The sequence below is a fragment of the Micropterus salmoides genome, unplaced genomic scaffold, assembly GCF_014851395.1.
Source record: "Micropterus salmoides isolate LMB-PRFRI ecotype aquatic unplaced genomic scaffold, ASM1485139v1 Ms_hic_scaffold_15, whole genome shotgun sequence".
Lineage (NCBI taxonomy): Eukaryota > Metazoa > Chordata > Actinopteri > Centrarchiformes > Centrarchidae > Micropterus > Micropterus salmoides.
In genome coordinates, this window is record NW_024040596.1 from 29,065,867 (window position 1) to 29,137,955 (window position 72,089).

The 72,089-nt window shown below is 42.4% G+C and overlaps 2 protein-coding genes and 2 pseudogenes across 7 annotated transcripts in view; 1 reads left to right on the forward strand and 3 right to left on the reverse strand.

Moving 5' to 3' along the window:
• Positions 1-5,935: 5,935 nt before the first annotated feature.
• Positions 5,936-7,059, reverse strand: LOC119903564 (annotated as a pseudogene).
• Positions 7,060-23,185: 16,126 nt separating this feature from the next.
• On the reverse strand, positions 23,186-24,288 carry LOC119903933 (annotated as a pseudogene).
• Positions 24,289-30,297: 6,009 nt separating this feature from the next.
• rubcnl (rubicon like autophagy enhancer) lies at positions 30,298-50,067 on the reverse strand. Of its 2 annotated transcripts, none has more exons than XM_038719529.1 (17): positions 49,938-50,067; positions 44,604-44,712; positions 43,984-44,263; positions 43,080-43,339; positions 42,503-42,600; positions 41,812-42,199; positions 41,410-41,455; positions 41,196-41,301; positions 39,465-39,601; positions 39,269-39,333; positions 38,559-38,598; positions 38,310-38,387; positions 36,681-36,801; positions 34,679-34,740; positions 31,663-31,816; positions 30,822-30,912; positions 30,298-30,541 (listed from the first exon to the last, which is right to left on the reverse strand). In XM_038719529.1, the coding sequence occupies exons 1-17, from the start codon at positions 50,007-50,009 to the stop codon at positions 30,438-30,440; spliced, it is 2,211 nt and encodes a 736-aa protein (XP_038575457.1). In that variant the 5' UTR covers positions 50,010-50,067; the 3' UTR covers positions 30,298-30,437. The 2 variants fall into 2 exon arrangements, with proteins under 2 accessions (XP_038575457.1, XP_038575458.1); XM_038719530.1 differs by lacking the exon at positions 49,938-50,067 and adding an exon at positions 44,861-45,622.
• A 5,855-nt stretch (positions 50,068-55,922) lies between these two features.
• LOC119903399 (leucine-rich repeat and calponin homology domain-containing protein 1-like) overlaps positions 55,923-72,089 on the forward strand; it is a 107,481-nt gene continuing 91,314 nt past the window's right edge. For 2 of the 5 annotated variants that reach the window (XM_038719531.1, XM_038719533.1), the window contains exon 1: positions 55,924-56,310. In XM_038719531.1, coding sequence (XP_038575459.1) covers positions 56,085-56,310 — 226 coding nt within the window. In that variant the 5' untranslated portion in view covers positions 55,924-56,084. Of the gene's footprint in view, positions 56,311-72,089 lie in introns of all 5 variants that reach the window. The other 3 variants (XM_038719532.1, XM_038719534.1, XM_038719536.1) reach the window with 3 other exon arrangements.

A 72,089-nucleotide genomic window follows, 5' to 3' on the forward strand; every position in this document is an offset into this window, starting at 1 on the left:
GGTCGACCTTCCGATTAACGGCCAACCCGCTCTACCTCCTGAGCCACAGCCGCCCCACCTCATTTTTAGCTGAGACTGTTTTTTATCCAAGCAACTTACAATTGCTATACAGGTCACACACCTCTGGTGATGATGGTAGATGAGTCACAGTGGGGAACTGAACCTGTGTCTCTCACACCAAAAGTGTTTTTGCGCCACCACCCCCGTTGTTTGATTGTCTTTTGCGGGAGTCCATTTGAAGACCATTACAGTAATCAATCCCAGGGGCGGCTTGTTCATTAGGGTGACCGGGCGACGCACCACCAAGCCGGGAAAGGCAGGAGATTTTTCTCACACTTTCTACCACACTGTTAGTTAGCTGTGACTGTTTTTGACAGACAGTTTGTCTCTGAATATCGCTGTCCAATCAGTGTCAAGTTGTGTTCCGGGGAGTCCCGCCTCTTTTGGTGCGATTTCAGTCTGGTTGTAAATCGGCCAGATCTCTCTCATAGACTTTCATGTAAAGGCATTTCACTTACATGTTTACGTCACGTGCCCAACAGCAGAGCTACGCTTCTGCCACCTGGAAACTACTCTGCAGTCGTCCAGCTTGTTGCTCTCACTACGAGCAGCTGCTGTAGAAAACGTACATTCAGGCCTTTTTTATATACACTTTACGGTTCAAGCTGAAAATTCGACTGTGGTGTTGTGTCGTGAGATGCAGCGACTTTACCAGCGGTAAGTAAGACACAGTTTAAATAATACATGTAATTTGTTAAGCTATGAGAAGAGGAAAAGTCCGCTAGCCACTAGGCTAATTTATGCTCCGTACAATGCCATAGGCTAAGCTAATAATCTTGATAGGTATTAATAAGCCGAATTTTATGCTCATGTTAAATGTGATTGCTATTATGTGTAGTGGTGGAGTCAATTTAAAGTTAGCTGCACTTAACCAGTAACAATTTTTTGATGTGTTGTTGTTTTTTTATTTATTTATTTATTTATTGCCAGAAACCAAAGAAGAAAGAGGAGGTAGCATGATGTGGCCACCACTGGCATCTTGTCAGAGGAGGATAAAAAAGAAGGAGAAGTAGGAAAGCAACACAGAAAATAAACCAAAAACAATAGAATATACCTTTTATAGTTTCCCTTACATGCCTTGTTGTTTATGTGTAAATAAAAGGTTAGTCACAGCTAAATCAGATGATTGTGAGAGTCATCCTTTTTTCATTAATGTTGCCTTTACATCCAAAGGTCTAAAGATCTGTTGATCTTAACTGTGGACTGTTCATTCATTGTAGACATTGACAATAAACTTCAGTATGTAGCTGTTCACAAATACTGTACAGTATGTAGCCTAAGGAACAATCCTTGTCTTATGGCAGACTAAGACCATTGAACTGGTCACCTTAGCCGTCATCGCAACAATTGCCCCCCCTGAGAAATTTGGCAGGAGCCGCCACTGATCAATCCTAGTAAAAATAAAAGTGTAGATGAGTTACATTTAGCTGATGCTTTTATCCAAAGCAACTTACAATTGCTATACATGTCAGAGGTCACATGCTTCTGGAGCAACTAGGAGTTAAGTGTCTTGCTCAGGGACACAACAGTGGATGTCTCACAGTGGGAATCAAACCCAGGTCTCTCAGACCAAAGGCAAGCATTTTATCTATGCGCCATCACCACGCCTGTATTTCTCCAGGTCTGGTTTAGTTATAAATTGTCTAAATGTGTCTAAAATGTCTACGAAATATGTTGTTGATGTTCTTGAGGTGATAAAATGCTGATTTATTAACTGATTTGATAGTCCATCTCTACACCAAGGTTACGTGCCAGTTCTTTGGATTTCAGGCTCTCGAATCCAGATCGAAATTATAAACGCAACACTTTTTTTTGCCCCTATTCATCATGAGCTGAACTCAAAGATCTAAGACTTTCTTTATGTGCACAAAAGACCTATTTCTCTCAAATATTGTTCACAAATCTGTCAAAATCTGTGTTAGTGAGCACTTCTCCTTTGCTGAGATAATCCATCCACCTCACAGGTGTGGCATATCAAGATGTTGATCAGACAGCATGGGCATTGCACAGGTGTGCCTTAGGCTCGAAAATGTGCAGTTTCACTGTACTGGGGAGGTCCGGGGGGGTCCGGGAACCAGTCAGTATCTGGTGTGACTACCATTTGCCTCACGCAGTGCAACACATCTCCTTCGCATAGAGATGATCAGGTTGTTGATTGTGGCCTGTGGAGTGTTGGTCCACTCCTCTTCAATGGCTGTGCAAAGTTACTGAATATTGGCAGGACCTGGAACACGCTGTCATATACGCCGATCCAGAACATCCCAAACATGCTCAATGGGTGACATGAGTATGCTGGCCATGCAAGAACTGGGATGTTTTCAGCTTCCAGGAATTCTGTACAGATCCTTGCAACATGGGGCCATGCACAGATGTCGCAAGTTTGGAGGGAGCGTGCAAGTTCCAGCACAGTTGTTGCCCGTGAATTGAATGTTCATTTCTCTACCATAAGCCGTCTCCAAAGGCGTTTCAGAGAATTTGGCTGTACATCCAACCGGCCTCACAACCGCAGACCTTGTGTAACCACACCAGCCCAGGACCTCCACATCCATCATCTTCACCTCCGAGATCTTCTGAGACCAGCCACCCGGACAGCTGCTGCAACAATGGGTTTGCATAACCAAAGAATTTCTGCACAAACTGCCAGGAACCGTCTCAAGGAACCTGATCAACTCTATGCGAAGGAGATGTGTTGCACTGCGTGAGGGAAATGGTGGTCACACCAGATACTGGTTTCTCAGTGTGGCAATGACCACTTTCTTTAGCGCCCCAAGTGGTAGCGACCACGGGTCGGTGTGGCAGCGTCCACTATCTTTAGCGCCCCTAGTGGTAGCGACAAGTGGTCAGTGTGGCAGCGACCAGTGGTCAGTGTGGCAGCGACCACTATCTTTAGCGCCCCTAGTGGTAGCGACAAGTGGTCAGTGTGGCAACGACCACAATCTTTAGCGCCCCTAGTGGTAGCGACCAGTGGTCAGTCTGGCAGCGACCACTATCTTTAGTGCCCCTAGTGGTAGCGACCAGTGGTCAGTGTGGCAGTGACCATTGGTCAGTGTGGCAGCGACCACTATCTTTAGCGCCCCTTAGTGGTAGCGACCAGTGGTCAGTGTGGCAGCGACCAGTGGTCAAGGTGGCAGCGACCACTATCTTTAGCGCCCCTAGTGGAAGCGACCAGTGGTCAGTCTGGCAGCGACCTTGGTCTGTGTAGCAGCGACCAGTGGTCAATGTGGCAGCGACCACTATCTTTAGCCCCCCTAGTGGTATTGACCGGTGGTCAGTGTGGCAGCGACCACTATCTTTAGCGCCCCTAGTGGAAGCGACCAGTGGTCTGTGTGGCAGCGACCAGTGGTCGGTGTGGCAGCTACCGACCCTGCCCCTGGCCAAGTCCCATCCACACCAACTGCCAAACCCGCGGCCTCCTCACCACCGGCGGCTGAGAGCTCTGACACCTAACGAGTGGCTCGGTATCCCACCAGACAGCAAACCCAGCAGCATTCCTCCTCAACCTTTATCTCCTCTGCCCGGCGCAGGATTCTAAAGGAGGCCGTGATCCGACGTTCCAGCAGACCACCTCGCCCGGAACTGGCTACCCGAGCCCCACCGAACTGCGAACTCCCTCATCATCCCCCTACCACTTTGATAGTGGGCTATAGCATTATCAGGAACATCCATTTCTTCAACGCCACCACACGTCGTCTTCCTAGAGCCACAGTCCCGACTCTACTAAGCAAACTGCCTGAATACTGCTCTCACTCCCATACTCTATAAACCGGGTGCTTGTCCACATTGCCCATAATGACACAGCTCGTCAGTAATATGAGCAGACAAAAATTTTACTTTATATTTTATTTTTGGGTCATTATACAAAAACGTGCCATTTTGTGTCCCTCTATATATCATAAAACAAATAAAATATTTTATAATTTAGTTTCCATAATATAAGAATAAATTATTTTCTGTTTCTTTTGTTTTTAAAGGATTTTAATCACTTTTTTGTGCAAAGCATCTTGCAGAAATTTTGAAAATGGCCTGTTGACCAGTATGATTTTTCTATTTCTGCTTGCTATAGAGGCCAAAAAAGTCAAACTATCATACCAAAACTTAAACCTATATAAAGCCTCAAGTGTTGTTTCATTACTCATGAAGGGGTTTTATTCTTAATATGTGTAAAATATTGCAAAAAACAACAATTTAGTTGGGTCCCCATGTTGTTGTCAATCCTGTTCATTTTAATCAAAACACCCCCTTAAAGCTGATGGACTGTTCTAAAAGTCACATCACTTGCCTTTTTATGATGTTTATGGTAAAAGACAAGTAATTGTCTAAAATATACTTTTCTTGCCCCAAAAGCGTTAATCGAGGGCAACTGGACTTGGCTGAAGATGTTTCACCTCTTAATCCAAGGGGCTTCTTCAGGTCTAATACTGGTGGGGAGTTCCAGGTATTTTACCTCTGTGGGGTCATAATGGTTGGTGCTGCTGGTTATTGTAACAATAGTAGTTAGGGTCCATGGAGTGAACTGAGGCCAATTTTAAAAAAACAGTCTTTGAAAACACACCTATACGCAAGTTGATTATTTGAAAAAAGATAGCCTGAGATGGCACGGCACATTTTTCTTCGAGTTAAGAATCTACTTCATCCACTTAAAGACTTAACAGTACTTTGAAAATCAAACATTAAAAAGGTCAAATGGCACGTTTTCATATAATGACCTAAAAAGTTGTGGTAAATCGTTTGTTATCAGCGGCCCCTTACCAACTCTCTCCCATGACTCAGAGCTTCAGCAGACTCCTCAGCGTCACTTGGCTCCAGTCCACCTGCCATGCTCACAACTTTGGTTTTATTGAAATCTGTTTTGGAACCGTTTCTCTTTTTATGGGACCAATGGAGTGCACCCCAACAGACAAGGTAGCTAGTTTTTAGCTACCACATGCTGTACTGTCTGCCTTACATGCGTGACTATTTACACCCATAGACTGTATATAAGAAATGGACGTAGTCATCGTGACGTCACTTGTTGGTTTGTGGACCTCCGTTTTGAAGCCACGAATTTGGCCGATAGGGCGCCACCATGTCGAGTTTTTGCAACCAGTAAGTGCCCGGAAGTGACAATACGGCGGAGCTAACGGTTGTGTGGGAAGCTAGCTAGCTAGGTGCTACTGTAACTCACGTTAACTGTCATTTTAATAGGGATGATAATTTTGTCAGTCTTAAAACTAAATGTACTCACCAGAGAAGGTAAACAACCAACTCCTAATAAGCTTTTTCAGCGATTTTCAGATTTTCAGATTCAGCGCCATTTCAATCTGGATTCCGCTCACAACACAACCCTGCTCAAAATAACCAATGACCTCCTCGTCTCTGTCGACTCCGGTCACCTCACTCAGAATCTTCACTGGCTCCCTGTTCCGCAGGGAGTACAAATGCATTCAGTACAAAATCCTCCTCCTCACACATAAAGCCCTCCATAACAAGGCCCCTTCCTACCACACAGACCTGCTCCACCACCACAATCCATTCAATACATTTTTTAGATTAGCTTTTAACATCAAATAATGTTATTACACCTGCTGCTGTTTGTTAATTTGTTATTTATATGGTTGCCCCTTGCTTTTATATTTCCGCACCACATGTTTTTTATATAGTATTCATATATTTTATATTATGCTATTTAGTTATTAATCTGTTTAAAATGTACATAATGTCTGCTTTTACTGTAAAGTGTCTTTAAGCATCTAAAAGCGCTATAGAAATAAAATGCGTTATTATTATTATTATATGCTATTTAAAAAGAGAGAACATTATCCTTCATTTTTAGGATTTTTAATTCATTGAAAATATTTTGTAGAGCAGATCTCATTTCAGTCACACCACCGCCTCTCTACAGTATGTTGGCCTCACAGGAGCCAGGCTGCAGAATCTGAAGAGTAACAATGAGCTTAACTGATTTTCTAAACCAGGGGTAGAACATGGCATAAATCACAGGGTTTAGACATGAGTTCAAACAAAACAGATAAATCACAAAGGTTCCAGAAGAAGAATTGAGCAAACTGTCTTCTGCAAGAGATGCACAGAAATATGGGCAGAAACATATTAGGAACACAACTACAAGAACACCAAGAGTCCTGGCTGCTTTCAGCTCAGATTTCTTTGATGTTAGAGTCACTGAAAGCTGGAGTGTGACAGCTGTAATGTGAGATCGCATGGCACGAGCCTGAGACACAGCCACTACAAACACTCTCATATACAGAACGATGATGAGAGAAACTGGAACAATTAAGGTCAAAGGAAAGTTAACAGCTTCTGTGATGTGGTTAATTATTAGCAAACACTCTCCATAACAGGATTTATACCTGCCTGGTTGAGTCAGGTCATCTTTTACAAAGAGACTGCAGTAGAAAACCGAACAGAACCAACACAGACAAACACAGAGTTTATCTCAGTGATTCTGGTGGTATAATGTAGAGGGTCACAAATAGCAACATATCGGTCAACTGATATGAGCACTATGTCTCCTATTGAGGTATTGGAAATTATGTACCCTACATAAATATACAGAGAACATATGACGTCACCAAGAAACCAGCAGGATGTTTGTCGGAGGATTTCTCCCGGCATCAGCAGGAGGCCCACGAGAAAGTCTGAGACAGCCAGAGAGAGGAGGAGGATGTTGGTGGGTGTGTGGAGCTGCCTGGAGGGAAAGAGGAAAGTATCATCACACATAGAATTAAATAATGGAAAAAAGTACTAGCTAAAAGTACATTTCACATTTCCTATCATATTTATTTCACAACTTAATAGTTGAAGGTTCTGCTGAGAAATTGATCTCTGCCTGAAGTGGGAGACTGAGACGATGACAAGCAGGTTGAGAGCCACAGTGAGCAGAGAGATGGAGAACACAAGAGTGTGCAGAAATACAGCTTCGGACCAAGGAAGTGTCGACTTCCTGCAGGAGGTGTTAAGTAGTTGTGGAAAGCAGAGCTCTGCTCCGTCATCAACCTCCATCAGACAGTGAGAGGAGGGAAAGAGAAGCTGCAACTCTGGCAGCTCTTCATCATACAGTTGAATTATCTCTTTCTGACATTCAGTTTGTCCCTCCTCTCCTTTCGCTCTCAGTCTCTGTTGGACACTGATGTCCCTCCTCTCTTCGTCATATCACACCACCATTATCTTCATCACTTTCTCTCCAACCCTCCCTGTGTATACTGTTTGCAATCTGGTAGGGCAGGTTTGGTTATTTTCAAATGTATGTATTAATATCAATAAAGGTATTATCACTCAAATTATTAGTAAAGATGAATAATTACGGAACACCACCCTGTGATCTGGGAGCAATAACCATAGCTTGAAAACACTCTCAAAAAGGGCTTTGTCCACTCAACTGGCTCTTTAAAGTTACAAAACAGATAAATCACTGTAATCACAATCAAAGCATACAACAATCAGTAAGCACACGCTGGTGTGTGTGTCTGTAGGACAATTTTGGGGAAGCGATTGAAATGGCAGATGCAACCCCATGGGTGGCTCTTCATGTGATGATCGAAAAGGGCAAGCAGGCCTGTGTAGTTTATACAGAGAGGTAGGAACCAAAATGGAGGACGCACTCTACAGGCCTTTCTCAAAACACCCCCTCCCTACCCAGTTCCACTTTGTTTGCATGTCCACATGGAGGATCTGCCACATCAAGTCCCAACCCAAACCACTCAGTGGGAAGTGGACTTTTTAATATTCATAGTCATACTCATACAGACATTAACCACTTAAAGGCTACATTGTATTTAGATTCAAATATGCTCTTCTCAAGTCTAGAAAACAGTAGATATGTTAATTTGTGTGTTGTATATCTACAGGCAGTGTGAAAAATATTTTCACAAAATCAAAGAAATGCTGCCTCTCAAGCACCATAGCAAGACTCAATAATTGTTCCTCCATCAGTACATGGCAGCAAACGTGCAATCGACAACTTTGTTACTGGATTTTGTCTGATAAAGATAAAACATACAGAAGATTAAACATTAACATACAAGAATGAGCCACATGAAGAGTAAGTGAACTACAAACACCCCACATAATAAAAATACATAATGTTACACAGTACTTAATAAAATACATAAGAAGTACACCGTATGTGGTAAAAATACAGAATAAATACATAAGATGAGACCTGGTGCAATCTTTACAATAACAATTAACAGTTGTTTTGTGTGTAGGTTTGTGTCATTTCACATTTTACGTGCGTTTTCTTTGCCAAAACGTGGTTTGGAGACCAGCATTGGGTAACACAGCCATTGTCACCTCGTGTAGTGTGTGACCCCCTGTCTACTATGAACGCCACAATGACTTCAAGACTCCGTCACAAGACGGCAAGTTGTGTATTATGAACAACATGATGATCGGCCGACCCTGAAAGTCATGTGTAAACTCAGATAAAAACTGTCTTCCTGGACTAGGAGGCCGATAAATTAAAACATAGTAAAATGGCCATAGCCGAACAACTTTAGTCAGTTAAGGTTTAAAAGTTTTTGTGCTCACTAATTGGCATAAAACCAGATTCTTTCAAACAACAGCAAGACCTCCACTGTGGTCTGAGTGTTGGGCAGTACTGCGTTACTCAGTAACTGTAATATTATTACTTTTGCCAGTAACTAGTAGAGTAACTAATTACTTTTCTAAAACAGAAATATTATTACAGTTACTAATCCAAGTAACGCTGCATTACTCGTTACTGAACGCACCATCCTTGACGTGAATGTGCGACTACGCTGCAGGTCAGCAGCACCGGGCCTTCTCTTGTTCATATCAGCAGTTAGACAAACACTAAAGGAAGAATGAAGAACGAGGGAGAGAGGCGTTCTTTCCACAGCTGTAAGCAGCTACTGCCATTATTGTGTCACAGTCTAAGATGCAAAGAGCATTGTCGTCTATTGTAAATTCTGTGCGACCAGCAAAAAGCTTTCAGGCTGGCACATCTGGAAACTGCAATTTTTCTCCATTCTTCCTTGCAAAACAGTTCAAGCTCTGTCAGGTTGCTCAGGGATCAGGCATGAACAGCTCTTTTCAAGTCCAGCCACAAATTCTCGATTGGACTGAAATCTGGGCTTTGACTTGGCCACTCCAGAACGTTCACCTTGTTGTCTTTGAACCATTCCTGTGTAGCTTTTGCTGTATGCTAGGGGTCATTGTCTTGCTGGAAAAAAACAAGTTGTAGTTCTCTTGAGTCAGATTATCCTCTAGGATTTGGCAATATTTTTCTGCATTCATGAAACCCTCTATCTTTATAAGCCTTCCAGGGCCTGCTGCTGCGAAGCATCTCCAGAGCATGATGCTGCCACCACCACCATGCTGCACGGTGGAGATGGTGTGTTCCCCTTCAAAGGAACTCGAACAGCGTCGGTTACGACACTATGGGAACGCCTCTACGCGAAGCAGGTCTGAACGTGAATGAAATCACTCCAATCCTATTGGCTTGTTGCTAGAACAGTAAGGTGTGACGGAATAACCGGAGGAGTATAAAGCACACCTGTACACACTCATCATTAGCTTTTTTCTATTCAGCAGGCGCTCTGTATGTTGTTTGAAGAAAGCAACAGTCCTCCAAGCAGTGTGTCTTACCTGAAGAAGAAGTCTACCAGCATGTCCGGCAACCAGATGTACAGAAGGTGTGTTTTTTTCTTGCCCTCGGTACATCACGGATGGAGATTCTCATGAGATATGTGTCTCATGTTTGGGGATGGAGCACGCCCGGGCAGCTCTCGAGGGGGCTGCCTGTGCCCGTTGCGAAGCCCTTTCCGTGCGGGTACTGAGGTACAGCATGGCTCTCTTTTCCGAGGATGGCCAGATGTGTTTTCCCCGTGGTGCGGGCCCTGCGGCCGCTGAGGCGGCCCAGCGGCTTCACTCATGGGGTTCACAGCGTGATATGTCGGAGGATTTCGGGACGGCTGCGGCTTTTTCCCGACCTTCATCCGCTGGCTCCGACGCTTCCTTTCCTCGTTCGGGAGCCCGTTCTCGGCTTCTCCCGCTCGCGGCTTGGATCCGGAGACGCTGCAGCAATCCGACTCCGAGGAGGCGGACGTGCTCAGCGTAGTGGACGATGACTTCTGGGTGTCGGGGCGGCGTCATCTGGCGGCGCCCAAATATGACGTGCTGCTGGACGTGGTGACTAGAGCCATGGCTAAGCTCAACATCAACTGGCCACAGGAGGAGCTGACACCACAGGCTAGTGGTAAGCTTGATGAAAGGTTTCTTAAGCACCACGTGCCACTTCCACGCCAGTCTCTGCCATTCTTTCCTGATTTACATAATGAACTGAGTAATCATGGGGCAGACCCTTCTCTACATCTATCGAGTCCACGCCGTACTGCCTGCCCCGAGGGTCTGCAGTCAGGTGGCGTTCAGACTCACTCACAGTGGATCTTCGGCGGCTCTCCCCTGCCGTTATGGGGCTTCAGGGGTCCACCAGAAGATCACACGAGACACCGACCACCAGCCCCGAGGGGTTGGTTCCGTTGGCAGACTTTGCAGAGGCTTGGCGGAGCCTGACGAACATTTCTCCGTGGGTCCTGCGCACTGCCATACATGGGTTTCGACTACAGTTCAAAACCCGCCCTCCAAAATTCAACAGAAGCGAGGGGGTGGTTTGGACTGTGGTCCGGCCGGAGAAAGGTCCGGTGTTGGGACAAGAAGTTCGTACTCTGCTGAGGAAAGGGGCCGTGGACCGTGTCTCCCCCCCAGACAGAGACGCCGGTTCTACAGCCGGTACCTCATAGTCCCCAAGAAGGACGGAGGGCTGTGCCCTATTTTGGATCTGCGGGTTCTAACCGGTCTCTGAGGAGATTTAGGTTCAAGATGCTCATCATCCCCGCCATCGTGACGCACATCCAATCTGAGGATTGGTTCGTCACGATAGATCTAAAGGACGCCTATTTCCAGGTCTCCATCCGTCCTTCTCACAGGAGGTTCCTGAAGTTCGCCTTCGGGGGTGTGGCTTACCAGTATCGGGTTCTTCCATTCGGCCTGGCACTTCCCCTCGCACATTCACCAAGTGTATTGATGCAGCGCTGGCCCCGCTGAGGTTCCAGGGCATCCGGATTTAAACTACATCGACGACTGGCTCATCATAGCCCAGTCTCGAGAGTTGGCGGTTCGGCATTGAGATGTCGTTCTGGCTCATCTGCGGCGTTTAGGGCTGAGGCTCAACGCAAAGAAGAGTGTGCTGGCGCCCACCCAACGGACTACGTTCCTAGGGGTAGTATGGGATTCGACAACGATGCGGGCACAATTGTCTCCGGCATGTGTCGACACCATATTGGCTGCCGTGAAAGGGGTGAAGTTAGGCCACGCCATCACTATAAAACACTTTCAACGAGTGTTGGGTCTCCTGGTGGCTGCGTCCAGTGTAATACCATCTGGACTGCTGCACATGAGACCCCTGCAGTGGTGGCTAAGGAACAAGGGTTTTTCCCCGAGGAAATCCTCTCCGTCTGATTTGGGTTACGCGCAAGTGTCTTCGTTCCCTATCAGTTTGGAAGGAGACTTGGTTCCTGTCCCAGGGGCCCGTGCTGGGAGGGTCTTGTCGCAGGCTGGTCATTTCGACAGACGCCTCCCTCACGGGCTGGGGCGCGGTCATGGACGGCCGCTTTGCAAGGGGATCCTGGCAGGTGCATCAATCCGAGTGGCATATCAACTGTCTCGAGATGTTGGCGGTGTTCCAGGCTCTAAGGAGTTTCCTGCCCGATCTCCAAGGCCACCACGTCCTGGTTCGTTCCGACAACACAGCAGTGGTGGCCTATCTGAATCACCAGGGCGGTCTGTGCTCGCGCCCTCTGTACAGACTGGCACGTCAGATCCTCCTGTGGTCCCAGCAGAGGTTACTATCGCTCAGGGCGATGTATCTCCCGGGGACGCAGAATCAGGGAGCAGACCTGCAGTCGAGGCAGGGGCTGGGGCCGGGGAATGGAGACTTCACCCCGAAGTGATGGAGCTCTTGTGCGAAGAGTTCGGCCCCATAGACGTGGATCTGTTTGCGTCTCAAGAGACTACACACTGCCCGCTATGGTTTTCTCTCGTTCCTCCAGCCCCGTTGGGTCTGGACGCCATGGTACATTCGTGGCCGAGGCTACGTCTGTACGATTTTCCCCGAGTCGCTCTGCTCCCGGGGGTTCTGGAGCAGGTCCGCCAGGACAATGTCGGCCTACTGCTCGTAGCCCCGTTCTAGCCAACCCGGGTGTGGTTCTCGGACATCATGTCGCTCCTGCACGGCCCGCCGTGGTGGGTCCCTCTGAGGAGAGACACGCTGTCCCAGGCGCAGGGCCGGGTTCTTCACCCTTGCCCCGCCATATGGCAACTGTGGGTCTGGCCCCTGAGGGGGCACAGTACCTAGAGGCGGGTCTAACAGCCGGAGCAGTCGAGACCCTCCTGAGCTCCAGGGCCCCGTCCACACGGAGGATGTTCAGGTAGTTCAACTTTAACTTGCCGGTGGTTCAGGTACTTGAGTTCCTCCAGGACCGGTTCTCTGCTGGTCTTTCCCCTTCCACCCTCAAGGTGTACGTTGCAGCTATTTCGTCTTTCCACACCCCTCTGAGGGAGAGGTCCTTGGGGAAACTTCCCTTGGTTGTACGTTTCCTCCGTGGTGCCCGGAGGATGAGACCTGTGTTCATCTGCTCTGTATGAGTATTTACACTCTGAGGTCCTCCCGTTGGAGGAAGGCTGACCAGCTGCTAGTGTGTTTTGGGTCCCCCAGGGCTGGGCTCCCTGCATCCAAACATACTATTAGCAACTGGATTGTTCAGATTATTTCCCTGGCCTATCAGGTGTGCGGTTTGCCTTCACCTGTGGCTGTGAGGGCTCATTCTACCAGAGGCATGGCGGCCTCTCAAGCCCTCCTTTCCGGGGCCTCTTTGCAGGATGTTTGTTTAGCAGCTGGCTGGGCCACTCCGCAAACACTCGGTTTACAGTCTTGACCTTCCTTCGGCACCTGGCACTCGTGTGCTCTCCTCTTAGTCATGCCACTTTACTGCACACTGGGGCAGGCAGGGTTTTCGGCACGGTTTAGTGGGTATCTCGTTCCCATAGTGTCGTAACCGACGCAGTTCGAGTTCCCTCGAAGGGGAACGTCTCGGGTTACGTATGTAACCCTGGTTCCTCTCTCCCCGCCTGAAGCGCCTGCTTCATAGTTTAAGCTAATGATGAGTGTGTACAGGTGTGCTTTATACTCCTCCGGTTATTCCGTCACACCTTACCGTTCTAGCAACAAGCCAATAGGATTGGAGTGATTTCATTCACGTTCAGACCTGCTTCGCCTAGAGGCGTTCCCATAGTGTCGTAACCGACGCAGTGTCTCGTTCCCCTTCTCGGGGAACCAGGGTTACATACGTAACCCAAGACGTTTGTGGCCAAACATAGCGTCTAGTCTGATGGCCAAAAGCTCAGTTTTTGTCTCATCAGACCAAAGAAATTTCTTCCAAATGACCTTGGAGTCTAGCACCTGCTTTTGGGCGAATTCCAGGCGAGATTTCATATGAGCTTTTTTCAACAGCAGCTTTCTCTTTGCCACTCTCCCATCCAGCTTCGACTGGTGAAGAACCCGGGCAACAGTTGTTGAATGTACAGTCTCTTCCATCTGAGCCACTGAAGATTTTAACTCCTTCAGAGTGGTCGTAGGTGTCTTGGTGGCCTCCCTCACCAGTCTTCTTCTTGCCCTGTCACTCAGTTTGTGAGGACGGCCAGCTCTAGGCAGATTTAAACAAGCGCCATACTCCATCCATTTCTATGTCCAGTGAGTTGGAAATCTTTTTGTAGCCATCTCCTGACTTGTACTTTTCACTGATCGTTTCTCTGAGTTGCTTGGAGTGTTCTTTTTTTCTTATTATAGTAGGAACACTGATGAACCAGAGACTGGAGCTCCCAGACACAGGTGTTTTTTATACTACAATCACTTGACACACATCAGCTGAACTCAAATCTCCATTTCACTTATTGTGACACTTCTTGCATCAACTAGCTGGAGGTCACTTTAAAGGGGGTGAATATTCATCTTCTTTTCCATATATATTTTTGATTAATTGACATTAGTTTGTAAAAATCTGTTTTCACTTTGATATTAAAGAGTTTTATTTTTGCAAATTCTGGTAAAAATAAAAAGCCAAATTATATTGACCATGATTTCATGTATAAAAGAAACAAAAGGGTGAAACATCCAAGGGAGGTAAATACTTTTTATAGGCATTGTAAATAGGCTACATGTGCAGAAAAACAGTAGTTCAAAAATTGGGATTTACTTGCTAGATTTTTTTATTTCAGCCGGTGGCGTTAAGAAACGTTAGTGTAGATGTTTTTTAAAAAGCATTCTCCTTGCTGCTGTTATGAATGTGATAACAATTGATGTCGGGAGATACTGCTTTGTCTGGGGGTGAAGGGGGTGGTAGTGAAGTGTTTCCCATACATTATTTTATTTGTGGCGGTTGACCGCCACATATTGATTTTAAATTTTTTTACTAGATGTATTTAAAATCATATTTGATTTAGGATCTGTATTGTGGAGCACATATTCATGCAGTATCTCCTCTCGCTCACTCGCTCGCTACCCCTCTCTCTCTCACTCATGAACACTGCTGCACAAACCTGTCCATAGTTATATATTGCTGGGTTGTCCAGATTAGCGACCAAGTCTCTAATAGTCTCCAATAACAAGATGTGTTCCCTTCTTTTACTCCTAGAGGGAACTCTGGCTGCTGCATTTTGAATCTACTGACGTTGTTTGATTGTCTTTTGCGGGAGTCTAGGTTGAAGACCATTACAGTAATCAATCCCAGGGGCGGCTTGTTCATTAGGGTGACCGGGCAACACACTGTCAAGCCGGGAAAGGCAGGAGATTTTTCTCACACTTTCTACCACACTGTTAGTTAGCTGTAACTGCAATGCAATCTCTATGGGTTGCGCTAGTGCTTGCACTTACATGTTTACGTCACGTGCCCAACAGCAGAGCTACGCTTCTGCCACCTGGAAACTACTCTGCAGTCGTCCAGCTTGTTGCTCTCACTACGAGCAGCTGCTGTAGAAAACGTACATTCAGGCCTTTTTATATACACTTTACGGTTCAAGCTGAAAATTCGACCGTGGTGTTGTGTCAGGAGATGCAGCGACTTGACCAGCGGTAAGTAAGACACAGTTTAAATAATACATGTAATTTGTTAAGCTATGAGAAGAGGAAAAGTCCGCTAGCCACTAGGCTAATTTATGCTCCGTACAATGCCATAGGCTAAGCTAATAATCTTGATAGTTATTAATAAGCCGAATTTTATGCTCATGTTAAATGTGAATGTTATTATGTGTGGTGGTGGAGTCAATTTAAAGTTAGCTGCACTTAACCAGTAACAATTTTTTGATGTGTTGTTTTTTTGTTTATTGCCAGAAACCAAAGAAGAAAGAGGAGGTAGCATGATGTGGCCACCACTGGCATCTTGTCAGAGGAGGATAAAAAGAAGGAGAAGTAGGAAAGCAACACAGAAAATAAACCAAAAACAATAGAATATACCTTTTATAGTTTCCCTTACATGCCTTGTTGTTTATGTGTAAATAAAAGGTTAGTCACAGCTAAATCAGATGATTGTGAGAGTAATCCTTTTTTCATTAATGTTGCCTTTACATCCAAAGGTCTAAAGATCTGTTGATCTTAACTGTGGACTGTTCATTCATTGTAGACATTGACAATAAACTTCAGTATGTAGCTGTTCACAAATACTGTACAGTATGTAGCCTAAGGAACAATCCTTGTCTTATAGCAGACTAAGACCATTGAACTGGTCACCTTAGCCATCATCGCAACAATTGCCCCCCCTGAGAAAATTTGGCACTGATCAATCCTAGTAAAAATAAAAGCGTAGATGAGTTACATTTAGCTGATGCTTTTAGCCAAAGCGACTTACAATTGCTATACATGTCAGAGGTCACATGCTTCTGGAGCAACTAGGGGTTAAGTGTCTTGCTCAGGGACACAACGGTGGATGTCTCACAGTGGGAATCAAACCCAGGTCTCTCAGACCAAAGGCAAGCATTTTATCTATGCGCCATCACCACGCCTGCATTGCTCCAGGTCTGGTTTAGTTATAAATTGTCTAATGTTGTTGATGTTCTTGAGGCGATAAAATGCTGATTTAGAAACTGATTTGACTTGACAGCTAAAGCTAAGATCAGAGTCCATCTCTACACCAAGGTTACGTGCCAGTTCTCAAATCCAGATCGGCATCCGATCTGAGCCTCTACTGTTCCCGAACTGAGTCAGATTCAACCTGGCCTCCCTTGGGGTTTAATACGTGGAATATTTTGATAACAAGGGAAAAGGCAAAACTCAGTAAAAGACACAGTAGTGGTAATAATTCATTTAGTTTCTTTATTAGAATTTATTTGGGGTGGCCAGGCTTCCTTTGACCTTCCACAGTATGTTCGCCACCTCTGACTGTGTTTGTCTGCTGTTTGGTGGTGGGGTTTTTTGCTGAGAATGGCTGCCTGTTGATGAGAGCAGTGACTGTAAACAGTGAAGTTGGGGCCTAAAAAATTAATAATTAAAAGACATATCATAGAGTTGAGAGGAACTGCAGAGTCAAGTGATAATTCTCTGTGGATTTGTGACTGTGATTACCCCTTTACACATCACACACTGTAATTTGGTCAATTGTTTTTATTATAAAAAGTATTTCTTGATTAAATAATGGAATCTAAACAAACACAAAGTCATGACAGACACTCTCAACTAGAACACACACACACTGTCAGCAATGATTGCATCACATGTTGGTGTGTGGCGGCTGCATTGTGTTTGTTTGTTTTTCTTGACACCTCGGACACAAATCCATGCAGGTGAGAAACTTCCTGTCCGGAGGGGTTCGGCACACCACCGTTAGAAACAGCTAACAGGCTGCATAACGGTGTTCACAGAGAGGCAAATTAAATCTTGAGGGAATTAATGTGTGTGTGTGTGTGTGTGTGTGTGTGTGTGTGTGTGTGTGTGTGTGTGTTGGATCTTCTAATGGCCACAATACATGGGGGAAATTTCAGAGGTGTAGAGTAAATGACTGAAGTTTGATGATGATGAGATTAGTTTTTGCACTTCAGGTTAGCTCTGCTCATTAAGTCATTCACACTAACTTTGTTTCATTTTGCTGAAAACAGTTTGAATCATGTATTTCCTTTTACTCCCTTAAGGTTGAATTCCCTAATAGCTTATGTTTGGAGTTTCTGAAGTTGGGATACTTTGCTTCATTTGTTACCTCAGCCCTCCCTGTGTTTCTCTCTAATTCTGTCACATATTGTTCCTACATAAACATTTGAGGAAAAGTAAATTTTTTGACCTGGTATCCACCAGCGAGTTCTATCTTTAAAGATGCTTTCAAATCTTATTCTTGTGATTCCAGTGATGACAAAGGGGCCCAAAATTCAGACAGTCCAAGAATATAGGAAGAGTTTTGTGATGAAGCAGATAAAGAGGAACAGGGAAGATGATCTCGGGCTTTGACATCAAGACAATAAGAGGTAGAACTGGGCCTTTTCTGCAAAGAAAAACCAAACAGAAAATAAACATTTAAAAATAGGTTATGTACAATAAATAAACTGAATTTGGTTTTCCAATTTAATTTGCTTCAATATGTGGATATGTGGATGAAAAAAAAGAATTCTAATAATAATAATAATAATAATATAACATGCCTTTCTACACTGAACAAAATGACATGTTTGTTTCACATCTCCACGCTGGTGAAGAACTGACTGAATTTCTAAAGGGAGCTTAAGAAAGCCAAAGTTCTTGTCAGCATTTACAGAGGAGAAACAGAAAGCATCCTGACTGCAAACATCTCAAACTGGCATGGGACGTGCACGGCCCAGGACCGGAGGCCTCTGCAGCGGGTGATTAAAACCCATCAGAAGATCACCGGTACCCATCTCCCGAGCATCAGTGATATCGGTGAGGTGAGGTGCCTGTGCAGAGCCCTAAGGATACTAAAGGACAGTACCCACCCAGCCACAGCCTGTTCACCCTGCTGCCTTCTGGGAAGAGATATAGAAGTTTCAGCTGCCACACCACCAGACTGCAGAGCAGCTTTTTCCCTCAAGCTATCAGACTCTTAAACTCTTATTCATCCTCAGCACTGCTCCAGTGATGATAGTTTATTTCTGTTACCCTTTTTCATAATTGATTCAGTATTAATGTATATTGTCTCTTATGTAGCAGAAGAGAGTTACAAAGCTCAATTTCATTATATAACCTGTTATATTGTGACAATAAATGTACCTCCCTACCTACGTTTCATGGAGCAGTGCTGATGAATTTGAGTCAGAGTTCATAAGTCTCAAGGTGAAACCATACATCTCACGGAAAAATAATGTCACATTGACCAACAATCAATCCAATCCAACAAATCTTACCCCCTTCCTTCTCAATTGACACCAGTCAGAACTCTTAAAGGTTTTTGCTCTAGCAGCCAGATCTGGTTGACAGTTCACGTTCCTGCGTGGTGTCTCACAGTGGGTCTCACAAGCAGCTGAGGGAAAAAATGTGTGTTATAAATAAATAGCATAGCCACAGTACAACAAATGTATTAAACACCACAGTAAAAGTTTGTTACTTACACACAATGGCATCATGTAAATTTGGAAACCCAAACGGATGTGACTACCTCATTATAAGGCGTGAACAGTCTGTGAAAACAGAAGTACAGTCCAACAACAATCAAAATAACTTTTTACTTTTATACAGTACAATGCATGCCTATTCTGAAAATGTGCTTCTACTACCTTCTTCACAGCTCTCAGATACACGCTTTGGATGCGTCACCTGCAGATCCCACAGGCAGGATTTCAGAATAAGAACGTTTTGCCTGCCTGATGTCTAGATTTTGTTGATTTGGTAATCAGAGCTTCCTTTTTGTGCTTCTACTATGATTAAGTAGGCTATGTAGTTATATTTCTTTTTTGTCTGTTTTAACTGTGTTTATTGTTGATATATACGATCGGGGGTCTGCACAGGGTATTTTATTGTTAAATTTGCTGCGTATTCTCTCCAGAGAGGAGTGGAGAGACACATCTGGTGTGAGCACAAGCATTGACTAGTTGTTCCTCCTCAACCTCGATCTCCTCGCCCGGAACCCGGCTTCTAGCCCAGAGGCAACTGGCTGAACAGCCCCGCCCACACGAGTCTGTAGTAACACCCAAGCCACAGTCCCGACTCTGCTAAGCAAACTACCTGAACTGCTGCTCTCACTCCCATCCTCCATAAACCGGGTGCTTGTCCATATTGGCCATAATGACACAGCTCGTCGGGAAATTGAGCAGACAAAAAATAATCTTATTTTAAATTGTATTTTTGGGTCATTATACGAAAATGTGCCATTTTGTGTCCCTCAGAAAAAAAAGGCTCTGTAAATCTTAATAAACCATAAAACAAATAAAATATTTTATAATTTAGTTTCCATAATATGTCTCATAATATAAGAATAAATTATTTTCTGTTTCTTTTGTTTTTAAGGGATTTTAATCACTTTTTTGTATAAAGCAATGAAAATGTATGATTTTTCTACTTCTACTTTCTATAGAGGCCAAAAAAGTCAAACTATCATACCAAAACTTAAACCTATATAAAGACTCAAGTGTTGTTTCATTACTCATGAAGGGGTTTTATTCTTAATATGTGTAAAATATTGCAACAACAATTTAGTCGGGTCCCCATGTTGTTGTCAACCCTATTCATTTTAATCAAAACACCCCTTTAAAGCTGATGGACTGTTCCAAAAGTTGCATAATTTCCAGAAAGTGACATCACTTGCCTTTTTATGTTTATGGTAAAAGACAAGTAATTGTCACTTCCTTTAATGGATTTTTTTTGCGTTATGTAATGTCTCACGGAGGGGGACGAGCTCAGTGTGTCAACCCAGTTACCACAAAAACATGTTAAAAGGTTATTTGTTTGAATTTTAAATGTACATATAACATTACAATAACAATATAACATTTCACCCTCTCATGAATGATCACCATGTGGTGTCATGACATTTACCACAAGGCTAGTAGTGGCTGGCAATAAAGCTTTTCATCAACCCTGTTACCGTCAACCCTGTTACCATTTCAGTGGTAATAGGGTTGACGAAGCTATATGCTTTTGTGTGTTGTCCTGGAATTTATCATATCAGTGAGTCTAACATGTAATTTTCATCACACGGTACATGAAAATATACTTTTCTTACCCAAAAAGTGTTAATCGAGGGCAACTGGACTTGGCTGAAGATGTTTCACCTCTCATCCAAGGGGCTTCTTCAGTTTTAATACTGGTGGGAAGTTCAAGGTATTCAAAGTCATTGATACCCTTTGGTGGCTGGTGGTAAACTGCTGAGTCTTAAACTGAGGAGTTAGTTTGTTTGGTTTCTCCGATATACAAATCTGTGCATTCCTCCTATGTTGCTTTTCTTGTGTTTAGGGTGGGGTCTTTCAGGTGGACCACTTTCTATCTTAGTGTGTTGCTGGACACAGGGATGTGGTGTTTGTTGAAAATCCTCTTGAGTTTCTCTGAGACTCTTGACATGGAATGACGATGTAGAATTTTATTCCTCTTTTTTTCACCAACCACAGTATTAGAGTTCTTCTTGGATCTTGTGGCTGTTTTCACAAGGGTCCAGTTAGAGTATCTACAATGAAGTTCATCCTATTGTGCTCCTCTAAGGCCTGGGCACTTGTTGGTACATTATCAACTTGGTGGTGCAGTTTTGACAACTGCTTGCTTGTGCTCTAGTGGGCAGTGATGGTATTAAGTAAGTACTGGTCTGTGTGTGTGGGTTTCCTGTATACTCCAGTGTGGAGGTTCCTGTCCTCTGCAATGTGTATGCCACACTCCATCTTTCACACGAGAGGTAAAGACAAGAAGGAAAAATGCAACAACATTGTGATTCCATTACTGTATTTAGATGGCGAAGACAGATGGTTTAAAAGAGGATATTTACACCAGAATAGAGAAACCATCTCTCAACAGAGGAGGATATGATATATATACCACTTATCCCCCATATATAACGCTGTCGTTTCATATGTTCCTAGAAGATGGAACAATTGGTCACATTTGGCCGCTTGTGAAAATTCCAAAGACTTATAACCAATACGCTAACTGTCGTCAACCCTGTTACTTGTATAATATTCTATATATAATATAATTGTGAATTCAACTAATGGTAGAAGTTAAGCAGAAGAGATCTGTAATACGCTCAAAGAAATTGGGATATTATTATTTAGTTTTTCTCCGCAGGTTAAATTTACACAGTGCTGAGGGTACGAGTCGGCTCTAGCCTGATTGACAGGTCGTCATGGTAGTGACTTTTGTCATCTATGTCAATCATATTTTTTTTTAACATCTCACCTTCAAACCCTGGTCCCACTCCCCTTGTCACATCCATCATCTACTGCCGCCCAAGCCAAACCCCACCTTTCTCTCCGAATTCTCATTTCCTGACCCAGCTCTCTGCCATAGCATCACCCAATGTCCTCCTCCTTGGAGACTTTAATTTCCACGTTGATGACATCAACTGAAATTCTGCCACTGAATTTATTTAACTGTTACACTGCTTCAACTACACACAGCACATCAACTTCCCCACCCATGCTGGCTCCCATAACAACCAAAACTGTCTCCTTGAGCTTCAGCTCCCTTGTACACTTCACGTCAACTGGAAACACTATACAACAAAACCGACTTAACAGTTCACCTTCACGCATCCACAGACTACCTTCACCAATACAAAAACGCTCTCAACACTGCCCAGTCCACCTTTCACTCACACCTCATACATTCCATCTCCAGCAACCCCAAGTTTCTTTTCTCTACAATAAATAAACTCCTCAACCTCCCCTCCTGCCCCACCCCTCCACACTCTCAGTCACTGTCTTGTTTCTCACCTCTGTACTCTTTAGAACTGTTACAATTCTCCCCTTACTATCAAAAATCCTGGAACGTGTTGTTGTTGCTCAAATTCAAACCCACTTCAACACTACTCCTTTGTCACATGGCGTCCCCCAAGGTTCGGTGCTTGGTCCTTTCCTGTTCATCATTGACATCCTGCCACTCTGTAATATCATACGTAGGTCTCCACTTCCACTGCTACGCCGATGACGTCCAGATCTACATCTCCACCAAATCCATCACGACAGTACCTCTGCAACTCTGACCAACTGCCTCACCAACTTACAAACCTGGATGCAAACCAACTTCTTAAAACTCAATTACAATCAATCTGACATGATCATCATTGGCCCCAAATCACAAAAAACACCAACAAGCCTTTCCATCAACAACCTTGGGGTCAACTTTGTCAGCAACCTCACTTTTGAACACCGCATCAACCATATCACCAGGACTGCCTTCTTTCACCTCAAAAACATTGCCCGTCTCTGCATCACTCACCTTCTGTGCTGCTGAAACCCTGATCCACGCCTTCATTACATCCAGAATTGATTACTACAATAGCATCCTCTATGGTTCTCCTGCCAAAACCCTAAATAAACTTCAATATATCCAAAACTCTGCTGCCCGCCTCCTCACCCACACACGCACCTGTGACCACAACACCCCTGTCCTCCAGAATCTTCACTGGCTCCCCTGTTCCCCAACGCATTCAGTACAAAATCCTTTCTCCTCACACTTAAAGCCCTCCATAACAAGGCCCCTTCCTACCACACAGACCTGCTCCACCACCACAATCCCTCCCGCAACCTCCGCTCCTCTGACACTAACCTCCTCTCACCTCAAATCAGGACCGAGCACCGTACCTGGGGTGACAGAGCTTTCACCATTGTAGCCCCCTCCCTATGGAACTCCTTACCCATACACATCTGAGATTGCAGCGACATGGACTCATGTTCATATATTTTATATGATGCTATTTATGTTATTAATCTGTTTAAAATGTACATAACATCTGCTTTTACTGTAAAGTGTCTTTGAGTGTCTTGAAAAGCTCAATAGAAATAAAATGTTATTATTATTATATGATATTTAAAAAGAGAGAACATTTCACGTCATTTGTTGGATTTTTAATATATATATTATATTATATATAATATTTTGTAGAGCAGATCTCATTTCAGTCACACCACCGCCTCTCTACAGTATGTTGGCCTCACAGGAGCCAGGCTGCAGAATCTGAAGAGTAACAATGAGTTTAACTGCTCTTCTAAACCAGGGGTAGAACATGGCATAAATCACAGGGTTTAGACACGAGTTCAAACAAAACAGATAAATCACAAAGGTTCCAGAAGAAGAACTGAGCAAACTGTCCTCTGCAAGAGACACACAGTAATATGGACAGAAACATATTAGGAACACAACTACAAGAACACCAAGAGTCCTGGCTGCTTTCAACTCAGATTTCTTTGTTGTTAGAGTCACTGAAAGCTGGAGTGTGACAGCTGTAATGTGAGAGCGCATGGCACGAGCCTGAGACACAGCCACTACAAACACTCTCATATACAGAACGATGATGACAGTAACTGGAACAACAAAGGTCAAAGCAAGGTTAACAGCTTCTGTGATGTGGTTAACTATAAGCAAACACTCTCCATAACAGGAGTTATACCTACCTGGTTGAGTCAGGTCATCTTTTACAAAGAGACTGCTGTAGAAAACAGAACAGAACCAACACAGACAAACACAGAGTTTAACTCTACTCACAGTGATTCTGGTGGTATAATGCAGAGGGTGACAAATATGATATGAGCACCATGTCTCCTATTGAGGCAGCAGGAATGATGTACCCTACATAAATATACAGAGAACACATGAGGTCACCAAGAAACCAGCAGGATGTTTGTCGGATGATTTCTCCCGGCATCAGCAGGAGGCCCATGAGAAAGTCTGAGACAGCCAGAGAGAGGAGGAGGATGTTGGTGGGTGTGTGGAGCTGCCTGGAGGGAAAGAGAAAAGTATCATCACACATAGTGAGCAACACAATAGTGAAAAATTGAAAAAAGTACTAGCTAAAAGTACATTTCACAACTTAATAGTTGAAGGTTCTGCTGAGAAATTGATCTCTGCCTGAAGTGGGAGACTGAGATGATGACAAGCAGGTTGAGAGCCACAGTGAGCAGAGAGATGGAGGACAGAAGAGTGTTCAAAAATACATCTTCAGACTGAGGAAGTGTCGGCTTCCTGCAGGAGGTGTTGAGGAGTTGTGGAAAGCAGAGCTCTGCTCCATCATCAACCTCCATCAGACAGTGAGAGGAGGAAAAGAGGAGCTGCAGCTCTGGCAGCTTCTGACCAGAACGCTTTATCATACAGTTGATTTATCTCTTTCTGACATTCAGTTTGTCCCTCCTCTCCTCTCTCTCTCAGTCTCTGTTGGACACTGATGTCCCTCCTCTCTTCGTCATATCACACCACCATTATCTTCATCACTTTCTCTCCAACCCTCCCTGTGTATACTGTTTGCAATCTGGTAGGGCAGGTTTGGTTATTTTCAAATGTATGTATTAATATCAATAAAGGTATTATCACTCAAATTATTAGTAAAGATGAATAATTACGGAACACCACCCTGTGATCTGGGAGCAATAACCATAGCTTGAAAACACTCTCAAAAAGGGCTTTGTCCACTCAACTGGCTCTTTAAAGTTACAAAACAGATAAATCACTGTAATCACAATCAAAGCATACAACAATCAGTAAGCACACGCTGGTGTGTGTGTCTGTAGGACAATTTTGGGGAAGCGAAGTACACCGTATGTGGTAAAAATACAGAATAAATACATAAGATGAGACCTGGTGCAATCTTTACAATAACAATTAACAGCTGTTTTGTGTGTAGGTTTGTGTCATTTCACATTTTACGTGCGTTTTCTTTGCCAAAACGTGGTTTGGAGACCAGCATTGGGTAACACAGCCATTGTCACCTCGTGTAGTGTGTGACCCCCTGTCTACTATCAGTCATGTAGTGTGAACGCCACAATGACTTCAAGACTCCGTCACAAGACGGCAAGTTGTGTATTATGAACAACATGATGATCGGCCGACCCTGAAAGTCATGTGTAAACTCAGATAAAAACTGTCTTCCTGGACTAGGAGGCCGATAAATTAAAACATAGTAAAATGGCCATAGCCGAACAACTTTAGTCAGTTAAGGTTTAAAAGTTTTTGTGCTCACTAATTGGCATAAAACCAGATTCTTTCAAACAACAGCAAGACCTCCACTGTGGTCTGAGTGTTGGGCAGTAATGCGTTACTCAGTAACTGTAATATTATTACTTTTGCCAGTAACTAGTAGAGTAACTAATTACTTTTCTAAAACAGAAATATTATTACAGTTACTAATCCAAGTAACGCTGCATTACTCGTTACTGAACGCACCATCCTTGACGTGAATGTGCGACTACGCTGCAGGTCAGCAGCACCGGGCCTTCTGTTGTTCATATCAGCAGTTAGACAAACACTAAAGGAAGAATGGAGAACGAGGGAGAGAGGCGTTCTTTCCAGCTGTAAGCAGCTACTGCCATTATTGTGTCACAGTCTAAGATGCAAAGAGCATTGTTGTCTATTGTAAATTCTGTGCGACCAGCAAAAAGCTTTCAGGCTGGCACATCTGGAAACTGCAATTTTTCTCCATTCTTCCTTGCAAAACATTTCAAGCTCTGTCAGGTTGCTCAGGGATCAGGCATGAACAGCTCTTTTCAAGTCCAGCCACAAATTCTCAATTGGACTGAAATCTGGGCTTTGACTTGGCCACTCCAGAACGTTCACCTTGTTGTCTTTGAACCATTCCTGTGTAGCTTTTGCTGTATGCTAGGGGTCATTGTCTTCCTGGAAAAAAACAAGTTGTAGTTCTCTTGCAGATGGAGTCAGATTATCCTCCAGGATTTGGCGATATTTTTCTGCATTCATGAAACCCTCTATCTTTATAAGCCTTCCAGGGCCTGCTGCTGCGAAGCATCTCCAGAGCATGATGCTGCCACCACCACCATGCTGCACGGTGGAGATGGTGTGTTTGTGGCCAAACATAGCGTCTAGTCTGATGTCCAAAAGCTCAGTTTTTGTCTCATCAGACCAAAGAACTTTCTTCCAATTGGCCTTGGAGAATTCAAGAGGAGCTTTCATATGAGCTTTTTTCAACAGCGGCTTTCTCTTTGCCACTCTCCCATCCAGCTTCGACTGGTGAAGAACCCGGGCAACAGTTGTTGAATGTACAGTCTCTCCCATCTGAGCCACTGAAGATTTTAACTCCTTCAGAGTGGTCGTAGGTGTCTTGGTGGCCTCCCTCACCAGTCTTCTTCTTGCCCTGTCACTCAGTTTGTGAGGACGGCCAGCTCTAGGCAGATTTAAACAAGCGCCATACTCCATCCATTTCTACGTCCAGTGAGTTGGAAATCTTTTTGTAGCCATCTCCTGACTTGTACTTTTCACTGATCTTTTCTCTGAGTTGCTTGGAGTGTTCTTTTTTCTTCATGTTGTAATTATAGTAGGAACACTGATGAACCAGAGACTGGAGCTCCCAGACACAGGTGTTTTTTATACTACAATCACTTGACACATCAGCTGAACTCAGGTGATCTCCATTTCACTTATTGTGACACTTCTTGCATCAACTAGCTGGAGGTCACTTTAAAGGGGGTGAATATTCATCTTCTTTTCCATATATATTTTTGATTGATTGACATTAGTTTGTAAAAATCTCTCTCTCACTCATGAACACTGCTGCACAAACCTGTCCAAAGTTATATATTGCTGGGATCTCCTGTTAGATGTCATTGCCGCCAATCGGCAAGTGAGTGTTTGGCCAGGATACAGGGAATTTTTTATCCAGGGTTTCAGTCACCTTAGTACCTGGAAGGCAAAAACCCACTGCCATTTTTTTCCTCATCTGTCTCACTATCAAGTCTCCAATAATGAGCATGATTGAAGGGGGAGCAGTGGTCCAGTGGAGAGGACATTACCCATGGTGATGCAGTGAATGGAGACGGAGACAGAGCGAAGTACATGAGCTCACCATGGTGCTGGTGTATAGAGCGTTATGGAGCAACAAACCGTGTTGTAATAGGACTGTTTTGGTATGGCTGTTGGAGAGAATGAAGGAAAATTAGCTGTGAGGTCCACAAGACCACCAGGGGGGAAGGATGAGTAAACAGCGACATGCACAGTACAAGTGTAGGCAGACAAGTGTTATTTGCATGGTACAAAATATTTTAATAAAATTACCAAGTCAAAAACTGTGTGTCTGCTTTGCATGACTTCTGAGACCAAATCAGAGAGCCGAATGTGAGCATCGGCGTCATCATTTCTGAAGTCCGTTTTCAAACTTCTCTGTTTTAGGTCTTCATTTTTGCTGTTTAGTCTGGACAGGAGATGCAAACGTAGCAGAAAACACGGTGGTGTGGATGGGGCCTTGGGCAGCAGTGGCGGCTCAGGGGGCATAATCACTAAAGCTAGTCTTTAGGCAGGACTAACAGACATGTTCATAATGACCTGAAAGTTCAGCTCATATCAGTGCAGCATATCACTTATTTTATTTTATACTGGTCCTACATAGCCTCCCTTGGGTTTTTTAAATAATGAATTGACCACTGAATGTTGAGCTTACTGGCCTCATTCTCCAGCCATAGCTGGCCTCCTTTGAGTGATGGTAACATTTCACTAGAGAGAACAAAGGACATCAACTACACATTGTAATGCTCGCAGAGGGGGGCTGTTTCACTTGCTACATGAGCAAAAGAAGAAAAATATGGTAATACGTGGAATATTTTGATAACAAGGGAAAAGGCAAAGCTCAGTAGTGGTAATACATTTGGTTGTCTTTATTAGAATAAAGCTGTGATGGACTGGCGACCTGTCCAGGGTGTACCTCGCCTTTTGCCTGATGTCAGCTGGGATTGGCTCTGACTGTGTGTGTCTGCTGTTTGGTGGTGGGCTGCCTGTTGATGAGAATAGTGAGTGTAAACCAAAACAGTGAAGTTGGGGCCTTAAAACCAAAACTATTAATTAAAAGACATATCATAGAGTTGAGAGGAACTGCAGAGTCGGGTGATAATTGGATGAGTGGATTTGTGACTGTGATGACCCCTTTACACATCACACACTGTAATTTGGTCAATTGTTTTTATTATAAAAAGTATTTCTTCATTAAATAATGGAATCTAAACGAACACAAAGTCATGACAGACACTCTCAACAAGAACCCCCCCACACACACACACACACACACACACACACACACACACACACACACACACACTGTCAGCAATGATTGCATCACATGTTGGTGTGTGGCGGCTGCATTGTGTGTTTATGCTGAAGCTTGTTTTTCTTGACACCTCGGACACAAATCCATGCAGGTGAGAAACTTCCTGTCCGGAGGGGTTCGGCACACCACCGTTAGAAACAGCTAACAGGCTGCTTAATGGTGTTCACAGAGAGGCAAATTAAATCTTGAGGGAATTAATGTGTGTGTGTGTGTGTGTGTGTGTGTGTGTGTGTGTGTGTGTGTTGGATCTTCTAATGGGGGCACTTCATGTTAGCTCTGCTCATTAAGTCATTCACACTAACTTTGTTTCATTTTGCTGACAACTTTTTGAATCAAGTTTTTCTCTTTACTCCCTTAAGGTTGAATTCCCTAATAGCTTATGTCTGGAGTTTCTGAAGTTGGGATACTTTACTTCATTTGTTACCTCAGCACTAATTCTGTCACATATTGTTCCTACATAAACATTTGGGGAAAAGTCAAAACATAATTTGGTATCCAGCAGTGAGTTTTATCTTTAAAGGTACTTTCAAATCTTATCCTTGTGATTCCAGAGATGACAACAAGGCCCCTAATTTATACAGTCCAAGAAAACAGTAAAAGTTTGGTGATTAAGCAGATAAAGAGGAATAGGGAATCTGGGGTTTTGACCTCAAGACAATGTGAGGTAGAACTCCGCCTTTTCTGGGGAAACAACAAACAGAGAATAAATCTTTTAAAATAGGCCACAGTTCTGTATATTAAATAAACATGCCTTTCCATTTCAGTTCTTTAAATGATATTTGGGGTGGCTGTGGCTCAGGGGCTAGAGCGGTTGTCCACAAACCAGAAGGTCAGTGGTACAATACCAGGCTTCCCCAGTCTGCATGTCAAAGTGTCCTTGGGCAAAATACTGAGCAGTTGGGTGTGACATAATGTAATGCACTTTGAGTGGTCCCAAAGACTAGAAAGGTGGGATACAGACTGTGTATTTCTGCTTTTCTGACGACAGGGTGGGTTTTAGGCTCCAGTTTAACAAAACAGGCCTTGAGTGTGATTATATACATGTGTGATATTTTTGCGTGCCCCCATAGCTTGGTATCGCCCTTTTATGGTGAATCCAAAACATTACGGTTTGTAAAAGATGGTAGAAACACGAGGCAGAATCTAGAACCCAAACCTTACAGGATCTGAAAATGTTCGGGTTATGGGAAGCTCCAGGGTACGTGTCATTAATGAAGTTCCTGTAACGGAAAAGAGCTCTGATGGGGTACAGCCCTGAGACAAGTTTTGTACGTTGTCTGCACTGGTACGTACGCCTCACACTCTGAGTCTAACACAGTCAAGTATTCGTTTTCTTCTGGCTTCTCAACTGTCAGGGTTTTGGGTTTTGCTTGGTGTTTCCTGTTATATTTTGGAAGTTTCTCCGCCTTGTGCTTTATCCCACTTTCTTTCCTGTCCGTGTCTTCCCTTTGATTGCCTGATGTGTCTCACCTGTGTGTAATCACCCTGCCTGCTTGTGTGTGTATGTGTTAGTATTGTCTGTGATTCTTCTTGGTCTTCGTCAGTCCGCCTGTGTCCATGCTTTGTGCGTCTGCCTGGATTATTTGCATTCATTTTGTCGGTGGACTTTGGAAGTTATTACCTTCCTTGTGTGGATTTTTTTGCTTTTGTTTTGGACATGAACCACTTTAAGTTTGTACATTTTATGTTTTGGTATATAAATACTTTAGAACAGAACCTGCTCAGCTTCATTGTGTCTTGCGTTTGGGTCCAAATCCTGTTCTTCCTGCCTCTGCACTTGACGTTCATTTACAGTATATATTACCAAACTTTAAGCAGTACGGGTGGTGATTGACTGATAAATGTTTTCACATTACTGACCCGGCTTACCTTATGAGCTTGCTGCTTCGATTGTTGATTACTATAAACTCGATCCAACCTCAAACCTGCTCTTGTGAAGACTCGCTGAGTCACACTGAGAAACATCATACAGAAAGCCTACAGTCAAGAATCCGTATAAAAAAGTCATTTATTTATTTACATTTTATGTACATCAGTGTTTTTATGTGAGAGTGTGTTAAAGGGAATGTAGCTCAAACACAAAGGGTGATAAATGGACCGCCACGGTGCTGAGCTGCAGCTGATCAGATGTCAATTCACGGATCCATCTAGACGTTTTTTCCGCGATTGGATCCTTGCGCACTTCGGACACTTTTTTTCCACGAAACATTGTTTGTGAAAGCAGGCCTTGCACACTGTAAAAAGAAATATCAAAACAGTCGATCATTTCTGCATTGTTTTTGTAACTACAGGGGCTGTGCTCCTGTTTTCCACTTTTGCTCCCAAACTTTGAAGTGAACAGAAAAGCATTGGGATGTTAGAAGATATTGCATGTCAGTGTTACATTTTTAAAGTTGCCTATTTACACATTCAGCATACACAAGGGACTATTTTTTGCCTCCGTTTTACCTTGGCACTTTCATATCCTGCATATCTCATCTATTTTAAAGGTAATCAGCATTTGTCAGCGCTTACCTGGACATCGCCTACATATGTCACTCTGAAATGGAAAGATGACGTCTCTTTCTCGGCAGAACTCGCAGATGAAACCTCGGGCCAGACACAACTGTGTGGGGGGGGGAGAAAACGTTTTAAAGATTAAATGTTTAAAATATGTGTTGGGAGTGCTGGTCTTGACTTTTTTAAGTAACACATTCCAGTGTCTATAGAGCCTAAAACCCTCCCTTCCACTTCCACCTTATGGGACCTTATTTCGGAGAGACAACTAACTTTTTCTCACTGATGTGTTTAATCCAACAACCCATGATCCTTCCATCACATCATCTCCACATGGAAGTTAGCTTCAGTCATTAAGAGAAGCAGTTACTACTTTTAAGGACAACTGTCACTTTCTTAACTTGCAAAACTATCTTTTAATCTGATAAACTTCATGTGTGCAACTCAGGGCTCAATTCAAATGGGATCAAAGCTTTAGTCGCCATTGTGCACTACCGTACACACAAAAGTCCGGCAATACATACATCCTCATTAGTATTACATGGTAAAGTTCTGTACTTGGGTCATGTGAGGACACCTGAGCAGGTTGTGTGCACATGAATTCAAATGTTCCTCTAAACATAATGCGTACAAAACTCTGTTTCCCTGAACAGTGTTTCCTTGTTGTGTTGCAGTGGAAGGATAATAACACAGAGGGATTCTCGTATTAAAAACACTGTATCTTTGGGAGATATTCTCTTGATTTGACTTTAGGATTTGTCCTGCTGACTGTCCACGTCTACAAAGACCACATCCTGTTATTTACTTTAAGAGGAACAATAATATCCAAAAGCCACCTCACACAGTGCTTCAGACCCACCTTGCAGTTTTCCACATGGTCGATAGCGGAGTTCAGCAATGCTTTGGCCTGCGTCACGAGCTGACCCTTCTTCACCCTCAAGAGGTCGTCCATGGAGAAGAGGTGTGGCTGCTCCGTCAGGTGAGCAGGAAGCTGTTCAAACTCAGTCATCACTCTGGTGCAGAAACACATGCAAACATAGTCACATTAACATTGCTTCTTCTTGACGACAAATATTCTGTTTGTGGGCAGGTTTTAGTAGCAGCTTCAGCATCTCAATTTTATGCAACGTTATACTTCTTCTCCACTACATCTCAGAGGCAAATATTACACTTTTTACTCCACTTCATTGATGGCTTTAGTTACTTTATATATTACCGTTTTTCATCCCTTCCTGTCCAGTGTATCATGTATCTCCACATTTTAGTGAAAAACTGTAGGATGACGAGTTATTTCATGGAGCTGAGAAAATCCTCCTCCTTCAGCTAAATAAACTATTAAACCCTCCTTGGATCAGCTGGAAAATGCATTATAACAAAGCTGAAAACTGAAGACAGAAATCTGCGGTTCTCACAGGACAGCGACGCTACAAACATATAATGATCTCATATGCACTTCTGCAGATTAAACTGCCCAACAGTTTACAAAGGAGTTAAAATGAGCTCAACCTTAATCATCTACAGCAGGAACATTTCACTGCACTATGAGTACTTTTACTATTAACACTTATTAGTTAAATGTACTTTAACTAACTAACTGACTTTAAGGTTCTCAGTGCAGGACTTTTACATGTAACCAAGTAGCCTAGAGCTACTCTAACCTAGTAACTGTACCTTTTCAAAAGGTCTGGTTGTTAATGGACAAAAGAACTAGTTGCAATGACTTCAATTTAAATAGGGAAGAGTCAGGTCACCAAGAAAGTTTAATACAGGAGTTGGCACAGGTGGAGCTCACAGTTAAAACTCTGCTGTTCCTGTTCCCCCAATATGGTCACCTCACAGTATAATTCTCTTGTGGGTGCTTCCTTCAGGTGCCTTTGGATTTTTTACCTTTACTTTTGTGTGTGTGTGTGTGTTCTTCTTTTTAACTATCTCATTAACCCCTCATCCCTTTTTTCTTTGCATTACACACCAGCAAATGAATCCCAATTAACTTCATGAAAACAGTAGATTATACATCTCTGTGGGGGTCGTTGGCAAAATGCAGATCCAAATGCTGTATTTACAAAATGCCTGAAGATTCTCAGTCACCCTGGGCCCTGTTTCAGAAAGGGGGATTAGTGACAATTCTGAGTATGTTAAGCCCAAGATGAGAGAAACTCTGGGTTTTCGGTTTCAGAGAGCGAGATCAGATAATCCCTAGATCAGTAACTCCGGCAAGTTGGAAAACCGTCACTTTCTCTCTAACTCCTGCCCTCCTGCGGAGCCTGAAGCAGCTGTCTGACACACCATTTCATTTCCTCATTCATTCTGTCTATCAAAGCACATATCGGAACGCATTTAGCCTACATCTTAAAAAACTTTAAAATCCGGTTAGATAGGCTATCAGTTTTTCACTCAAACATGATCTTGAACATGACTGCTTTTATGATAAATCTGTCATCGATGTAAGGACAGAGTTTTCTCTGCACATTGTGGATTTATTGTCTTTAGGTATAACACTGACAGTTGCACTGAAAACACTTGCTGTGAGCTACATTACTGCAGTGATCACTGTTTAAACTAATCAGTATAATGAACAGTAATCTTTCATATGGAACTTTCCTACTATCGTAGTAATCAACTGGAGATAATGTGATGTTTCTGGGTGAGGATGACTGTGGTGCAGCTGAAACAAACAGGCCTAAATGTAGTTTAAATGTGAGTTTTTCATTATTAATTGTTGATAGTCTGAATGTGTTTTGACAATATTAATAGTATACAGAAGCACGATTTTAAATAATATAAAATATATGGCTAAACCTTTACAGTTAGTTTGAACCCATAGACACATTTTCCACTGCAAAAGGGGTGGTGATGGCGTATAGATAAGATGCTTGCCTTTGGTGTGGGAGACCTGGGGTTCAATTCCCACTGTGAGACATCCACCACTGTGTCCCTGAGCAAGACACTTAACCCTAGTTGCTCCAGAGGCGTGCGACCTCTGACATGTAAAGCAATTGTAAGTCGCTTTGGATAAAAGTGTCAGCTAAATGAATAAATGTAAAAAAAAAAAAACATTAATAGGCTAACCTACTGGGTGTGACTGTGACTTCACAATCACAGGTTCATGAGTAAATTGTGTCTTATATTTGATCTACACCTATTTTTAAAATATCCTAAAAATTTTAAATATAGCCTTCATATTTAAAATTGAATGTAATGGGCTGTAGGAGAATTCATTCAATAAAGAAATTCTAGTCTGGTAAATGATGAATGAGCAAGTACTGATGTTAATGTATTGATCCTTCCTCTACTTCTGTGTTTTAGAGCCTATCATGGTCAACGTTGGCACACACTCATTTTTCTAGCTCCATCTGATTAAAATGGAGGTTCTGCTTTTATTTACCCGTTGCCATGGTGAGTCATAGTATCGGAGCTCCATTGATGATGGCTTTTTTTCCTCCCCACACACGCGCTTCCATCAGGTTCAACATACTGAGTTGTGAGTTGATTGAACTTATTCTGATCAAGTGAAAACTCAGAGTTTCCCACTTCAGGCTCAGTAAACTCGGAGCTCATGGATAAGCTCAGTTCGTTTTTTTTACGTGATTAGATATATAGATATTATTCTGATGGTATATGTTTTTGTGGCATGTTTTGCTGTCTGCCACAGTGTCGTGATGCTGCCACTAGAAGGAGCCAAAGTACCACGTTTTCAAATCTTACACATAGTGGCTTTATTAAATAATGTGATATACTGAAGTACACTGAGTTAATCCCTGAAGTTTGCAACTCAAATATTAATTTCAGTATTACACAACATTATCTGCAGTAAACACTGATATTTCATCCATAGCTTGTACTTATACATTGTGTGTAATAAATGTTCTGTCTACCTTCCAGAAAACCTGCAAGCTTTCAGCAGCTTCTTTATGCCCAGCAGCTGTTCCTGGAGCTCCTAAAGGAGAGAGGAGGGAGGGAGGGATGGGAGCAAATAAAGACAGAAGAAACAAATGAAGTTAATAGATATGGCAAAATAAAGTTGAAATTTATCTCAGCTGCTGTGATTGTGTTGGACATGTCTAAAAGTGAAATCAACAATATTTACAGCAGTGGCGTTTTCTCCCAGATGCCAAGGGAAGCCAGGCTTCCCCTGTTTTTATCAGACTCTATTTATCATTTCAATAAAAACACGTTTATAGTTTCGATAAATCTTATAAGCTGTCATCTCTTCCCCATTTCTCACTATCTTGCAACAAGTGAAACAGCGCCCCTCTAAATGCTACGCGTTGGATTTGTGGTGAAACACTATATTGCACCACCGTAGACTGGCCTTCAGTCTGACTACGCGAGGAGGCCAGACAGAGTTGGCATCCCTTTGTGGGAAAAAAAATTAATTATTAACCAATCAGATGAGGCCACTGTCATGCCACTGCCTAACTGTGATTAGTCAGGATATCTCATCATAATAAATAGTTTTACTAAACTACCACTACAGCAGCAATTTAAGATTAAATCTGACGGAAGACCAACGCCAAAACTGGAGCTGGCGTGGAGAGAAAAAAGGGGTTTTGGACATTCAATGAGGAAAACTATATTCGTACAGTGTGGCTAGCTGCTAGTGCCAAACTTTGACTGACTTTGTTGTTGAAAAAAATAAAATAAGCCAGTGGGAAATTCTATAACTTGGTTAGTGACCACGTTGCCACCACGACAGGAGAACTCTATAATTTTTCAGAAAGGGTGAGTGAAATGACACCTCCTTCTCTCTCTGAACTTAACTGAACTGCAGAGAGAGACTGTGCGAGTGAGAGAGAGAGAGCGTAGGTCCTGGTAAATGCAACTGTCACAGCGTGTGTATTGATAACAGAGGGCGCATCTTTAAAGTTTGATTCAGTTTTGTGTAAAATTATACCCTGCACTGTAATAGCACAATGCATTAGATAATTGCCCTCCAAAAAGGACATCCCCTCTCACTTGGATTCCACAAAAATTGACCCCACCCCACTGATTTACAGGCTTTTTGCCAGAGATGCATGAAAATATTCAGATCATGTACTTAAGTTAAAGTATAGATATACATAGATAGTACTGATGCATAAATGTTAGAGCAGCATGTAGCTACTCAAGGTGGAGCTACTTTATATACAGTTAGCTAGTTTAGTCCGGTCGTTCCCAACCTAGGGGTTGGACCCCTTCAAAGAGTCACCAGATGAATCCGAGGGGTCAGAGGATGATTAATGGGAGAGGAAAGAAGCAGAAATAAAGTTCTGATGAACAATTCTGTTATCCGTTTCTTGACTTTTCTCTAATCTTTTAGTAAAATAGGCGCTAATTGTTCCTCTCCAATTAGTCCAATTGTTAGTTGTGTCTCATATGACAGAGACACAACTAAACACGACAGGCCACAACATTTAATGTAAAATCTTAATCTGAAAAGTAAATGTAAGGGAGTAACACATACGTTTCCTTTGACATGTTGTGGTGTAGTATACAGTAATATCAATTCAAAATACTCAAGTGATGTAAAAGTACCTCAAAAGTGTAAAGTACTTGAGTAAATGTACTTAGTTACTTTCCACCACTGCTTTTTGTACAACTTCATAACATGTCAGTGTGGGTTTGCAACTTTTAGCAATAATCATTGACTGCACTCAACAGCTGCAAAACAGCGGAGTCTGCTTTATTTTGAGCAGATACACAGCTCATCAAGTGTATATTTATTTATCTCCTTCTGGTAATAACTGATCTGATTTATCAAAACCAGGATGTGGGCGTCTCCAGATGTTTGGACTATCTCATTCTTAGGTTTGCACATGTAACCAGCGCATCCTGAGCACAGAAACCTGATCATGACCAGGATAGTAATGGTAGTAGTTATAATTAATACTAACTCACCCTGAACTTGTCCAGCTCTTTCACTTTGCTGTAGAGTGTCTTACCAACGCAGGTCAGGTCAAACAGAGGCTGGTGACAAACTGAATCCAGCAACTGTTTGGAGAAATCACTCACGGGGTACCTGCAAGATTAAAAATATTATTAATAAAACATATCAAGAGTAAAAGTGTACATCTGTCTGTGCTTCTTTTCCCACCAAGCTGATTTTGGTTTCAGTGTAACAGTGGCAGCTATCTTTGGTTCTCCCACAACTTCCTGAGCGACAGACTGCAGGCTGTGCAGGTGGGCAGGGCTACGTCACCTGCACTCACCACCAACACCGGAGCACCGCAGGGCTGTGTGTTGAGCCCTTTCCTGTAACTAATCAATGCATCACCCATCACTGCTTACCTCAAATACACAGACGACACAGTCATTCTAGCCCTGCTCACAGATAACCACTCTTCTCCGGACTATCACAACACTGTTGCATCCTTCACCCAGTGGTGCGAGGTTAACCATCTTCACGACAATGTCAGCAAAACGTAGATAATAAAAATAGTTCAGTCCTCACTTCAGCATCACATTGTCATCAATAATCAGTTGAAACTGTTGACAGCTTTAAATACCTCAGAGAGACACTGAACAACAGACTCAGTTTTGACCAGCACACGGTATCCAAAAGAGGATCCACCAAAGATTTTTAAAGAAAGAAATTTTAGAGGAAGCGTTAGTGATTTTAAGGAGCTTGTTTTTAGTGAGAGAGCATGGTGAAATAGCAGGTAGCACAGTGCAGGAGGACGGGTTCAATGACACTACGGTACAGCAGAAGCAGGAGGTGTGGTTTGAGAGTGACCTGATTTTAGGTACGACACGAGTCTGGCAGCGTCTGTGGATGTCTATGTGGTGATCAAAACTCAGTTGAGGAGGGGGTGTTGTATAGGATCATTATTTAGCCCGTCCTATTGTACTGTTCCACCTGCTTCTTTAACATGGTCTCGGTTACTCCCCGGGCCCAACTTACACGCACAGCCAACACCGCCGCCAGGATAACTGGTCTCCCCACACCCAAGCTAGCAGAACTAAACATAAAAGCCATTGCATGACTTGCAACCACAATAGCAGAGACCATCACACACTCACTCAGTCACCATTTTACCCTTCGGCTCTCTGGGTGACAGAGCACAGAGGTTTTGAAAAAAGCCTATTCTCTTTAACCACAGCCACCTTAAATAAGAGACCTCGCTGAACTGGTCTGAGAGTAATCTGTTTTCATTGTGGGCTGTTACTGTGTGCTGTTGTTGTCTGGTGTGTACAGGGCTGTGAAAACTAATTTCCCCTTAGGGACAATAACGTCTGTTTTAGCGCTTGTTTCCTGATCTTTTGCGAACTCTCTCTCCCTCATTAAACGCTTCACATGTTTTTTCCACCACCTACCCGCCTTTTTTGTAAGACTACAAGCCAGAAACCTCCGTTGTGAACTTGTGTATAATCCTGTGTTCTCAGGAGTACTAAACAAAACTGCATTATTTATTATTCTTTTGTGTAGTGATCTCAGTATTTATAAGTAACAGATATTGCGGACAATAATATTAGTTATGGAACTATTAGCAGTTGCATTATAACTAGAAGTAGCAGTGTTTTTATTACCTGCCAAAGTCCCAGCTGGACAGAAGTCGACCCGGAATCACAGCCTCAGAGCCGCTGTGGCAGCAGTCACAGAAATACCTGCCAAATGAATTAAAATAAACTACTAAAGTACGTTAACTGAATTCATTTAATATGTAGCTCAGTGTTTTGTTATGCTACGTCTTGTTTGAATTCCCTTGTTATTGAAACGTGCTTTGGAAATAAACTTGCCTTGTTAATATATTGATAACAACAGATTATTCTACGTACCTGCCGAGGTATTCACAATACCGCAGTTTCTTGATGTACTCTGGTGAGAGAGAAGCAACAAGCATATTGTTGTCTTGTTACTGTGTTAAGACAGTTGTCCACAGTTTTGTAGTTTAGCACAAACATTATTTGTTTTTTTGAAATTATGTGTTATTTGTTATAATTTTAGGACAATTTCACAGTTAGGGTCCATAATATTAAGAACAGACAACAGAAAACAGATGTTTTTCTTTATAAACTCTCTACTGTATTTCAATTTCAAGCCTTTTTGACGCCCTGATTAGCAACATTTTTGTATGTGTAGGGCTATGTGGGAATGTGGGAATAAATATGCAACATCCGGTTAGACCTTCAAAATAAAACTAGTGTTTAACATGAAACGGCCCACTTTGGTTAGGTTTAAACACCAAAACTACATGGTTAGGTTTAGGAAAAGATCATGATTTGTAACTTCATCACATAAAAATAGTCTGTTGAATGATGACTTGAAGGCCGGTTTCTGACACCCCAATCGCTTCCTTACTCAGACTTTTCTGTTATTTATAGTACGCCTACTTTTAGGATTGATCACTGACACTAAAGGGCTTCCCCCAGTGTGTTACACTATGACGCTAAAGGCTGCCTTGTGTTGGACAGACAGCAATGGCTGAAATCCCCTATAATTCATAAATGTTTGATGTCTGATGTCATCTTTATAATCCAACACTTACTGGGCTCCACCTCTGTCCCACAGCCTGCACACAGGAACTTTTGCAAAGCCACTACTTCACTGCGTCTGAAGGAGGAAACATAAACAGTCAATTGTGAATCAAAACATCCATCCATCTATCCATCTGCTTTTTGTAAAATGCAAACTGGTTTGTATTTGTATTCAGTGTTTATATTCCTGTCAGATGTGATGACGACCTGTGGGTTGGCTGAATAGTGAAGATGATCTGGAAGCGTGGTGGAGCCCAGCTCAAGGATCCTCTCATCCGGGTCCTCAGTCTGATCTCCTCTGCAAAGCTGCTGCTGCTAACCGCCACCTTTCCAGTACCTGGCAACTAGAGGCAGAGGAATCCAGAAAATATTACACACTGGTCTGACTAGCAGCAGGTTTTGCTGGTTGAAATGCATATTTTGTTTGTTTGTTTTGACATATGAAACATATAAATGAGAGTTTCAAATATTAAGTTTGTTAAGTTTTTTATTTTAAAAAATATTTTCAGACCCATATTTATTCCCCACATTATTGTGAGAAAGCCTACAGTTAGCCTGCTGTCACTAGGGCAGTAAAAAGCCATGCTTCAGGGGTCTTGACCAAGCGTGCACATTTTGACTTGTTGGTGACGCCAGAGTCATTAAGATTCAGTGCAGAAGTCCCATAAACATACATTCTATCGAATGGCCAGCAGGGGGCAACTCTTCTGGTTGCAAAACGAAGTCCGGCTTCATTAGAAATAATGGTAAAATGACTCTGCTTCTTAGTTTATGGTCTCAGTCGCTAGTTTCAAGTCTTCTTCAATACAACATGATGTTCATTTAGTAAATTATGGTCCCATTTAGAGGAAATTAGACCATAAAGACGAGTCTGCTTCAGGGCTGGATTATCTGTGATTGACGAGTTCTTACCATGGTGACCTGTCAATCGGGCTAGAGTGACTCGTACTCATGGCACTGTGTAAATTTAACCAGCACTGTTGAAAAAGCTTATTAGGAGTTGGCTGTTCACTTTCTCTGGTGAGTACATTTTGTTTTAAGACTGGTGTTGGCTAGACAAAGTTGTCATCCCTGTTAAAATGGGAGTTAACGTGAATTACAGATGCTTGGCATGCAAATAATCAATAACTTCAGTTTAGGCACACACTCGGTGATGGTTGTGGTAAGGGTAATTGGCTTCGGGGGGCTGTAAAGAGTACGCTAGCTAGCTAGCCAGCCTAAGCTAGCTGGCATTATCAAAGTAAACAGCGGTCCTAGAAATGCAGTTCCAGTCCTAGGATTGCGGTCCTGAAACTGCAGCCTCCGGAACTGCAGCTACATGCTACTACTCTGAGCCGAAAGGAAACAATTTCCCTTCAAACAAAACTGTTGAGAGGACACCTACAATTGACACATCCAGTCATTACTGCTTGTATAATGAATTTTAAAACATGAAGGTTTTGTCTTTGCAAAACCTTTCCAGAGCCTAGAGAAGAGTTTTATTTGCGTGACGTTACACAATGTAAAGTCTATGGGCAGAGGGGGAGGGGCCAAGGGGACAAAACACCTACCTAACATCTTTAAGTGCTGGGCGAGCAATCTTGGAGTCCAGTATACAGTTCTTATACTACATTAACGTTATACCCAAAATGTAAAAAAAAGTATAAAACAAACGAATGACTACCGACCGTGCACGTTCACTTTTTTTCATCCTAGTTGGTGCTTCTCAGGTAATCACGACATTACCTGAGAGGCCCAAACTGAGGGAAAATAAGCCACTGATGCAGGTTAAATATTACATAAACCAACGAAAGAACCCTTTTTGTTACACTAACACGTCTTCACATAACCAACAAAATGAGCAGCAGCTTCCTCCATCTGTCTCCCACATACCACATCAAATCAGCTATAAAGGAAGACACTTCAAACGTGATATTTGGTTGCTGTGTGTGTTCTCACCTCCTGCAGTGAGCTACGGAGGCTTTGCCGTCCACGCCGAGGCCCATGGGAGGGAAGCCAGCTCCTTCTGAACTCGAGGACCAGATGCTGGGCCAGCCACTCCGCACTGCATTATGGGACACCACAGACTGACTCGGGAATCACATAATCAGAACATTTGCTGAGGCATTTACTGAAAGTTGGAATTTCTGTGCCGGGTTTGTTTTTTTCTCACCTTCTGAGAGAATCTTTCAGTGTCAGCGTAGCGTCAACTCCGCAGTCTGAAATTAAAACACACAGAATGATGTGTTGTATTAATATACACTCACCGGCTGAATAAAGGACCTTACACCCCGTTAAAATCCCTTTGTCAAAAGATTACAAGAACCTTTGAAGGACGTTAAAGGTACTGTAGCTGTGTTACCTGAGAGAAAAGTTGCTTTAGATAAAAGCTAAAAAACTAATGAGTAAATGTAAAAGTAGTTTTTGCAACCCTGAGTAGTGTCTGCAGGTATTCCTGCTCAGGCTGCATTCCTTGAAAATGAGGATCCTGATAAGGAGTTATTTTGGAAATTTGGGGATGTATGAATATATTTTATCTTACTCATGTTACTCTTCTATATTAAAAGAATTTTACCTTCAAATCCACTGTCAGTGGAGAGGACAGAGAAAGTCTTTGGTTGATGTTCAGCTCGGTCGTTCCCTGCGTCCTCTTCTTCTTCATCCTGTGTGTGCTGGTGTGTGTGTACATAAGAGGAGTGTGTCTCTGTGTGTGATGTCTTCACATCATCATCTGAATGGCTGTGTTTGTTGTTGTGTTGTTCATGATCACCTGTACTGCAGGTGTGTGAGTGTTCGCATGTTTCGTATCTCTGATCGTGTTCATGTGGCGGCGAGTCCTCTGCCGAGCTCGTGTGTCCGCATGCGCACATGCTGCCGTGTGTTTCCATCGTGGAAGTCAGAGTCCACTTCACGCCTTCCAGCACCTCCAGCACCATGTCCACCACGATGAAATGTGCATTTTCCTGCACACAATCATTCACACAGACACTTAATTATTTTTATATAAGGAATATTATCCAGAGTCAGATGAGCAGATGGATCATTTTCATATTTTTCAGGGAGATCTAGAGATGAAACAGATGTCTGTCTAATCTGAGTCAGTAAACATGGAGTAAACATCAAAATGTGTTAAAAAAGTGAGCGAAGAAGTGTTTAACACACTGAACTCACCATAACTTGAAATTAAGAAATGCATCCAATATTTATGTATGTACTACAAGTACTAAAAAGCTGTACATGTACTTTACTGAAAGTAGGTAACGTACCTTTTCCAGCTCACTACTGGTCTTAAAGATATCTGCAGAGAATTCTGGGATACCACTGCACCTTCTCTCTTTACTGTGTTGTGTTGGGGTTGAGAGGCCTGATAAAACACACACACACGAAAAATGAGTGCAGCTTCATTTGACAGCGATATCAACAATGAATCAAATCCATCTGTATAAAACACCTTCTTAAGATGTGATTAACTTTGTGAAACGGTCGCAGCTTGGTTAGGTTGAGGAACTGAAACTAACTGGTTAGATTTAGGTAAAGATCACGGTTTGGGTTGGAATGAGCACATGAGATACACCATAACATTATGACCATCATAATAATGATGTTATTTCTTTCTCTTTCTGTTTTTTTCTTGAGAACATGAGGTTGATATTTTTGTTTTTTTATTTAATTTTTGATCCAGTATTAGATGGATTGCATTTGATTCAGACATTCATGTTCCCGACAGGATAAACTGGTATAACTTTTTCTGGTTATGAAACTGATCCAAATCAGAATCAAATTGGGGAGGTTTGAGAAATCACAGGTTTCTCTATACTATTACAGCCACAGCAGATATTCTACCTGATGAGTGAGGGGTATCACAGCCCCGCCTTCTGTGCTCCTCAGCCAATCCCTGCTGTCCACTGAAGGGAAGGTGGAGCCCAGCGCTCAGGAGGCGGTTCAGTTGTGATGAAAGAGAGATGCTGCGCGGCTTCTTTTCCTCCTGGAGCGGAGATGAGTGGGGGCAGGAGCTCCGTTGGGACCCCAGATCCTCCATACTGGTGACTGGCGCTGGCTGATCCAGAGAACGCAAACCCGAAGCAGGAGCTGGGGAGTCCAAGCTAGAAGAAAAAATGTTTCACGCAACAAAAGAACAGCAACCAGGATGGTCACATGACAAATCATAACATTCAGGTCCGCAAATTCAAAATGAACATTTGAAAACATTCAGTCTCCACAACAGACATGTATTTTAGTCTTAGCTCAACAGATCTCCTTCAGACAACCAAAAAAAAATCAGTTCTTTAACTGAATTATTCTCTTTTCCCCACATGATCTTAAGGTCACCAATTGGATCCGAGGCTCCCCGCTTACCAATTCAAAATCAGGGAGTCTTAGATCAGAAACCTGCAGCAGCCAATGAGAGCGAGCTGTCTGGGAAGCGTCACCAGCGTGCATCTGCTCGCGCTATAAAATGTGTAAACCTGCTGATTCCCTCTTCTCAGCCTCGAGTTCACTCTGAACCGTCTGGTGCGTGTTCTTAAGATTTAAATGTTAATAATCGGTTAATTCTGTCATCATGTCTTTGGTATCCCACGTTTTTAAACTTGGTTAAGATTTGAAAATCCCCTACTGTGCGCCAGATCAGAACATGAGGTGATTTCTTCACTGCCATTTTTTATTTAAAAATGGCTCACTTCATGTTACTTGGATAACAAAAACCTTTTATAGCGGGCATTTTCTAACCTTTCATGTATGTCGTTACCTTGAGCAAGCAGACATGTTGGTCCCCCGTCCATGCCAGGAGATGGGCCTGGGGTTTCTGGAGATGACCGGACTGCTCCTGGGAAGGAGGAAACTTTTGTCATCTGGATGCAGAAGAGACCGGTCGTCTTTGTTCCCGGGTCTTCCTTCCTCACTGTCTTTGTTTTCACCCTTATCACCATGACTGTTAGGGGCTTTGTCACTGTGGTGCAGAGCAGACAGAAGGAGAAGTGGGACTGATCTTGAACCAGCCGGCTGATGGTTCTGGTGAGAAACTGCTTCTGGAGAGGAGATGGGAGACACATATTTATTTTGTCAATAAATATTTAAAATTCGCATCAACTGTCTGTCTCTTTCCTCAGCTGGTCTTGTGTTTGAACCAGAAACAAACCTTAAAAAAGGTGAAAGGTGTCCCTGCAGACAAATGATTATTAACGCTTCCAGATATTTCAAATTAAAAGCCTATAGCAGGAACAGGAGAGTTGTTGCTTTTTGAGGTGGTGGAAGGCTTTTATTGTGAATCATCTGTGTTTCCCCATACACGGCAGGTATGTGAAACATGATGTTTCCGGTGTAACTGCACAGCCTTCAAAGCTCTGTAAAGCTATTTTCAGATCTTACCTCCTGCTGTCAGAACCGTAGTCACAGGTGTTGGAGATTCTGCAGATCCACACCAGCTGACATATCTGGATCTCTGCAGAGCGGAGGACATGCCCCTGCAGCTTCCTATCTGTACAGAAGAGGAGACACAAAGTTTCCCAATTACAGCAGCTTTGGTTAGACTACATGGTGCAACAGTGCTTCCTGAGTGACGAGAAAACAGCAGCCACCCGAGGCTGCAAAGAAGGCTCTTACTGATTCAAAGGATACAAAATTACCCAAATACGTAATCTTCACGTATACCAACAGTTATAGGTTGTCAACCAAATTTGTGACTTTAACAAAACTAATTTGTCGTAATGATTTTCTGTGCCCGGGAGTTTTATCAGTTGTGCTGCAGCAACTTCAGGTAAATCTCACTCCTGAGGATTACAGCCCTTGTTTACACTGAGGGCTGGAGACAAGCTCAGGCAGGTAGTGTATGAAGATTCGTATTTGTGGACACTGCTATGAAGGTATTTCAGAAAAAAAAGTTGTGGCAGATATTCACATACTGTGACTTAGTTATACTCTCTGGAGTTGAACGCTTGTAGAAATTTAGGCACTTATCAAATCCATCACGGCACTCCCAATGTGGAGCAACACATAATACCAGATTTGTCAAGACGTGAGAAGTCACACCAGATCTGCTCTTGGGCAAGTCAGAATATGTTTTAAAAATATATCTATTTTTGAGCTCAAACAAATGTCCAATATTTCCAATCTGCCATTAAATAATATTATTCTCCACTCACAAACTACAAAATATCCCTCCTTTATGCTATATTATTACAGACAGACCTTTCCTTTGCAACTCTGCCAAGAGGGCCAGCATCCCGGAAGGCGCCTCTTCACTGATGTTTTCCAGGTACTGTTTAATGACGCTGATGCCAGTCGTTTCTCGAACTAAACCCTCTAAAATATTTGTCCTCTTGCTCAGTTTTGCACGGGGCCTCCCACTCCTCTTTCTATTCTGCTTAGAGCCAGTTTGCGCTGTTTGAGATCTTCAGTTTCTTGGCTATAGATATATATATATATATATATATATATATATATATATATATATATATATATATATATATGTCACGAAAATGAAGGAAATGCTGAATTGAGCATCTGTGTAAAGATCACACAAACTGTACGAGTGCGATATCCTGAGAGCTGAGGGGCCCTCATTATAAACTTCTGCTTTTGGTTTTTAACCTCAACCTGGGAACAGCTGCCTGCTGGACTCTCAATTCTTATAGTTAAATTTCCTCTAAAAACATCAGAGGTTAAAAATGGGGTTGCGCATGCTGTCCTGTTAGACATTGTAACTCTGACTACAGCAGTCTGAAGTGAACTTAGTATTTATTATATCAACTTAAAGACGTGTGAATGACACAAAGTTGTTATCTTTGTTCTAACCTTCTTGTAACGCCCCCGTCTCAGGTCCTGAACAAACATAAACTCCAGCTTGCACCAGTTCTGTCTGTGGTATTTCCCTGACTGTGGAACACGACAGTTTCCAGTACACTCACAGATTCACAGCTACATAAACATAAGCTGGTTTCACATCACAATGTAGTGTCACACTGAGAAACACGCCCCTGTGGTTCAGCAGCTACACTCTCATACAGGCCCTGCAGCAGCTGATGCTCTCACTCAAAGGATGCCACTCAAGGAGCCTTGGAGGACGGCTGTGGCTCAGGAGGTGGAGTGGGTTGTCCATTAATCAGAAAGTCGGCATTTCGAGCCCTATGAATGTGTTTCTGTTCCTGATGAGCATGGTAGCCTCTTCCATCAGTGTTTGTGTGATAGTAATGTGTGAATGTGACTTGCAAATCGCTTTGAGAGGTCAGTAAACTAGAAAGTGGTAATTTGAGTGGTAATATGGTTCAGATATTCATGTTTCCCTCAGGATGAATTCACCCTCTGACTTTTCATCTAGCGCCATCATCAAGTCAAAATTTTATTTACCGGCAAAACTAAAAACATTCCCATCAGCCTCAGCTGTACTTTGTTTACTACTAATTAGCAAATGTTAGCATGCACACACAAAACTAACACGGTGAAGATTATATTTGCTTAACATCATTATCAGTGCAAGTTCAAGTAATAACTTGTCATAATCACATCCATTCATGCAGAACGTCGTTTCAAAAGTTTGCTGATTGCCTCACTTTATGTTGTAAAGTGGTGAACACATAGGGGCTCAGATTAAGGGTGTGACGCACCTTTGGGTCACGAGAACAAGACGAGAAGATATTTTAACTGTAACTTTTGAAGAGATATTCGATGCTGAAATATATCAGTGGGTTCTGGGGGGTCCTCCCCCAGAAGACTTTGAGCATTAAACACTTAATTTCCTGCATCCTGGAGACATTTTCTGCTCCAATCTATGGTGGAAATGTCTTTATTTATATGGAGGGAAACAAAATTAAGGTGGCAGGTGACAATTTGGACAATGCCCATTTGTTTCTTCTGCATGTTTTCTTATTGTGCATTGTTTCATTTGTTATTAAACATTTCTGGTTGCAAACAAACAAAACAAACAACAACAAAACAACAAAAGCAGTTTGTCCCGTATTTCCGAGTTGTCTTCAATGCAGCATCCCATGCAAATCATCCCACCCGCATTCTGTGAAGACTTGTCCTATTCTACCCATGATTGGCTACTACTCGCTGCCATTAAACCATCAGGTTCAGGGCCAATCGGAGTCAGATAAGGGCGGGTCTCTTAGCAGGGAGTCGAGTTGAAACCACGGTGGCGGCAGCTCCAGAAACCCCCCCCACGTCCCCTCTGAAACAAAAGAGGATGCAAAAAGTAGCAACGACAACAAGAGTGGGAGAAATCAAATAGACTACTTGATCAGTATCAAGCCAAACGTCACAACTTGTCGGCCAGTGTTCTGTGTGGTCTCATCCTGTCCATCAGTCAAGTGACAGCAAGAACACTTGCTCTGTGGAGCTCATTAGGAGTGAGCTCTTCATCACTCTGAACTTTGAGCAGTCCTGTTCATAGTTTTACTGCAGCAGTCTGAAAGACAAACAGCTACTCAGTGCTGCATGAGTAGTGTAGCCTACTTCTGACAAGAAAACATTTATAAAGGAAGTAGGCCTAACAGGCTCCAATACTTCACACAAGCTCTGACAATATGACCATTAGTCTCAGACCATGAGTTGTGATAAGGAGAGTGAGTCCATCTGTTCACACTGATTTCAATAGCAGACAGCTTATTATAATGTCTATTAGTATCAATCTTACTACTTTCCTGACAACATGTTTTAAGTCATGACACACCATCAATGGCACCTCATCAGGCCTGTCATTACCGGGCCCCGAGGGGTGTGGCCCCCGCTGCGGCAGGCGTCCCTTATTTTTCTGTATTGAAGCTGGCAACCCTAGATGGAGGTATTCTGATTCTCACCTGTCCCCCGCGTCCCCAGTGTAAGGGACACTTATCTGTCAATATTTCTAAATGTCCCGCCCCATCCAGGCTGTGATTGGTCGGTTCACGATAAGTGACAGTGACGAGCTGCATTCAGCACACGGCTGCTTGGAAGGCACCGAGCTTCTCTCCTCCCTCTTCTCTCCCCGCCGGCAGAGTTTAGCAGGCAGAGAGCGCCCAGAGAACCTGGTATGGAGAACCGGTACTGCGTTCCTGTGCGTACCGGCCCACAAGCACTGAATCATCAATCATTGTAAGCATTTTAGCATGTTAACATACAGCCAATTGCTTTGAGCCTCACACATTTTTTGTCCAATGAAGTGGAAACAGTGAGTGTATTTTATAAGTCAATTACTAACATGAACTTTTTTTTTTTTCTTGCTGGGATTTTACCCTCCACGTCGCATGCATTTAGATCGTCACCCATAACGTAAAGTTTCCTTTCGTGTTATAATAAGGATGGATCGAGGGTGTGATTAGAGTCACCTCCTAATATAGAACTGTCACTGAGTGAGGACAGAGGCACGAAAAGATCCATTCAGATTTTCACCAAGTAAGGGACCTTCTGAGATGACAGACCTACCTACTGTTTAATCTCGTGTGGCACGTCGCACATATTTGTTTTTGATTGTTGATCTTTGTTGTTGTATATTTTTATGTTGTCAGTTTATATATTTATATTTACACATTATTCTCTTCCGTTGCGTTACTTCTGCACGGCACAGACCCAGAATAATGCACATGTATATATCTGTAATGTTGTTCATTGTCATTCTTCCACACACAGCTGAATGAAATGACGTTTCCTGGCGCTGAGGTGCAAAGACGGTGCCAGAATAAACAACAAAAAAATCACAACATACAACAACAGACCATTCATTCAAAACCTACAATACAATACACCGTAAACCGTAACAATACACAGATAAGGTGGAACAGACAGTAGGTAGCTAAATGTGAGTGATTCCTGTTTATGAATCATGAGGACCCCTCCTGTGGCCTGCTAACTACAGCCTGTCTTTGCAACCTTCTCCTCAACCTGTTAGAGGTTAAATTTCCCGCATAAACACTATTCCTGACTGTAAATATTTAGTTTGTGTCATTACTTGTTTTCACTTCAGCAGTTAGTTTTCCAAGACCTCTGCCACTCCACACTGTCATCTCACTAAGCTGTTAAATATCATAAAACAATCTGTTTCACACTTTTGAGATATGGATTCTGAAACATAAACAAATCAGTAAAACCCAAAATATAAAAGACTGACTCTCCGGCTCATCGACCTCTGACTGCCTTGTCCTTTGCCAATTATAACCAACTGATCCTTAACCAGTTTCTCTTTAATCATTTTATTATTCAGCCCTTCATTTTCATTTAATAATCAGAAATGACCAAAAAAAACATCCCTTAAAAATGTAAAACCTGAATTTAAAACCGTTTCAAGTTGTGAGAGAAGAAAGGAAAAACAGCAATGAATAATTTAATGCTGTAAAGAAATCTGGAGCAACGTTTTCTCAGAATTAAATTTTCTAAAAGTAGAGTTTTAATTATTGAGGCCTGAGAACTGCGTTGGTTTTTAGTCCGTCTTTACCCCAAAACCACCCGAGTTCTTTTCTGTTTTCAAAGATAAAATGTGATCTAAACTTCTTGGTCCCCCTTGAAGAGGCTGATTCACTTAAAATGCCAAACAGAGCTTCCTGTGTGAGGGCAGAAGTGAACACTGATTGTGAACGATAATGCCTTGAAGTAAAAAGATGTTTCCTATTTCAGTAGAAGCAAAGTGCATTTGACTGGAGAATGCAGCAACACCGACCACAACACAAACAAGTGAACACATCTTTATAAATAGAATAAAGATATACAGAATAAATAAATTAAGCGACTCACCATGTGAACTCCTAAACGTGAGCAGCGGGGAAACCTATCAGAGGCCGAAGGGGACTGACTGTCTGATTTCATCCACCGAAAACTGTCGCAGAGAAAGGAAGGGAGGCGGTTGGTTATCAACACTTCCTGTATTTAACAGTGGCTTGTACTTTCTGTGGCTGAGCGGTCTGCAGTGTCTCTCATGAGAACAGAGAAGCTCTTGTTGTAACGCAGATCCCTGAAAGAATTGCGAATAAGTAAGTTTAGTGAGGAATACGATGTTTATACCGTATTTCCTCTTTAATCTGAAACTATTTTTATTGACAGGCAGTTTAATACATTGCGCAATCAACGTATTTAGATCGGTCCCTATTTAAATGTGTTGCATGAGTCATAAATTAGTTCTTACTGTGGATGAAAGTGTGAGCAGACAGTGAAGAAAAGTCATCAAATAAAAATAGAAAAATGTTATAAATGTACTCTAAAGAAAAATAATGTGAGCAAATATGCATGAAAAAAACTCAAAGCAGTGATCAAAGGTGAAGGAGTTTCTCGTAGGTGCACGTTATCGCAGGGAAAGCCACAGCGGGAGTTCCATCTTCAAAGGTTGCAAACGCTGCATCTTCCTCAATCTGAGAGCAGATACACTGACGTGAGGCTGTCTTCAGCAGAAATGTTTTCCATAAAGAGTCTTAGCTCAGCGGACTGATGCCCGTCACGTCAGCTGGCAGCTGGTAGGGGAGAAAGAGGAAGTTTTACTCAGAGTCAAAGTATCTGTGGGTTTAATTTACCTTCGTGGAAAAAAAAAAGTAGAAGCAGCTCAGATTTAAGAGAGGAAACATGCAAACACAGTAAACATGCTTCATTAGGTTAGAAAACTCAGAAAAAACAAATCAGACAATACATAACATGCTCTGAGTGTTTGTTTTTACACAAACAAACACTGGGCCGTCACAGGATGTATTCGTACTGTCAATGTGCCTGTTTGGGAGTAAGTGTGAGATTTTTTTTGGAGCACAGGTGCATCTCAGAAAAGTTCATTTTTATCAGTAATTTCATTTAAAAAGTGAAACATTCATATATTCTAGGTTCATTACACATAAAGTGAAATATTCCAGGCCTTTTGTTTCTTGAATCTTGATGATTGCAGCTTACAGCTCATGAAAATCAAAAGCCCATCTCAAAAATATTAGAATATTAGAATAAAGAACGTCGACCTTCTGAAAAAGGTTAATTTATGCACTCAGTCCTTGGTTGGAACTCCTTTTGCATGAATTACTGCATCAATGCAGCGTGGCATGAAGAGAATCCGCCTGTGGCCCTGCTGAGGTGTTATGAAAGCCCAGGTTTCCTTGGTAGTGGCCTTTAGCTCGTCTGGGGTGTCTTTTATTTTTGTCTTTAGATTCTCTCTGGGGTTCAGGTGAGGTGAGTTGGCTGGCCAACCAAACACAGTAATACCATGGTCAGCAAACCAGTTCCTAGTGGCTTTGGCCCTGTAGGCAGGTCCTAAGTCCTGCTGGGAAAGGAAATCAGCATCTCCATAAAGCTGGTCAGCAGATGGAAGCATGAAATGCCCTAAAATCTCCTGGTCGGCTGCATTGACTTGAACAAACACAGTGGACCAAAACCAGCAGAGGACATGGCGCCCCAGATCATCACTGACTGTGACAACTTCACTCTGGACTTTAACTTGGATTCTGTGCCTCTCCACTCGTCCTGCAGACTCTGGGGACCTGGATTTCCAAATGAAAATTTGCTTTCATCTGAAAAGAGGACTTTGGACCACTGAGCAATGATCCGCTTCTTTTTCTCGTTAGCCCAGCTCACGCAGGAGCCCCGACCATGTACTGAGTGCTTAGATGAAGACGCTGACATCTCTATATTACATATTCTTTAATGTTCTAATGTTTTGAGATGAGGCTTTTATTATTTCCTTTAACTTTAATCTTTAATCATCGAGATTTAAATAAAAACAAACTTAAAATATTTCACTTTATGTGTAATGAATGTAGAATATATTAAAATCCTAATTTTTTAATTAAATTATGGGGAAAAATGAACTTTTTCACGATATTTGAATTTTTTAAGATGCACCTGTAGTGGGAATTACTTTACTGATGTCACTAGAGGGCAGGTTCCTGCTCACTGTAGGAAAATTCAAACTGAAATGCAGAAAATTTTAACCTTCTTTAATTCCTTTAACACGGTCGTTTTCACCGTTACTACCGGAATCCACCCTTCCCGTGCTGGATTCAAACGCGGTGCAGAGCTCCACATGCTCAGCAACATAACCCACTCCTTTACTGTGTCCTGCTGGTGTGTGTGAAACTACTAGCAGTCAGGTTCCTACCCTCTCTGGGAGAAGGAAATTAATAACTACTGACGGACTTCTTCATTGAAACCACCTGAGTTTGTTTGGCAGCCAGTCAGATGTTAAAAAGTGCTGACCTCTTTGGAAAGTAAGTTGTTGTTTTTTGTTGTCTTCCCCTTTTCAAAGGCCTGTTTGAGGGTTAAGTTGTAGTTTTGGGGGTGAAGTTTGGACAATACGCTAGAGTTAGTCTTTGGGATGTGTTGTGCATTATCTCCATTAGAGGTCCTCACAAGTGTACAAGCGCAAACATGAACTGGCAAACATAATGTAATCAGAGATCAGCTCTGTGTATCTGCTGACACAAGCTTGTTATGTAATCAGCTGACTCAGCGCTTCTGCTTCCAAATGGAGCTCTCCCACTATCACACACACACACACACACACACACACAAGCACTAAATGGACATCAGATGGTTGTAAATTGTACCTGCACAAAGAGGCTTCTCTGCTTTCAGAGCTGCTTTTACTTTATAATTATCAACCTTTATTTAACATGTCGCTTGTTTGGAATTATTCCTTTTTAGATTTAGCTACATATGTTTTACTGGTAAAGTTTACAAGGTTTTGGCTCGTTATCAAACTGAAAAAGAAAAGAAAAATATAATTTGACAGCCTTCATGACTAAGTCTGGGTCTCAAACTTTTTTCTCCGTGCTGAGTCTGACCACAATGTTTATGTGGCACCTTGTATTGAAAACCTTATGGTATCAACAGTTGCCATCAAATGTCTGTTTTTTAAATAATCTTCCATATTATTGATCATTTACTACTAAGTGAGAGTAAGGAGGTCAGAAACTAGAACAGGAGTCCGGCGTTTCAACATTGATTCTTTTTACGTAATGTTATGTAATTTAAGCACTTAATTTAACCTAAACCAAGATCTTTTCCTAAATCTAACCAAGTAGTTTTGGCATAGGTGTCACTGACACTGGGGACGCTGGGGACACGTCCTCACCACATTCTGAAATGGCTGATTTTGTCCCCATCACTTTTTGAAAGCAATTGTTAAAAGGGTTCTGAAAAACAGCACCAAGAAATGTTAACTGACAAATTAAAATGCTTTGAGAAAGGTTTCTTTGCAGAATAACAAAACATGCAATGCAAACAAATGCGCATTGTCCAAGAAAAGTAACTAAATACTGCATTATATTCCATTATATTTTTATATTCATGAATTGTTCCCTGCCAGGTTTTTTTGTTTCCTTTTAAATCTTCTCGTCTTGTTCTTGTGCATCATCTCATTCTCGTGACCCAAGTGTATCATCACAGCCCTAATCTGAGCCCTTATGTCCCACTACTTTTCAATGCAAACTTTTGGTTCTAAACCGAACCAAATTGCGCTGTTTCACAACGTTAACCACAAGTTTTATTTTACCTGACGTTACATATTTGTTATTGCTAACTTGAACTGGAGTCCTACAGGTCTAAAACCGATGCTAAAGGGTACCAGGGCTTAAAAAGGGACGCCAAGCGGTCTTGACCAAGCGTCCATATGTGATGCCATCGGATGAGAACGGGTTGGATCCCCTGTCTTCTCATTAAGTGCCACAAGTTTTCTCACCGTCTACTTTATGGATTGACACATAATTTGTGATTTTCAGAAGATGAACACTTCCCCTGAGTTTTCCTGTAGCTGGACTAATAAGAATGAGATAGGTGTAATTTGTCCCACCCGCTAACAGGAGAAGGAGGGAAATGGCATTCAAACACTGCCCACACAGTACTGAGAAGAGCTCTTATCAGCCTGAAGAATCAGCTGCGTGGGTAGAACATACTGTGGGCGTGCAGGTGGTTTAATGACAACAACATTTGGTTGCTGCAAAATGTAGACTCAGTAAAATGTTTACTTTCTGTGATATTTAGTTGAAAAACAAACACTTTAAAAATGTGGTTAGCCATGTTAACTGCAGTCGTGAGGTTAAAACGTTTCCAAACTGATTGATGGGTCACTTCATCTTCTGCACAGCATTTCCATTCAGTTTTTTCCATCCAAAGAGGCACTTTATGGTTTCTTCCATCAGCATTTACTAAATATTTAGTAAACAAGCTTAGTGTTCCAATTCAGACCTCATTTCTTTTTAGTTTGGAGCATGATTTAAATTTTGTTTCATATTTATTATCTACCCAAGATCTTCCTTTTGTGTTAGTTAATTTTGTAAAAAGGTTAAAAAAAAGAGAAGAGTTTAATAAAATCTTAAGTACATCGGTAAAAAGAATTTAGAAACACCAAGGTATGGTTTACATTTTGAAGTGCCTTCATCATTTCAAATGTCAAATATATTCTGCAAACAAAGCAAACTCCTGCTGTGACACTTTAACTGAAAGTAGGGCTGGGCGATACGACCACAAATGTTCTCATGATAAAAAAGTTCAAAACATTCTATATTGATAATTATCAGGATAAATGTCAAACAATTATTTCTTTAAGGTTTAAAGGCTGATTTTTGCTCCTAAGTGAAAATTAAATTTAAACATTTCTTAATGATCAGAACAAACACTTTATGCAAAACAGTGGATCACTTCACAAATCTGAGGCACAACATTCAAAATTATTATGATAAAATCTGTTTTCAATAAATAGGCTATGCATGAGGTTTAGTTGGTTTATGGGCCCGCAAGAGGACGAGGATTTGGGGTCCACATGGTAGAAACATATGTTATCACTGTGACATACAGTAACACTCTGGTGTGATTCGGATTCTACATGTGGTAACACCTTCAGGAGTGCAGCAGGTGGTGTTTCTGATCAGCAGGTGTCGCTATTTACAGAGTTTCTGCTGTTCTTTGCTGTCTCACAGCTGCACAGGACAGTGCGCAGCCGCATTGAGTGAGCTGCGTCAAGCCAGAGAAATGCAGAGGGCAACCGGAAACATAGAGGGCACGTTTTCTTCAGAATTCTTCAGCATAAAATATGTAACGCAGTTCAGCATTGAAATTACCCATCCATCCATCGTCAGGACAGGTCGCCAGGCCATCGCAGGGCAGCATTTAAATTAACTTAATGGACATTAAAATCAGTCATTCTTTCAAGTTAACTGGTTTAAAAAACATTGATATACACAGAAATAAATATATATAAATGTTAAATGTTAGAATAAAGCCGGCTGAGTCAGTGAACTCTTTTATAGTATAGCCTTTCCTGATTTTAGTTGATTTTATTTTTTTAGGCAATTTTTTTATTGGAACTGTATTTTAATTTCTTAAGTGTTTTCTTGCTTTTACTGTGTGTCTTGTTATCTGTTTTATTATTTTTGCACTTGTGAAAGCACTTCGTAAAATGTTTTTGTGCTCTATAAATAAGATTATTATTAATAATAAATTATCATTAATATTATTATTATATAGAGTAAGAGTTATAAAGCGTTATTATCACTATAGAAAGTATTTATGGAAACTCCTAAATAAGCTAATGCAAAAACAAATCTGTCACAGGTTCTAAATTTTTTTTAAATGTTCTTCATTACAGCATTGTGTGAGACATTGATTTTTATCCAACTTGAATAATAATTTATGGAGAAACTGTCAAAACAGTAAAAGTAAAAGACACAACAACTTTGTTGGCTTTATTTTATTTTGAACGTTGACGGCCGGATGCCGCGCCGCTGTCTGATCTTTGACGCTTGACGTAGCGCGCAGACAGGAGGCGGACGCGGCGGCGAGCATCTGGAAGGAAAGTGGCTGCGCGGCACGAGACGGCACGCCTGTATGTCTCGCGGTGTGCCTGAACGTTAGCTAGCTCCACGCGCTCTATTTCTCGGATATAACCGCGGAGAACAGCGGAGAAGAAGCGGGGATATTATGGCGACGCTGGGGCCGGAGTCGGCTCGTCCTCCCCACTCCCAGCTCTGCTCTTCCCCGTCGATCCAGTCTCACATCGGCGGCGCCAACCTGCCTCCTAACCGGGGCTTGGAGCGGGCGCTGGAGGAGGCGGCGGCCAGCGGCGTGCTCAACCTCAGCTCCCGAAAACTGAAGGAGTTTCCCCGGACAGCCGCCAACCATGACCTGACGGACACGGTGGAAGCAGGTAGGCGGCTCTTCCACACCTATCCCCGGGTAGCTTTATAGAAATAGACCCGGTGCTGTGCGGTGACTTAACGATTCTCAGCAACGTGGATACTTTCCTCCCTGACCGTTGTACTTTTATTTACAGTTAGTGCTGGCATTTCCGTTACTCTCACAATCAGAACAGCTTATTTATACTTGGGCCACACCGGGAGTCGAACCCGCAACCTCCCTGGGGTGTGAGTAGCTTCTCTGTATGTGTGGATTTAATTTAAATGACAGGTCTGCTTCACCTGGACACACCGAGGATGTGAACTCCTCCGGTATTATTAGTGTCCAGCTGAGTGGTCACACTGACTACTCACCACATGACACTGGGGACAGGGTTTTGGGTGAGACGCTCTTGGAAAAGATCCTCAAGTGTGCAGTCTGCAGGGTCTGACTGTTTAGTGGGCCTACGGTGGAATTCCCCACCACTTCCTTTAAATCCATTTACAGCTGTAAATAAACCATGGAGAGCGGGATGAACCAGGACTGACTCAGTGTGTGTTGTGCAGTTTGTCTTTACACACAGGGACTGTATATGTAAAGACGCAGAGACCGGGTTTGTTATGTTATATAGTGACCTGCAGCCCCTGGGTAGACATGCATCCATGTGCACAGAGAACCTGTTTTAGCTGATTTAATGTGCTGTAAATCAGTAATGACTTAAGAGCAGGCTGGTCACACACTATCAGTGTCACACCTTAAAGGGTCAGTTCACTCACTTAGTCTCTGCCTTCCCTTCCACTTCCACCCCATGGGACCTTGTATCGCAATAAATATGTATGACAGTCAACTGTGAGAGGCAACTATTTTTTTAATATCACATTTGAGCTGTACCTTGAATTACACTGATGTTTGTCAGTTTGAAAGATAAAATTTTGTCCGTCTAGAAAGTCTGTTTGTGTTGAAACCGCTCTATGAACTACACCTCTCCTCTTTCACAATACACGTCATCAACATGTTAGAGCTGCATTGCTAAGCTAATCAGCGCTAGCATCCAGCTGTCATGACTGAAGCCAACGTGGAAGTATCTTAAACCTGCATTCTCTCTAAAAGCCAGCAGGGGGCGACTCCACTGGTTGCAGAAAGAAGCGTGACTCTAAGGCTGTGTTGGAAACAGGCTAAACTGCTGTCTCAGAAGTTGTCTAACAGGACAGCGAGGCGTTGAGTGCTGTTCGAAACTGCTTGAACGATCTCTTCCTGTCTCCTGAGATGCCTTCAAGCTGCCCCAGTAACGGCCAGTTTTGAAGGCAGCATCAATGATGACTTAATGCCGACTATTATCCATAAAGCAGCGCGTCTGCGGCCGCCGGAGCTTTCGAAAACTGGTCATGATGGCGGATAAACGAGCCGAATTTGTACACAAATATACGTTTTTAAAGGTTTTTAGTAGTTTTCTCGCTTTGATTTTTGAAAATCTAGCGAGAACTAAACACTGACCTATCATATCAGCCCGTGACTGTAACCAACCAAGTTTGTTCAGTATGATTTCTGAGGCGTCTGTTAGCCGTTTGGCTTTTCAATAGCTAGTTAGCTTATGCTAAGGCTAGGCGGCGTGCTGACATCCCACGTTGCCGTAAGTGCTGCCCTAGAAGGCTGTTTGAAACCAATGTAAACAGAGCTGCCTTCACTTGAAAGTGATGCCTTCTGAGGCAGCTGTCTATTACGGTATCGAGGCAGCGAGGCAACTGCCTTCCGTTTCGAACACAGCCTATATAAGTCTATGAGAAAATTAAGCTACTTCTCAGCTGATTTATTACCTCAGTAAAGACTTTCCTGATGAGTTTATGGTCTCAGTCGCTAGTTTCAAGTCTTCTTCAACACAGCATGATGTTCATTTAGTAAATTATGGTCCCATTTAGAGGAAAATAGACCAGAAAATAGGGGAGGCTTTATGTCGGGGCTACATTGTGATTGACAAGTTGCTACCATGGTGACCTGTCAATCAGGATAGATTTTGAGATCTCGTCTGTTTTCATGAGGGCTGTTCCTTCACACTGTAACAGGAAGAAAGATGCAGCTGGATGTTTTTCCAGTACAAACTAAGTTCCATTCACCTCCATTATTCTGTTCCCCAAACCTCGCCCTTGTAAAACCGAAACCATCTCCTTATCCGTTGTCTTCACAGCAGCATCAGCTGGGCTTGAAAAGGCTCGGTGACGTTACGTAGCCGTGCTTCACTTTGTTTATGTACACCAAAAAAAGAAACGTGGCTTGCATAACCACCGTGGGTCAGGTTTACAGAAACACACACACAACATGAAGTCAGACGGTGTGGAGGCCGTGTGGTTCAGGTTAACAGCATTACAGACTGGATCTGGGTCACTGGGTTTGGATTCAACCTGCTGATCGTTGAGGTTTCATCTTTAAACATTTCTGTCCCTTGTTTGGGGATTATTGTGCTTTTGGCATATTGTGAGTTGGTGTTTGGAGAGAAGATTTGTTTCTGTTTAACAGTTATGGTGCTGAACATCATTTAATTACAGAAGATCAAATCAGACCTTTTAGGGGTGATCCTAAATACTTAGACTACTTAAAGTCTCCTCAATAACAGAACCCGTAAAGACCCCGAATGAGCTTTTAACTAGAGATGCACCGAGCTGACTTTTTCAGTCCTGATACCGACACCTGGGCTTTGGGTATCGGGTTATTTATAAAACCTTACATTTACTGGAAATTGTCTTATCTCTAAGCAAAGTGTAGACTTGACGGAAGAGATTTTCCTGCCGGTCATGTTATGTGAACTTTGCATTAGCTTTATAAACAATGTTACAGGAGTTATCCCTTCAAAGCTGTGTGTTTGGCTATGTCTGTCAACTACTATTTTACCCACCGAATAATTTGTGTTGCCTGGCGTCAGTCTTCTCCACCATCTCTGTGATCTCGTCTTCCACAAAGTTTGCTTTTCTCTTTTGGTCCATGGCTGTTCCTGACCTAACCCTCATTTGTGCTGGAAAGTTAATTTGAAGTTTATAGATCTTGTTTAAACCTGCATAAGCATGGTTTTTCATGCTCAGTATCTTTTATGAATCGCACGTAAGCACACCGTTGGAAATTATTAAGTTTAAATCTAAGAACATTTTTATAAATGAGGCCCCAAGTCTGAATGAGCAGCAGGAGCTTTTAGATGAGAACAAAGATCAGTGTTTAATAAACACATGCAGCAATGTGTGATTGTGCAGCTCTGCAGGCGACGAGGCTTCATTAATCTGACCCACAGACTGCAGCTTCAGGTGTCTCCGTTTTATTGTTCACTGCCAGGCAGACTTAAACAACTCATCATATATTACAGGGCTCCAGAGTGCAACCAAAATGTTTTCTTGATCATTTTGCGGGACAATTTTTTGTCGGCTACCCAAAACTCACTGAAGGAAAAGGGTTAGAGCCAATCAAAAGCAAAGAAGGGACGCTGGATTGATACTCCTGCTGCGACTCGACGCCTACGTCTATGGGTCGTTGGTGACACACGTACTCTTGTATTTATACTTGTGTGTTGGTGTCTGCGTCGCTCTGCAATTACACCACCAAAACTCTAGTTAGGGGTTGGGCTTCCATGTTGCGCTTTGTTGACTTCTGCCAGTAAGCCAGCTAACTTCCTGTTTAGCCTCCGCTAAAGGCTTGTGCAGACCACACGACTTTCAGCTTTGGCAGATTGACCGCTGTTCGCAGTACATAACATGCCGTGTTGTAATGGGAGTCTGAAGTTGTTTTGGCGTTCACACTACGTGACTGATTGGTGATAGGGGGTCACGCACGACAGGAGCTGACAGCGGCTCTGTCACCCGACGCTGGTCTCCAAACCACAGATTGTCTAGAAAACACACGTGAAATGCTTAAGGCTTAACTTGAATGGGGGTAAGATAATAATCATGCGTCTCTTCTTGACTTTCCAAATGTTATCAACCAAATGGATCAAATTCAGATCATCATGCCGTTGTGTCGCTCAGAAGAAAGTATCCACCGTTTTACAGCTGCTTCTTTGGCCGCTAATGAAACTAGCTTCAAAGCACGGAGCACTTCCTGGGAGCTTGGAGGAAATGGCTACCAAGACAAGATTTGTTTTACAATAATGCAACATTTATCTGCAAGTGTTCCTGTTTATAATAATTTACATAACTATCAATATATTTGGGAAACGACAGAAGGTTAGAATATACTGTTATGGCGCTTAGGTTGCTGTGAGAAATTTTGATGCACCTGAATTTTATGGCAGTGCAGCTAAATGAAAAACGTAGGCGCAGCAGTGCAACCAGTGCAAAAAGTTAGTCTGGAGCCCTGCATTAAAAAGCTGCAAGGAGTGACTTTATTTATCAGATCATGAACACGCTGCTCTGATGGTAGTAAACAGTTTATCACCAACGACTGTGATCAACCCCCGTGAAATTAAATGAGACGAGAAAGAACAGAGTGAGTCAGTGTGATAGATGAGCGCGCACACACACACACACACACGCTTTACAAAAATCTGCTGAACTGCACTCAGGAGCAGGTTGTCAGGCGCAGCACATGCACGCACACGTACCTATAAAATCTGTGGTTCAGCCTCGGTTCATATCAGCGGTCACACAAGCCTCAACTTGTAATGAAACACAAGCTGCAGCTGGTTTCCTTAAACCTTCCTGTGACTAAGGGTCAGGTTATGCTGGAGAAGAGCTCATCTGTAGGACGTGATGTCTGACCACACGTGAAGGCGAGTGTTTTGTAGAGCTGCTGAACGGCCACACCAAAGAGATGTGATATTTAATTACGGAGGAGGTTTTCAGAGCGTCTCTGCTGGAGGACATTCTTGATTAGGGTGAGGTACAGGGCTCGAGACCAACTTCATCCCGGGGACGATAAAAAATGTGTGTGGGACAAGGGATTCACCGATATGTTTATTTTATATTGGTAGGATTTTATTGATACTATTTATTGGTTCTATTCTTTATCTATACTCTTATTGGTTTTTCAATACTAAATAATTGCCTTTAAAAATGTTATTTAAAAAAGAATAAATTCAGAACAGTAATCAAATTTAATATTTTATTATAATTAACTGTTTTCAGAACAGCAACAAAAGTAAAGTTCACAGCAGCAAAGTCACTTGATAAAATCAGTATCTCACTGGAAACAAATGGAACATGTTAAATAAACTATATTCCTGACACCAAAATACTGAGTTAAGTTTAGACAGCAGTCTGTAGCAGTCCTCCTCCTCCCTCTGCTGCTGTAGAGAGGAGCTGGTTTCTCTCAAGCAGCTGAGTTTACAAGGATCTGCTAAATTTTAAGGTACGTAGCATCTCAGCTAAACAGGCTAGAGACAGAGACAGCTATTACCGAGCTAGCACATGTGCTTGTGTAAAACCAAAACACAGCTGCGGTGGATGAGACACAGCAGATTAAAATATCGCTTGGTGCACGTTCCTGCTTGTTGTACTGATGCAGTATCAGCCTTTTACTAGTACTGCCGGTTTTGCTGCACTTACTTACAGTAACAAGCGTAGGTATGGTTAACTGGTGTAATCTACACTGATCAGCTCCGCTCACTTTGCTCCACTGTGTGCGCATGCGGCAAGAGGAAGAGAGGGGCTGCAGCCTGATGGCTCGCTCGTTCTATTGGTTACTTCTGCACAGTAGTCAGTGTCGATAGGCTATTACTCTTGTAACTTGTAACCAATCAGCTAGTACTGTCTCACCACTCTGTGGGCTCCAGCAGACAGAGAGGCGGCTGCATCAGAGCCAAAGGAGCAAAATTTTTTCTTAAATAATTTTATCGGCTATCTGTTTTTAAAATGACCGATGCAGATTATTGGAAACATGCTGAATATCGGCGCCAGTAATCGGCCAGACCGATTTATCGGTCGACCACTATTTGGGACTAACAGAAATATTCTCCGGGACAAAAGGGATCATATGTGTGTTTATTTATCACTCTCACTTGACAAATGACAAACTGAACTGACATTGACTTGTGGAGTGTGTCAACTCCGCCCAGCTGACGTGACACCGGCGTAATCTGTGATAGTAATCAAGTGACCCCCCACTCGCGCTTTGAGTCGCAGCCAGCTTGTGACCGAGAAGTAACGTAGCTGGTAGAGTTTTCTACAATTTAAACATTTCAAAACTAAAGCGCTAACTTGCTCTGTTTGGGACTGTGAGCTGCACTTTATCAGAGCTGCTGAAGTTGATATGTGTGGATTTGTGGTGAGATTTCTGCCTGACCACAAGTTTTGTTGGTTAGTTTTGGTTTCACATCCTAACATACAGTCCCAAACTGTGTCAGTCTGAAAGGGAAACCACCAGCGGAGCAATAACGTAATGCACAGCAGAGTATATGGCAGGTAGTAAAAATATTATAAGCTCCTATTGAATAATGACGTTAGTCTCGTAATGTGACTTTTTTGTCAGAACACAGATCTGTGGGAGAGATTCTGAATATGCAGAAAGATTTGAACATAAACAGAAAAGCTGCTGAAACGCAGGAGCTATGAAAGTGCAGGAGTTTCTAACTGAATCAAAATGAATTCATTTCTCATTGAACTGAAAAGGTGCCACATGCACATTTAAAGAGGTTACTTCCCCAAACAAAGACACAGAGGAGGGAAGAATAAATCTAGTACAACCTCTACTACAGAGACTCCTTTCACTTTAGCCATGAAGGGGAAGATGTGCAAGGAGGAAGAGGATGAAGGTCACCAAACGCTGACAAGATCTGTGGTGAAGGAACCAGAACTGAGATTTGATAAGAAGAGTCAAGTTATTCATGTCGTTGTGGGGAATTATTTAAAGTTATCAGCTGAGACCAGGAGCAGAAAGGTGAAAGAAGGTGATTTCTAGACCCAACCAACCAGCCAGTCTGCTTTCAGTCAGCTCATATGGTGGTATCACTTGTGTGTGTGTGTGTGTGTGTGTGTGTGTGTGTGTCCTGTAACTGCCGACCTGTTGAGGATTTAAAGGTAAACAGTTGGTGTAGTTCTGAGGAATAGTATTTTAGTTTGAGCTGCTGTGAAAGTTTTATTTCTTCATGTAAATGTGATCGTCTACATTATTGATTCATTATTAGGGGTGTAATGATTCTCCAAATCCACAGTTCGGTTCAGACCTAAATTTTTGAGCCAGAGTTTGGTTCATAACTAGGTTTATTTTCCTGTTTTTTAATTATCATTATTATTATTATTATTATTATTATCATCCACCTTTGGTTAATTAAACTAGTCTAACTTACAGGCATGATCACTTAATCATGAATAGACCAAAATAGTCATGTGACACACACAGTTAGAAGACAATAAAATAAGTACACAGTGTAACATTTACAAAATATTGGCCTACAGCTCACCCTAACTTTAAATACAGTGTTTCCTACATGTACTTTAATTGGGCGGGCCACCCTGGTACACTACTGCCCAGGGACATTAAGGGCGTACTCACACTAGGCGATCCGTACCATGCTCGAGCACGTTTAAGCCCAAAAGTCCAGTTCGTTTGACCAGTGTGATCGCTCTGTACTGTGCCCGGGCCCACTTGAAGATGTGGGCTCGGACACAGTACACATAGTGTGGATGCTAACAGTGCCCGAGCACGGAACTCGTACATGGACTCTGCTGTGCTGTGCGAGAGATAGCGTTTTGTTTTTTTTGGGGGGGGGGTTCGAAAGAGTGATGACGTAGACGTAAACGAATTGTTAGGAGCAAAGTGAGTTTGGTCCAGCGTGGGAGTGGAAAGGGGGGACAGTCGTGCTCGGGCACAAAACAAGGCAAGTGTGCCTAGTGTGAATGCGCCCTAACAGCTGCCAAAGTATATTTGGCGACCCATTTTAGCATTTTGTTGAGAAACACAGAGAGAATTGTTAGCTGGTATTACGTTACAAGATGCGGACAGATAAGTACGGAGCGACAGTGACCGTACAATTACTCTACAATTAAAATGATGAAATAACCTATTAGATATACTTTATACACCTCTACCCCCCTCCCCCTTCCCCTCCCAGGCGCGGCCATCACTTAAGCCTAATTCACATTACATGATTTTGAGCCCGATTTGCCGGTCGGAGAGCTCGGCGACCGTTAGGGGTGGGAATCACCAGAGACCCGATACGATATTATCACGATACTTATGTCACGATACGATATTATTGCGATTTTAAAATGTTTATCTTTTTCCCAACATCCAATTGTGTCCCCAAAGCAAAACTCTTTTTCTAGTGGACTGAAAAAGCTATTTTATTAGTGCCAAAAAACTAATGTGTGCTAATCCATTCTTTCACTCATATTCTTTGTCTTTATAATAGCTAGCTTTATAATAACAAACAACAGCTGTTTTGTGTGCAGGTTCACGTCATTTCCCGTTTCACATTTCACCTCTGCTTGACAAAACGCGGTTTGGAGACCAGCGTCGGGCGACAGAGTTGTTGTCAGCTCCCGTAGTGTGTGTGACCCCCCACGATCAGTCACGTAGTGTGAACGCCACAACAACTTCAAGACTCCCGTCACAAGACGGCAAGTCGTGTAGTCTGCACAAGCCTGAAATGAGAGCTCTGTGGACGTTTGTGTCGCAATTTTGCTCTGGGTTTCAGAGCTGTTTTGTCATTTTATCAAGTATATAATCAATCTTGAATTGCAGATCTAAACATAGTAACAGGTAGTAATAGGCCTAATCATTATGATCTCAGAGGAAAGACATTGGAGTTGTGGGGGATTTTTTTTTTTTTAAAGATGGTGGATGTCACCTGAATCCAGGAGGACAGGAAGGTGATTTCCAAACCAAACCGGCCGGGCAGTCTGTAGGCTGCAACTACTTATTATTTTTAGTATAGATTTAGTCAATTAATCGATTTAGTGGACATATTCAACTGTCTAGTTTTTTCTGTGAACCCAAAGATATTAAGTTTAACATCATTGTCTAAAGAAACCAACAAATATTGATATGTGGGAAGTTTGAATTGATTATAGAGCTGCAACTATTACTCCCATCAGCGGACTGTTTTCTCAATTAATGGATTCATAGTTTGGTGTGTAAACTCTCTGAAAAGAATAAAAACATGCCCATGAAAGTTTCCTTGTTTTGTTCGACCAAAACATATTGATCGAGGATATTTAGTTGGTAATATCCTCACAGATTAGAAGGTGGAATTAGAGAATGTTATGAATAATATGGGTGCCAGTCGATTTTCTGCTGATTGACCACTGGTTGTATATAAGTGTGTGTGTGTTTCATTAGTTTTGTTCTTGGCTGCAGGCTGTTTCACTTTCTGTTCTTCTTCTACTGGAGATGAAAGAATGATGCAGAAACACCCTGGCTGACTTTACTGTACTCTGATCAGTCCTACAATCCAGATATAAACTGTGTGTGTTTGTGTGTCCGTCCAGTAGCAGCTGGCTTTCAACCACGTTCCCAGCTCCAGACAATACGCATTTACTGCAGTGTTGGGTAGTTTTTCAGTGGACTCACACACACACACTATAATGTGTGTGTGTGTGTGTGAGTCATAATGACAGAAACAACATCCTGTGTGTGTGTGTGTGTGTGTGTGTGTGTGTGTTGTGTTTGAACCACGCAAAGAGACTACATAAGATTACGTGTTTTGTGATTCACAAAATAACCATCCGCAGGATTTCTTCGTGTCTGACTGACCCTCCGTCTCCTCTCAGTCACACACATCCAGATAAAAATAGACCTGCAGTGAATTTAAGACTAGAATCTGCTTCTAAATTTTATTTTGCATCCTCCCACTCTTCTTTCTGAGCTTCTGTTAGTTTTATATGTGAAATGTACGATAATAAACACTTCAGTCAGTCAACGTGGACGGGACGCAGTTTCTTGTGAAGCAGTTTCAGTTTATGCAGGTAGTGATTAGTTGATTGACAGAAAATGTCTGTTTTAGATTATTGCCAACTAAATTTGGACAAAACAAGACATTTGGTGACGTCGCCTTGGGCTTTTAACTCTTTTCTGATGTGTTTTAAACAAAACGCTAGCCAGGAAAGTATAACCCTACTCAGGGCTGGCTATCCTGAGTATTGAAAATAAATGCTACCGCTGCCTAGATCGGTTAGTGTCTGTTATTGTGTGACTTTTACGATGCTGATTATTGCTAAATGAACTCACTCTGCTGCTTCTTTCCACTATTTTCTTCTTCTTCTGCATGTCTGTTGGTGAGTGAGAGGACAAACGGACAGGTTTAGTTTGGGTTTTCAGGAGCAGAACATGTGCTGTATCCAGAGTGCCATCGTAAAGGAAGGTTAACCCAGAAGACGGCATGTTTGCGATGGACATCCGCCACAGCGCGGCAGTGGAACAGAAGGAAGGCAGGAGATGAAGTGAACAGAGCATGCTGTCACTGTGTGTTGGTAGATTCATCATGTATCCCTGAGGCTTGATACACCGCCCAGAGTTTACCACCCTCACTTCCTCACTGCTCTTCCTTCCATTTAATTTACACACACACACACACACACACACACACACACACACACACACACACACACACACACACACACACAGAGGAAGCTGTGGATTCCCAGGAATGTGTTGGTGTTAGAGGAGGGTCTATCCGCTCAGTGTTCCCGCCACACCTGAGCGTAATGACAGCTGGGACTGAAGCACACACCCTCTTAGTTACACTTGTGAGGACACTGAGTTAGGGTTGGGTATTGTTTCAGATGTATCGATTCTGATTGTACTTATGGAACCCGGTTCTTATTGAATCTCTGTTCTGGTTCCTTCACCACAGATCTTGTCAGCGCTCTGTGACCTTCATCCTCTTCCTCCTTGCTCATCTTCCCTTCATGGCTAAGTGAAAGGAGTCTCTGTACTGGAGGGGCGTCTCTGAGGACTGGTCTCTAAGAAAAATATATATTGAATCCTTTGTAGACATCATTGGTTTCAGTCAGCTCACCTGTGTTTTGTACCTGAGACGTTGCTACTGTTAGCGTTAGCTGTATGTGGGGCGTCGTTGTAGCTGGGAGAGAGCGGCACATCGAACACGGTGCGTTCCTTCAGATTCACGCCGTGTTGAGGTAAATGCTTCGTCATGTTGGAGCCGCTTCCTCCCTCGTACCAAACCTCCTTACTGCAGGTGTTGCATTTTACTGCGGTCCGCCATGGTCCAGGACTGGAAACAGAAGGACTCTCTTCTTCATGCTTTGTTGATGTACTGCATAACAAATGAGGTGACGTTAGGGCGCGGAGCAGCTCCTGGCAGATGAGAGACACTTTTATGGACTGTGAAAGGCTCACTGCAGTTCAGTCAGGAGCTGAAATATGCAGGAAGCCTATTATTTACTTACACTGATGCTGATCTTTAACCCTGATGAAGGCATGCTTTAACACAAACCCCTCTCTTAGTTTTCACCTTGAACCTCTTATTATTCTCAGAAGGGGAGGGCCAGATGCATATTGAGTGAAGCAGTTAATGGTTTCTCTCAGAGTAGCGAACAGAGACCGCAGACAGAAGGAACAACGAACAGGAGATCAGAGTAGAGATCACAGAGCACAATCAAACAGGACAGACTGAAGCTGTGCAGAGACCCGCCACAGTGTATGAAGGGTAAAAATAGAATTTCTTCTCATGCTGGCTGCACAATGGTGCTTTGAGCTAAATGCTAAAGTAAGCATGCTACTTGCTCACAGTGACAATGATTTACTAACTGTTGGTCTTTAAGGTTGTTAGCCATCCATCCAGAGGATTTCAGCAGTCTGTTAGAAAATACATCAAGCAGTAAACCTGAAGATGGATGTAGTTGGCGATTATCTTTTAATGACACTGTGAGGTGGAGCAGTGACATGCTGTTCCTCTCACCAGCACAGAGACAGGAAGTGACCACTTCCCGCAGCCCATTGTTTTCAGGAGGCAACAGCTCAGATCGTTTCCTGTCAGGTGGACCAAGGATTCCCCCCTCCCGCCACCCCACCCTACAATGCTGAAGTACAGTTGGCATGGTGTCTACTTCAGTCCTGCCAAACAGTAAACTCTTAGCCTCTCATGTACACACACCCCAATAAGGCTGCAACGGCTCTGAAACCGAGACCGAAACCACGACACAAATGTCCCCTCATTAACAAAGTGTGTGACATGTTTGTATTTCTAGTACGTTATTTTTTATCTCATCATTTTAATTCTCATTTATTCTCCACCTTGTTTTACTGCAAACACACCTGCTGGCCCCGGCTCTTCAAAGCGACTTACAATTGCTATTTACTAGGGGTTAAGTGTCTTGCTCAGGGAGGATGTGTCACAGTGGGGCATTGAACCCAGGTCGCTCACACCAAAGGCATGTGTCTTATCCACTGTACCGCACCTCGTGCCTGCAAGTTAGATTAGTTAAATTAACCCAAGATGGATGATGGATGATGATGGATGATGATGATATCATCAGTAACCATCGGGAGCAATTTAGAAAACAGGCAGTGTATATACAACTGTAATTACATAGCCTTTATTATTCTTTCATCTTTTCAGCTTATTGTCAGTTTCATATTTATGATTACAGTACTTGCTCTTTATCTTTCTTGTATTTTTCTACCTGCTAAGTTTTTTTTGTTAAACACCAAAACGAATTCCTTGTATGTGTAAACCTTCACATACATAAAGCAGCTTCTGATTAAGTTCATTATTATTTTGTCATACTACTACTACCTAAAGTCAAGAATATGACTTTTCCGTTATGACTAAAGACCCCTGACAAACGGCCATGTTTGTAGTCCGTTTTCCTGTAGCGTCTGTTCAAGAGAGGATCTTTGTACATCAGAAGAGGTCGTGACTTTACTCTGGGGACACCCGATCGCATAGCAGGATCACTGAACCCAGCAGGAAGTGGTCTTTTCTTCTGATACCTGACACCGCAGAGTCAGAGCGTGACCGCGGGCCGTCACATCGACTTACACACCAAAACTATGAAGATGATGTCACACATTACATCATATGTTTTTGAATGTTTTTTCACTGCATATCTCCCCTCGCAGCTATGTCTGCGTGCGTCATCTCAGCAGTGCAGTGATGTGTTGAGGTCATATCTTGTGTTTGTGCCTAAATTAGGTCTTTTGAGGCTTTTTTTCTACCGCTGTTTCTCATCTGCTGCGGCACTCTGCACAGATCAGACCAAAGAAGCAGAAAATAGAAACACACATCCACAGCCTGCAGACCAGACTTCTCTCCTGTGACATAAACCTGCATCTGCAGCACACGGACTTCATGGACACCCACCTGGGTTACAGATATTACATATATTCATGTTACCCACAAGAGCATTCTTTAAGGTGATCACCTGACTTAATCATCAATTTAAATTTGTCACTCTGATTTATAACCAAATTTCACCTCAGTTGTACTGTCTTATATGTTTAGTGCTAATAAGCACATGCTGGCATGCTGTTGCACCAAACTAAGATTGTGAACATGGTAAATTATTACCTCTTAAACATCAGCCTCACAGCATATAGACTTTGAGGTTTGTTTACTGGCAAATGTAGTGGTTTCTTTCCAAATCTATGCAATCTAATTGGCGGATTTGTGTTTTAATACTCAGATATTTATGTTTTTAAATAGATTTCAGATGGAAAAATATTTGATTTAGATGATTTAAATTAAATCCTGGATTCAGATTGAATAAAAAGCAGCTGAAATTATCTTTTAATTTACTCTCTGGTTAAACATGCTAGTTATTTGAATGGGAATAAAATTTCAAACTGCCTCAAGACAACTCAGTATTTCTGACTTTTTTGTCCTAGACATATTTGAGATCTGAGAAAAAAACCCATGAATAATTATTTAATTCAGATTAATCATCACTCCTCATCTGTGATCAGACTCGATGCAACAGTTTGGGACAGTACAGACACTGAGAGATCTTCTGGCTTTAACAACACAAAATTTATGTAAACATTTTACTTTTGGAGTGAAAACGAAAACAGTTTAATGCCTCGGGATCAGGAGCTGTAATTCAGCAGTAGAAGGCTGATTTTATTAATTATGAAGCACAAGACATGCGCTCTATCCCGGATGGTGATACAATGCAAAAAAGCTAGGATAGAGAATCGGACCTCAATACAGTAAATAAAACAAGTGTATGTTCAAGTAACGCGGAAATAAATTACTCCTCACTCAGTAGTTTGAATTAAGTAAAACATAAACTTGTCAATATATCACACATTAAAGGCTATTTTGTATAAATGAGTTTCACTCTAGGAGCTGGTTCTCTTCTGGTAGACTAGTCCAGACTATACGGGCCCTGAAGACTAAGGCTCTGTCCCCTTTAGTTTTTAGCTGAGTCCTTAGAATAGTTAGCAGCACCCTAGCAGAGGATCTCATCCTGGTTCATAGGGGGCTAAAAGCTCAGAGATACATGATACATGACTGTAGAGCCCCAGCCCGGGTGTGTCTGACAGCTTATCAGAACTCTCAGCCCGAGTGTGTCTGTTGCAGCCATTGAAATAGTCCAGTTTTTTTTAATGGCAAAGTAGTTATATTTCATTTCATTTTGTTAAATGAACATTTTGTTTTTTAAAGTGATGACTAAGCAGCCAGCGGCCGACAGTGAGTTAACAAACTATTTAGCCTCGCAAACTTAACTTGCCTACAATAAAATCTATAGATATAAAAAGGGATTAAACGGTTACCGGTTTAATGATAAACCATGGTAGAGTTTCTGACGGTTAGTATCACTGTTTACATATTTTAATTATCAATAACACTGTATTACCCCGCTTACTCACGGTAAATAATCTCCAGCATCAACCAAAGCTAGCTACAGTCTCCGAGACACACGCACGCATGTGCATATCATGGAAAATTTGTTTGTTTTGGGTCAGTGACAACATGGCGGAATAAAATGACAGCACTTTTTTAGCCAATTCCTCAAAGAACTAAGTCTGAAGTGTGGGCATATTTTGTGCTGGGGGAACCTTGAATTGCAGCAAAAGAAGTCAACACTAAGAATCTTATGTCATCTTCGTAGCACCACACACTACATTATAGCGAGTACTAGGTACACTTTGCACATTTCATTAACATTTAGCACACTTCATGATGTGTGGAACTAGGAATGAGGGAACAGGTCATGGTTTGTCTGTCTGACTTTTTAACAGTTTGTAAACACTCTGTATCCATCAAATTGTCATGCTAATTTTAAGTGTACTTTTGAAATGTCGCAAAAATGAAATAAAAAGTAAATGCAAAATAAATACGTTTCCATCAGCTGATTTGGAGCAAATAAACCAGGCTACAGCAAGTGTAGCTACGTCAGTAGCTGGCGGTACACATGGCTGTAATAAACAAGACGCATGGGTTCCAAACCAGAAACAAAGCCAGTCGCATGGAACTGATGGCCACTGATCTTAGAAAAATGGAGAGATCCCAGACAACAAACCACACTGCCTCCTAACACTACAGCCAGAAGCTGTTTGTCAGTGCGATAGGGTATAATTCCTCTTTCTATCTTTGTTTTATCGTCTCTAACTTCCCATGTTTATTTTAATCAATGGATGTCTAAAACATAAAAAGTTGATGATTAAGTATGAGGTTTGAACCGGGGGACTAAGCACACATACATCAGATTTTATAGGATTTATTTGTAGGAAGTTGTGACATCCAGGAATGTATTTCAGCAAGGCATTGTGAGGGGTTGCAGTGTTAGACTGTTTGTGTGAGAAAGGAAATGATTATTCCCTGTTTACTGTGAAATAAAGCTCCAGCCTTCCTAAATCTGAGATGTACAGTGTGAGTGTGTCCTGACAGACGCCGACTCCCTTTCAATAAATAAACAGGAACAGTCTCTCATC

Excerpts from the sequence above, each read along its gene's own strand:
- rubcnl (XM_038719529.1), bottom strand. The coding sequence starts at position 50,009 with ATGAAATCAGACAGTCAGTCCCCTTCGGCCTCTGATAGGTTTCCCCGC. Across the intron at positions 42,601-43,079 it reads TGATACCCCTCACTCATCAG|GCCTCTCAACCCCAACACAA; the intron begins GTAGAATATCTG and ends GTGTTTTATCAG. Across the intron at positions 38,388-38,558 it reads TATTGTGAATACCTCGGCAG|GTATTTCTGTGACTGCTGCC; the intron begins GTACGTAGAATA and ends TTCATTTGGCAG.